Raw genomic sequence first — 65386 nt, 5'->3', positions numbered from 1 at the left:
CTGATTGGCTGCTGAGCTAATTAGCTAACAGCTGATTGGCCAATGTCTTGTGTTGTACAGCGGGCAAGCATGGTGATCACTCATTGGCCACTTTATTAGAAACACCTACCTTATGCTTCCACCTAGTGGCCACTTCATTAAGAACACCTACCTTGTACGGGCACCTATTGGCCACTTTATTAGGAACACCTACTCTATGCTTCCACCTGCTGGCCACTTTTTTAGAAACACCTACCTTGTACGTGCAGCTATTGGCCACATTATTAGGAACACCTACCTTGTGCTTCCACCTAGTGGCCTTTTTATTGAAAACACCTATCGTGCGGATCCACTTATTGTCCACTTCATTAAGAACACCTACTCTATGCTTCCACCTACTGGCCACTTTATTAGGAACACCTACCTTGTGTGTCAATTCACTGGCCACTTTATTAGGAACACCTACCTTGTGCTTCCACCTAGTGGCCACTTTGGGGTGGTTTGGGGTGATAAGGATTGCGTCCCACATCTCACTGCTTTAAAATTCTGGGCTGTTTTTACTGATATTCCAGACCTCAGGTTCAGCATATCTCAGTAACCATCATTGTGAAATCTACTCCCACAATGCTCAGCGTCTTAAAGGAGCTCGCTGTGGAGAAGCTCCTGCTCTCAGTTTTTTCTCAAATCAAGATTTCTGCTCTTAACGGCTCTTTTAAGAAAGACAGAAACTCTTGATTTTTTTGAGGAATTTTACTCCTGAATTACCTCCACCTTCAGAAAGCAGCAGACCTACAGGTGTGGTTTAGTGCGTGTAGTGTGGGCGGAGCTTTACACACAGAGCTGAGTCACAGTGTGCAGAGTTTCTGTAAGCAGTGATTATTGCTCAGAGCAGATGCAGAAGACTACCTGTCCCTATAGAGACAAACAGAGCTGACAGACTGTCCCCTCAATCTTAGCCTGATGCTCTAGACTTCACATTGATGGTAGGTCATCATTAGCATATTCCCGCCTTAGCCAATCAGGAACTGAGTTAAAGTTACCATCAGTGTGAAACCTTGTTTTAAAACAGTCACAGCTCTGAGTCTCATATATGATATATATCTGGGTAGGCCCAATCTGCCTCGTTCTTCACCCAGTGTGGGTGGGTTCAGGGCAAGCCTGATGCTGGTGGGGCCCAGCAGAGGGATTGTGGCCATGGCATACACCTGCTGAGTGGGCCCAGATTTGCCCCACCTCATTCTCTGCCCTGTGTGGGTGGGAGCTGAGGGTACCCCTGATCCTGTGGTGGTCAGAGAGTGCCCCAGGCCTGATGGGGAGTGAGGCTCTCCTGGGGCTAGGGGACACTCTCCTGCCCCCTGGCAGACTACGCAGTAAACCCAAAGCATCAGATCTTCCAGAAGAAGGAATAAAAATCCACCAATTTTAGGAAATGGATTCAAGCAGGTTCTCCGTTGCGATGCTGAGACTTAGTCTGCGGCTCCAGTCTTCTCGATGGTGGTGGAAATTTCTCCCGTTTTACACTTTTTCTCGTCTTCACCGCGATCGAGAACACCGTTCACATTGCGCGCCTTTTAAAGACTCGTCTCAACTGCTGCTTCTGATTGGCTGATTGCTCATTAAATATGCAAATGTATTCAAAAAAAGATGTGTCATGTGCAAGAACATAGACAAAGTAGTGGAAACTTTGCATTATGGGAAGCAATCGCAAAGGCATTGTGGGCTGACAGAAGCTCAGATCACTGAGTCCTCAGGCTGATCTTCTAGACTGGACTTTTCAGCACAGATGAAGATCCAGAAGCCCAGAACCAGGTTCCTGAAACAGAACCACAGCATTAGAACCAGAATCAGTGGAAAAGTACAGGGTGATCAAAGTAGGCTATAGACAGAGTTAGCGCTCCTGATAGCAGTTCAGCTTTACATGCTAACAATCAGACACTTGTGCTTTAGCCTGAGGTAAACTTGTTAGCTAGCCTGAAATAAACAGTTAGCTAGACACTTTGTGTTTGGCCTGAGTTCAATCTGTCAGCCAAAGGTATCCTGTCTCAGTCTGAGGTAAACCTGTTAGCTAGTGTTAGCTTATTTGCATGTGTTGTTACCATGGAGATCCATAAAAATATCACAAAACAACGACATTCAGTCCACAAACTAAATCCGTTAATATTAGTCAGCTGAGCGCTGAAGTGTAAAAAATAATAAAAAGAAAAATAAAAACTGAATCTTAAAAACATACAGAAAAGGTAAAAGGGTTCGATATATGTCCAATAAACTCGTTTATCATCTAGAATCCTGAATTTCCCACTTTTATAAACGACTTTTCTGGCTGTTTAAGTGAAATTTACAAGAGGAAGAAACAGTATTTCCCAGTTTCCCACACCACTCAAACTCAGAATTAGCCTGTCTTACCCTGAGTGAAATTTGTCAGCAAACGTTAGCCTCAGTCTAATGTAAACCTGTTAGCTAAGGATATTCTGTCATAGCCTCAGTTAAAGCTGTTAGCTAGTGCTAGGATGTCTTAGCCTGAGTTAACACACTATGTTAGCTTGAGTTACATTTGTTAGCTAAGGGGAGCCTTATGTCAGCAGCTGCAGTGTTAAAAATAAAGAATTCTGTATCATCCAGTTCTGATTCTGTCTTCTTCCCCGACATCCGACATATTGAAAAGTTGAAGGTCAGGAACTCAGGTATCAAAATTATCTCCAACATTTCCACCAGAAATTACGACTTTAGGGGGCGTTCATGTGCAAGTTCCAGGTCGGAAACTCGTATTTACCGAAATGTCATTAGCACATGAACGCAGGATTACTCTGAGGTAAACCTGTTAGCTGGGGTTAGCTTGCCTTAGATTGAGCTACAACTGCTAGCTAAGGTTAGCCCATGCTAGCCTAAAATGAACATCTTAGCTGATGTTACTACATTAGCCTGAGTGAAGTTTGTCAGCTAAGATTACCCTGTTTCAATCTGAGGTAAACCTGTTAGCTGGGGTTAGCTTGCCTTGGATTCAGCTAAAACTGCTAGCTAAAGTTAGCCTGTGTTAGCCTAAAATGAACAACTTAGCTGATGTTACTACATTAGCCTGAGTGAAGTTTGTCAGCTAAGATTACCCTGTTTCAATCTGAGGTAAACCTGTTAGCTGGGGTTAGCATGTCATAGCCTCAGCTAAAACTGTGAGCTAGGGTTAGCCTGCATTAGCCTGGATGATTTAATTACTTTGATTTAACCAAGTTAGTCCCACTGAGATCACACACCTTCTATAAAAGGGACACCTGACCAAGAACGGCTGCAACACTGAGCAACAACAAAGAATTTCCATTAGAACACACTGAAGCTTCGGCCACCAGGCGGCGCTCTGCTCACTGTTAATGGGCGTGTCCTGTTGGGAAGGTCACAAGCAGCAGGTGAGGTTCATCACTAATTAAACGCCTTTACCTGCAAGAAACGCTGCTGAGCTTCAACTGCTGGACTGAAGCAGAGCTTCCACAGACCTCAGGTGGATCTCAGAGTGTTGATGGTTCTAATCTGGAGAACCGAATTCCTCTCCTCTTTATCTGGAACAGCAACACGAGAACTACAGCGTTTAAAGAGGGACTGGTCTCCAACTCCAGACCCCCAGGAGGCAGAGATGGAGGACTTGGAGGGATCTGAACGGTTCCTCTCCAAACCTGGAGTCTGTTGTTCATCTCACAGAGAGCAAAGAAGCTAATGGTAACAGTGTTAGCATGTATGCTAGCAGCTACAGTGTTGTTTAGCTGGTATTTTCCACAGTAACATTTAAAACAGTAGCAGTTTCACCTCCAGAGGTTTAGAGATGAAGCTGTGAGCGACTCTTGTGCTAAAGTTCTCATCTCTTTATATTTTCTCAGGGTTTGATAATGTAGGAGCAGCCTACCTGAACCTGGAGCCATTCTTCTTCCTCTCCTTCACACCCGCTCTCCTTCCAACACCTCTCCTGATTGGCTGCTGAGCTAATTAGCTAGCAGCTGATTGGCCAATGTCTTGTGTTGTACAGCGGGCAAGCATGGTGTTTACTCATTGGCCACTTTATTAGAAACACCTACCTTGTACTTCCTCCTAGTGGCCACTTTATTGAAAACACCTATAGTGTGGATCCACTTACTGTCCACTTCATTAGGAACACCTACTCCATGCTTCCACCTATTGGCCACTTTAGGAACACCTATCTTGTGTGTCAATTCACTGGCCACTTTATTAGAAACGCCTATGTGCTTCCACCTACTGGTCACATTATTAGAAACACCTACCTTGTACGTGCACCTACTGGTCACTTTATCAGCAATGCCTACCTTCTTTTTTTTCCCCAATAGCTACTTTATTAGAAACACCTATGAGCTTCCACCTAGTGGCCACTTTATTAGAAACACCTACATCATGCATTCACTCACTGGCCACTTTATTAGAAACACCTACCTTATTCTTCCACCTACTGGCCACTTTATTAGAAACACCCATGTGCTTCCCTCCACTGGTCGCTTTATTAGAAACACCAATGCACTTTCACTCACTGGCCACCTCATTAGGAACACCTACCTTGTGCTTCCACCTAGTGGCCACTTTATTAGAAACACCTACCTCATGCATCCACTTACTGGCCACTTTATGAAACCATGAGAAAATATTTCTCAGGTGTTTCTAATGATGTAGGAGCAGCCTACCTGAACCTGGAGCCATTCTTCTTCCTCTCCTTCAGACTCACTCTTCTTCCAACACCTCTTCTGATTGGCTGGGGAGCTAATTAGCGAACATGATTGGCTGTTTTGCCAATTACTTGTGTAGCACATCTGGTAAGGATGGTGTTTAGATGGTGTCAGTGTTGAATTTGTTTGGAATCCAGAGTGGAGAAATACTGCAGGTATAGGAGCTTCAGTTGTCATGGATTAGTAAATAATTGGATGATTGGATCAAAGGTGTGGACATTGATTTTTCTGCTTGCATTATTAGAAACACCTACCTTGTACGTCCACCTACTGGCCACATTATTTACTTATTTACTAATTATTAATAAATTATTGGATGATTGGATTAAAGGTGTGGACGTTGAGGTTTCTGCTTGCAGCCAGAACTGATTAAAGTTTACACTGGAGCCACGCTCAATATACATTTGCACTGAATTTCAGAAAGTTTGTGGACACCCTTTTTCTACAATGATTTATTTCCACACGATGGCGCTATCCAGTCACTGAACAGTACAGATTTGCACGCAAACAGCTTTTCTTCAGCTACATCTGGGTGTCTTGATTGGGGTCGGTATACTAACTGGGTCAAAAGCCTGGACTAAGTATCTTGGTGGGCCTCTGTGGTGTGACTGGGTTGAAAGGGGCGTATTAGGCACAGCTTCTTGCCTAATAATATTACTACTTATAATATTAGTATTATTTAAAGTATTTAAATAATATTTAAGTAATTAAAGTATTACTTAATAATAATGATATTACTGCCAAACATGCATGAAATATTTACTTTGTGGCATAAAAAGCTACCTCCACCATGTTTGGAAGCTGTACTTTAGTCTGGCTAGCTCTCACTGTAAGCTGTTGATGAAACTACCTCCACCATGTTTGGAGGCTGTACTTTAGTCTGGCTAGCTCTCACTGTGAGCTGTTGATGAAACTACTTCCACCATGTTTGGAGGCTGTACTTTAGCCTGGCTAGCTGAAATCCTGAAAGAAGGTCTTGTACATTTGATCAAAATGGTTGCCATCACCACACTTTTAGAGAACACACTGCAATAACAATACATCTACAGTGAGGATGCCATTTATACTTGTATTAGAACTGATTGAGAAAGAAGAACAATTTGAGAGAAACACAGCAGGGATACAGGGACAACAGTAGATTCCGATAACAGAAAGCTAATCGTTTATGAAAGAGCTCATTTCATAATATTCAAGTTTATTAGACTGAGGAAAAGTTTGGGAATTCTGTCTCTTCTTAATTCCCAAATAAAATGTAAAAGTAAAGTGGAAAGTATAATTAGTTCTGTGGTTCCTTTTGGCTTAAGTATCAAATTCCGGAAAATAATTCAGAATGGTTACATTTGCAAGACACTTATTGCTACCTTTTTTTTTCTCTTCTCTTGAACAAACAAAGTATCATTTCGTCATAAATTTTTAGATAATCTCTAGTTATTTACAGTCAGCATTAAATAAATCTAAAATCACAACATGTACAAGAGCATCACTCCACTCTTATTCCATCTCTGGGATCTCAAAACTGCAAACCCCTCCGTCCCTAAAAAAATGAAAGCCACAAGCTCTAAAACAGTAGATCACAGCGTCTGTACAAATATACAGTGTCAACTACCCACACGTACAGCATTGTTCAGTCTTGAAAATCTACCACACCTTCAAACAGACACAAGTACATCCCCATTTGTTCTTTTCTGTACAACGTAATAAATACCCTTTTATAGGAACATCTCCGCAGTCTTTGTGCAACGACCTACGTGAGGCGGATTGCTTGGATTGCGATGACTGGACGAGCTTGTGGAACTACTTTTTGCCGAGGCCAACGAGAGCCGTAGTGATAACCTGCCGTTCTACCAAATGCCTGTTTCCTAAAACCCATATTTTGTGTGAAGGAACCATTGAAGGCCTCCCTTCTAGAGAAAGTCTCAGGTCTCTAGTCTGTGACCTGAAACCTACTTCAGAAAACCCAGCTCACTGGCACCCATTGCTGGTCTGTGCTCAGTCTCTCAAGCGCCACCTTCAGGCTGCGATACGCCCCGTCCAGGTTATCGTTAACGATGGTGAGGTCGAAGTAGTGACCGTAGGCCCGCTGGATCCTCTCGCTCTCGTCCACCGTACGCTTAAGCTCAGAGTCCTGAGGAAGGAAAGAGAGAGAATGCAATGTTCAGATCAAAGAGTCTGGTTTTAGCTCTACACTAGCTTCTCAGGGATTTATGTTTTTGTTTTTGTTTTTCGCAAGTATGGAAGCACTCGAGGCATTTCGTTTTATTGTGAATGACATAGATGCCTCAGGTTCTTCAAGTCTGTGGGAAACTTCAGTCGAATCCAGAAGATGAGCCAAAGGACTCTTCAGAGGAGTCCAATGCTTCCGGCACTAGAAGGGTAACCAGACTTCTCAGAACCACCGCCTCCTTTCAAACTGCAGCCAACGGCGTTCCGAAAAAGCACCGGGTCTCCAGGTCCACCATGCCGGTCAGCAATGCTTTAAGAGTGATTAGGAAAGAGAGCCCCATCTACCCACCTAGGGAGAGCACAACCAATTGTGCTCTCTCTGACTCTGGCTGCTGATGGCAAAGAGGCTCAGGATTCAAACTCGTAACCCCCGGGCCTTAGCGCCACTTGTGGCCTCCAGTTAAGGGAAACTGTGGAAGTCAGGTCTTTGTGGTTGTTACAGAAGCTAGCCTCTTTCTAGTTTCAGTTTCTTGACTGACTGTATCACTTCTTCCATCAAGGTGGAGGTACAAGGTAGGGGTTTCTGATAGTGGACATTCATTCAGGGCCTTTCCATCAGTCTGCACTCAATATGCGTAAGACGGAAAGAAACGCCACCGGACAAACCAAAGTTCACCATTACAATGTATCTAAAACCACACTTACTGTGAGTTGTTTGGTGATGACCCCAGCCTCAATAGCAGATCTGTTCATGTCCTTCAGGACTTCAAAGTCAGGAGCTTCGATGAACACGACATATGGGAGAAACTCGGATGTTCGCAGGACTTTGAGGGCCTGCCACAGCACAACCACAGCAAGTGTTAATGACTCATTCATCTAATTTTTTGCTAATGTAATTCATGAATTTTCTTAAAACCCCAATTTTAGACTGCCAATTACCCAACACACTTTAGTTAGTACCCCAGTGGAGGTGACACTGGGAGGGTGAGGACTGACCCATGCCTCCTCTGACACGTTCAACCAGCTACCACCTGTTTTTTTTTTTAATTCTTCATCCTCAACTCATCCCAAAAGTACTGGATGGAGCTCCACCACCATCATTCCAGAGAACACAGTTCTTCCACTGCTCCACAGCTCCATGCTGGGGGGCTTTTTTACCCCTCTACTAGACCACGCCTGGCTCATGTTTATTTATCTGCTATAGAGAGTCCTATTTTGTTACCTATACTTCTCTACAGTCTCTAGACAAGCTACGTGATTGCATTTGCACTGTCAGCACCTTAAAGTAGCAGAATGTTTTCATTAGAAAGGGTGTCCACAAATATTTGGACATACAGTGTAGCTCCATAGTCAGTTGATGTTCCTCCAAACCTAAACCCTAATCTGGCCAATCAAGCCAAGCACCTGTGGGTTGACGTCCAGAATGCAGATCTTTCCAGAGTCCACCACCTCGTGGATGGAGTTGATCTTGGTGCCGTAGAGATTGCTGTCGTACTCGCCGTGCTCCAGGAAGCGTCCGTTTTTAATGTCCGCCTCCATTTCGCTCCGGGACATGAAGAGGTACATCTGGCCCTCCTTTTCGTCCACTTTCGGTTTACGAGACGTGTCTGTGGACGTGTCCAGAGAATAAAACGTCACGGTCTGCGAAGAAGCGGGATTGGCAAAAGGCTTCGCAAGACGCGCGTTTATGTGTGTGTGTGTGTGTGTGTACTCACAGGGTGTGGTGGTCCCGTAGCGGTGTGGTTCAGACACCAGCAGTTTGTTCTTCAGGCTGCGGCGACCTACTCCCTGAGCTCCAATCAGCACCAGAGTCTTCCTCCGAAACGGAGGAACCTTCGCCACTTCCTCGTAGATGCGCAGCTCATGCCTGTCGAACTCTGAGGACATAAACGCACCTTCTTCTGGATCAGCACCACACTGCCGCCGCTACTGACCGATATATTCAGGTTTTCGTGAAAATCAGCAGGACTGTAGTGAGGTCATTTTAGTGGCAGGCTAGGGACCAAGTCCTGACCCAAAGCAAGCACACCACTATACTGCATTAGGAATCACTGGGCAAGACTTCTAACATCCTACCTGTGTAACATGATTCAAATGTAATTCAGGTAGATGTCCACCGCTACATGATAGATAACAGTGCTGTACACTGAACTGGCGTCTTAGGACTGGCAACCTCACCAAAAATAGTCCCTAATAAACCAATAAGCTGTTCTAGTCTGGTATTTTAGAAGCTATTGGCGAGTAGTTTTGCTCTTAACTGTCATGTTGAAGGTATGTTTTTGCATGATTTTTGCTCAACCTGACCAAGCTAGACCACCAGTATGACCAAGACTGATCATGCCTATTGACCGGCATGACAAAGCTGGGTGATTATCATGACCAAAATCAAATGCCACATACACTATGCTGGTCAAGAACTGGTTAATCAGTATTAGCTTACCAGTAAAGGATATGTTTTTGCCTAGATAACCAGCTTTTTAATAACCATGACCAAGCTGGACGACCAGCATGACCAGCAAGACCAACATCACCAAGCTGGACGACCAGCATAATCAAGCTGGTTGACCAGCATAACCAAGCAGGTTGATAAGCATGACCAGAAAGACCAACATTACCAAGCTGGGTGACTAGCATCACATTGCATCAAATGCAACATACACTACGCTGGTCAAGAGCTGGTTGACCAGCTGGCTTAACAGTATATGTTGTAGGTTTTTTTTTTGTCTGGATGACCAGCTTTCCAACCTCCTTGACCATCAGAGAGTCTAGCTACCAAAAGCTGGTCTCAAGCTACATTTTTTTAGCATGGATGGGACAAAATTTGATGTAGCAATATTCATATTTTCACCACTAAACAAGCTCCTGCAGACCAGAAATTCTTATTATGGGTAACTGGGTTGACCAGTTGTTCCTAACAGGTATCTAATACAAAGTTTCCATAAATAAGTGCTACTTCAGACAGTTTCATGGTAGCCAGCCAAGCCATCGCAAACTGCAAAAATTAGCAAATTTGTCAACATGTAAATAAACTGTGATGGAAACTGACTTGACATAAGACACAGAACAACGACACGGAGGGCTGCATCTCAGTGCTGGTGGCGTCGGCCACATTTCAGACACAGGTGGCACAAACAGGCAGCTCGAAGTGGGACGACACTGGGGGAACACTTGGGAAAACAGGAGGACAAGGAGCGAGGACAGCGAAGCAGCACGTGGGCTTTACCTGCATTTTTGGTGGTCAGGTACATCATTTTCTTCTTCTTCTTCCCCCCCATGCCTGCACACAGAGGTCCTGCAGACATCAGCACAGAGCCAGGTAATATAGACAATAATGATGATAATATTAATATCAATATTCATACTTTTTTAATATATATACCCCCCCAATTTAGCCAACCCACTCGTTAGTACTGCCCCCACATAATACACATAATGCTCCCAGCACTGGGAGGGTGAGGACTCCACAGACACGCCAGCACAACCAGCCACCGCCTCTTTTCAAACTGCTGTCGATGCAACGTCACCAGGCAACCAACACACTCTGAGGAAATCTGCGGGTACTCAGTTTCGACGCCCGGCCAGCTTGGCAGAATCACACTGAAGTGATGTGAGGAGAGAGAGAGTGAGCGAGAGAGAGAGCGCCATCTACCCACTCGGAGAGAGCAAGGCCAGTTGTGTTCTCTCTGGCTCCCTGATGGCAGCCGAACCAGCAATCTTCTGGGTCATAGTGGTCATTGCGCCTTAGTCCGCTGAACCACTCAGACGCTTAGCTCGTAACTCTATGTCTACTTTTTGTCTACTTTGGTGCAGTCTAGCCCTTTGTCAGAAGTCAGTTTCCGAGTACAGGGCAACTTCTGACCGATTCTCAGCTGGGTCAGTGACTCCAACAGGGTCACTGCCATGTCAAAAAGGTTCCACCACCACAATAAAGTCCAGACCTCAACGATCCTGTGGTCAGAAACAGACCAATAACACCCTGCACACCCTGTGCTAGATGCAGCAAAACAGCCCCAGAACATAACAGAGCCTCCTCTATGTTTCACAGTAGGGACAGTGTTCTTTTCTTGATATCTTCTTCATTTCTCCATCTGTGAACATAGAGCTGATGTGCTTTTGCAAAAAGTTCCATTTTTGTCTCATCTGTCCATAGGACATTCTCCCAGAAGCTTTGGGGCTTGTCAACATGTAGTTTGGCAAATTCCAGTCTGGACCTTTTATGATTTGTTTTCAACAATGGTGTCCTCCTTGGTTGTCTCCCATGAAGTCCACTTTGGCTCAAACAACGACTGATGGTTCGATCTGACACTGATGTTCTTTAATCTTGAAGTTCACCTTCAATCTCCTTCTCTTTGATCTGTCATCAATTTTCCTCCTCTGGCCACATCCAGGGAGGTTGGCTACAGTCCCATGGATCTTAATTTTCTGAATAATATGTGCAACTGTAGTCACAGAAACATTAAGCTGCTTGGAGATGGTCTTATAACCTTTATCTTTAACATGCTTGTCTATAATTTTCTTTCTAATCTCCTGAGACAACTCTTTTCTTTGCTTCCTCTGGTCCATGTTGAGTGTGGTACACACCATGTCAACAAACAGCACAGTGACTACCTGTAGCCCTATATATAGGCCCACTGACTGATTACAAGATTGTAGACTCTGTGATGCTAATTAGTGAACACATCTCAATTTAACATGTCTCTTTGGTCACATTATTTTTAGTGGTACCATCATTTTCTGCTCAGGCCTGTTTAATGAGTTTACCTTTTAAAATAATTCTGTTGAAGCATGGTTCAAAATCAATGTCAGATTTTTTTTTCTTTTTCCTAGAATTTTTAGTTATTATTACTTTTATCAGATTCAAGTTATCTCTGTGACCATTGTGGGTTTTTCTTTCATTAACCGAGGGGAACCAACAATTTTGTCCATGTGTGTACATGGATCCAGTGGACCTGCATTGACCTCAACCTGAGCTTGTAGGTATTGGCCAGCAGAGGGCAGTGTTTGCTTGTTATAGATTAAAGTGACATCATGGCAAATGCACAGTCCTTTAAAGAAGCATTTGCTCGGTAAGCGGCTGAGCGGCAGCGGCATCAGTTTCGGGAAGCTCTGAGGGCGAGCGACGATTGATGCGTCTCTTTTTTTATTTTATTTATTTATTATTTTTTACTCTAAAGGATCAAAAAGACGCTGAGTCACGTCAGGATCAATGCTGCCACGAGGCAGGAGTTGCAGCCACGTTGACTGACAGTCAGTTAGAGGATTAATGAGCACGGCAAGGGGGCGCGTTTAGCATTTTACTGTTTTTGACGAGAACCTTATCCTGAATTCAGATGATTTCTCTAAAATATCTTTGATGGCTAACAACCAGGGTATAGAAGGTTACTTTAGGGTTACGTAGGACGTAACTCTGCAAGATGACTCTGCGAAAGTAATGTAATATAATGGTGCCCTTCATTAAAAGTTCTGGTCACTATACCATGATGGAGGCTACCTGCCCCCCTTAATGGCACATTTAATGCCCAGACAGAGCTGTGAATAAAGTCCTTCAAGCCTGTGAGTCCTTCAAGCCTGGGATATCACCTCAATGTGAAGCATTTATCCGCGAACCCGGAGGTCCACGCCTGCACAGTGTCTGATGATAGAGCTAGCAGCCAAACCACACTGGCCAAATCAAGCCACACTGGACCAGGCCTTCAAACGCAGACTAAGCAGGTCTACCAGTGACTGACTTACAAACTCAACTGCACTGGAGTGGACTGGAGGCCAGTTTGGAGGGCCGAGAGCTAGCTGAGACTTTACAGATATAAATAAATGAGAAAGAGAAATGTCATTAATTAATTTGTAAGTGTAAAAGAGTAAAAGCTCAAATATATGAAAAAGGGCCGGTCAGCTTGATTGTTACTATGCCAAAAGCCAAAGACAACAGTGACTGGTGGAGTGAGTTCCCTTCACCTGCGGACGTTCTTAAATAAGACCCGGCTACTTACCCAAGTTTGCAAGCACTAGAAGCTTATGCCCCACCAATTAGCATGGTGCTAACTGTGAGCCTAAATCAACCATCGCACGCTCTCCTCAGACTTCTGCGTGTGGGTGTTCAGTAGTCTCTAACAGACTTGCTTATGTGGTTTCTGACACTGTACATAAGCTGTAGACATGGACTACAGACGTTTATAAGCTGTGTTCTAGCTAATGTTAAAGCCGCAGCCTCAGCGATCATTAGCTCCGCATTACTCCGCTGCGGGTGGAGATGGACGGTGCGTGTGGACAGATGGGGGCAGTGTTGTGCTCGTACCTGCAGTGCTGAGCTCCAGGTCTCTCTTCACGAAGGCCTTCCGCTTCTCCTCCAGCAGCTGGCTGGGGATCAGCCCCGCGCTGCCGCCCTCCAGATGACACGCCTGCGGCAGATAGACAGATCGGACAGACGGGAGAGCACTGGGTGACATGCGAAGTACATCTAAAATATAAAGGCTGGATGGATGGAGCACCAACCATCATTCCAGAGAACACAGTTCTTCCACTGCTCCACAGCTCAATGCTGGGGGGCTTTATACCCCTCCTTCTAGACCACGCCTGGCATTAGGCAGCATGGTCCCAATAAGTTTATAAGGTTTGTCCAGAGAGTCCCATTCTATTGGCAGTGCTTCTCTACAGGGACTAGACAAGGTGTGTGTCTGTGTGCATCTGCATATCTGCACAAACTTAAAGGGGTGTCCACAAACGTAGTGTATGAGAGTGAGTACAGTGTGTATGAATGGTGTTTACTAGCCGCAAACTGACCTGCCACCAGTTGGGGTCCTCCTGGTTGAAGATCTGCAGGATGTCTCCACTGCTGAACCGGAGGCCAGCCTCTTTACAGGGGATCAGGTTATCATGAGCTGGGTCGTAGTCAAAGTGACACTTCACAAAGGCCTGAGGGTGCGCACACACACACACACACACACACACACACACACACACACTAAATTATCCCTCACAAATGTGCATGTCAGTCATGGAATGTAATTGTAACACATACTGAACCAAATTTGCAACATTGTTGCATGCTGCAGCAAACAGTCTACATTGTAACACACTGCAATACACCAGTCTGCACTGCAACAAAGTAGTCCACACTAACACACACTACATTATAACACACTGTTGCAAACCAGTCTACACTAAAACATGCTGCACTGTAACACTGCAATACACCAGTATACATTGTTACACACGCTGTGGCAATCCAGTCTACACTAACACATGCTGCAGCAAATCAGTCAAAATTGTAATACACTGCAGCAAAGTAGTCTTTACTAACACACACTGCAACAAACTGGCCCACAGTGTAACACACTGCAACAAACCCGTCCACAATGTAACACACTGCGATACACCAGTCTACATGACAACAAACCAGTCCACAATGTAACACACTAGTCCACAATGTAACACACTCCAACACACCAGTCTACATGGCAACAAACCAGTCCACAATGTAACACACTGCAACACACCAGTCCACAATGTAAAACACTCAAACACACCAGTGTACACTTCAACAAACCAGTTCACAATGTAACACATGGCAACATACCAGTCCACAATGTAACACACTGCAACAAACCAGTCCACAATGTAACACACTGCAACACACCAGTCTACACTGCAACAAACCAGTCCACAGGTTGGGAAAAAAGGAAAGATGGGTAAGGGAGTGCCTGAGTCTAAATCTTGTCACCATGGCAACCATAGCCCCCCATATTTCACTGAAATGTAGTCGGGAAGCACTGAGGCGAAGCAGTATAGAAACTGAATCCCCCGAGCGTTAATTACATTTTCAGAATACTGTGTTATGTTTTATGTTAAAAAAGGACAAAACTATTGGGACACTTGCTTATTCATTGTTTCTTCTAAAATCAAGGGTATTAAAAATAGTTCATGGACTAACTGTCTCTACTGTCCAGAGAAGAAGGCTTTTTTTTACTAGATTTTGGAGAAGCATCGCTGATTGCACTCAGCATTAGTGAGGTCAGGATGTTGGGTGATGATCACCACCCCACCTCATCATCCCCAACTCATCCCAAAAGCCTCGGATCGAGCACTGTGCATCATTCCAGAGAACACAGTTTGTGCATTTGCACATATGTCAGCAACTTAAAGTAGCTGAATGCATTCATCAGAAAGGATGTCCACAAACATTTAGACATATAGCCTGTATCAAACATAAAGTACATGGTTGAAGTACATTGGACCACAACAGGACACCAGCCTGGCTTTAGTGGAGTGTTCTTTCGAGAGATATTCCCTCAGTCGATATTCTGGTGAAGGTGTTGGAGGACACGGTCTAACACATCTGTCCAAAACCTCCCACAGGTGCTCAGCTAGGTCTGGTGTGTCTGAAGGCCAGAGGGGTGGGCGTACTGTCATCATGGAAGAGACCCATCAGAACAGGAATGCATTATAGGATGAAGGTGATCAGTCTGGATGGCTTGGTCTTCGTCATTTCCTTCTACAGAAAGGGAATACTCGAGGAGTCAAGCCTTCAGGCCTGCCCACTGGTGGAGAACACAGTAAAGGGTGACTTGTCTGACCCGACCACATTTTCCCCTCATCTCTGTAGAACACTGCTGTGGTTTTCACACTGCTGACCTCTCGGGTTCCTCTCTGTAATGAGGTTTTTGCTCTGGACGGACTGTACTTGCTAAGTCTCATCACGTCCTGGCATTCTCAGTTACCTGAGGAACAGCTGTTCTTCCATATTGAACTAATGCACGAACATCATACTCGCTGAGTGTGTGCTTTCCACCTCAACCTGTGGTCTTCCCTGATGTCCTCCCCTCAGATCTGCATGCAGAGGTCACTGTTGTCTCTGGCCAGTTGACCGAAGCCCATGCCATTTATGCCTCAATAATGCCCCCTTTTCGAAAGCCCTTTTCCTCCTGACATCTTGATCCAGAGTTGAGGTCTGCTGAACTTGCCCACCATTTTTAATGCACCATACAGAGCATTGCAGGATGTTAATGGGGTAATTGTATCATGCAGTCCACCTGCCTGGATGCATCTGCTCTCATTATACTCCTCCACTCACTTATCGGGCTTTCCCTGCAATTTGTCACCCATCCACATACAGTGAAACATAGTGCACTCATGCCCCTACAGCTGGAGGGAAGACACTACATATTACTCTTTTCCTCAGCACCACCTGTAGCTGTGCAAACCTACAGACCACATACACTGACAGGTAGAAGAGCCACAGATGTGGCCTAAATTATAAGTCCTGAATCTCTAAGGTATAAGTCCCAGTCAAGTCCTGAATCTCTATGGTGTAGGCCAGAGTCAAGTCCTGAATCTCTAAGGTGAAGGCTAGAGTCAAAACCTGAACCTCTGAGGTGTAGGCTAGAGCAAAGTCCTGAATCTCTGAGGTGTAGGCCAGAGTCAAGTCCTGAATCTCTAAAGTGTAGGCCAGAGTCAAGTCCTGAATCTCTGAGGTGAAGGCCAGAGTCAAGTCCTGAATCTCTAAAGTGTAGGCCAGAGTCAAGTCCTGAATCTCTAAAGTGTAGGCCAGAGTCAAGTCCTGAATCTCTAAAGTGTAGGCCAGAGTCAAGTCCTGAATCTCTAGGGTGTAGGCCAGAGTCAAGTCTTGAATCTCTAAGGTGTGGGTCCTGGACAAGTCCTGAATCTCTAAGGTGAAGGCTAGAGTCAAGTCCCGAATCTCTAAGGTGTAGGCTAGAGTCAAGTCCTGAATCTCTGAGGTGTAGGCTAGAGTCAAGTCCTGAATCTCTGAGGTGTAGGCCAGAGTCAAGTCCTGAATCTCTGAGGTGTAGGCTAGAGTCAAGTCCTGAATCTCTGAGGTGTAGGCCAGAGTCAAGTCCTGAACCTCTGTGGTGTAGGCTAGAGTCAATTCTTGAATCTCTACAGTGTGGGTCCTGGTCAAGTCCTGAATCTCTGAGGTGAGGCCAGAGTCAAGTCTTGAATCTCTGAGGTGAGGCCAGGGTCACTGTATCACTGCACAGATGAGTTAAAGGAGGAGGCCAAATATCATGTAGTGTCCAACACTAATGGTGATTACGGTTGTCTGGTCTTGTCCCCCAACCAATGCCGCCCTGCTTGGTGGTGTGGGGAAAAAACTCCTGTCCCCGTCTCTGCTATAAGACACAATTGAAAAGCTCTATTGTTTTTAGCCATGAACCACATTTTGAATGCGGCTCCGGTGCAAAACGAAAGAAATTATGAATATCAAACACATCTTGGGTGATGAACCACATTTAGGCTGAGGGGAAAACTGGGTACATTTGAGTTCTTGCTGAATCATTCCTCGAAACTGAGGCTTCATTTCTATTCCAGAGGGAGGGACACAGTTCCAAAAAATCTCCTTCAACCAGACCAAGCTGGATGTTCTTACGGGCTTCCCTCCAGGGCAGGCCATGCCAAGACTTGGCCAAATGTCCCAGTATGCTGTGCTGTAGAGAGTCCAAAGCTGGCAGTCTTGCAATCGCTTTGGCACCAAAAATAACAATTTAAACAGCTGAGCTAGCCAACAGCCGAGCTAGCCAGCTCACACCCCAGCGGCAAGGGACCGTTTATGTGCTGAGGCACACCTTGAAGCGGTCGCATCAACAGGTTTTTTTACGACGAATGACAACCAAACACGTTTTACTATGTGACCTTGTTACAACTGAAAAAAGCTTTGGGAGCACCAATCAGAATGAACCACAGTGTGTGTGTATGTGTGGTGATAAGACATAGAGACACAGAGTACTGCTGACCTGCCGGGGTGTGTGCGGCTCCTGGTAGCTGGGGAGGATTTTGAGCACTACGCTGCCGCTGGCCTCCTTCAACATGTCCTGCAGCACTTTGGGGTCATTTCCCACCTCCTTGCCGTTCACCTCCTTGATGACGTCGCCTACGTGCAGGAGGCCCTGCTGGTCGATCATCCCTCCGTGAAGGATCCTCGCGATTACCAGTTCGCCCCCTTCCACGCGGAACGTGACGCCCTGAAAAGTGCAGAGGAGGCAGCGAGAGGAGCTGGGTAAGTGGTCATAGACTGTTATAACACCCTAATGTCACTCCTACTATATACAACACTTAACTGACATGAAGACAAATTACATATGATGGAAAGCATCACGTTCTCAAGGCTGGAACATTGCTATACGCTGCTCACTCACCCTATATAAACAGTCATAAGACATCGTGCCAGCTTATAACGCCAGTATATCACTTGTATGTGGGTTATATTAAAAGAATGACCTTCTACAAAGACTACATAACTTGAAGAACCATCATGCCAGAAAAACAATCTGATGTTGTAAGCAGCTTGTGGTCATAAACAACTTATAATGCCTGTACGTCACTCTTACATAGCCAATAGTACATACTGATCGTAGTACTGAAGGGTAATTTAAAAAGAGTGCAGGTATTACCAAGTGTTCTCCAGAGACTTTGCGGATGCCGACCATCCTGACCGCATCAGGAGGGACGGGCTGGTTGTTAAGGGCAGGGTCCATGAAGGCACAGGGGCTGGGGGGCGGAGTCTCATAGCTTTTGGAGGCCACAGAGTCGTGTGTTTCCAGTAGCGACTGAGAAAAGAGCATGGGCACTTACATTGGGTTGGGTTTAAAACAGGGATGTGTGTATGGGTTTTGACAGTGGGCCCCAAGTGTGTGTGTGTGTGTGTGTGTGTGTGTGTGTGTGTACCTGGAAGTGTGGCTCTCGGAGTATGCAAGCGAGTTCCTGTGCGGTCTGGCTCTGGTGGGTGAGGGGCGTGAGGTCTTTCAGGATGTCCTGCACCAGCTCCACGTTGTTGTCCCTCACCGCCTCCAGCTTTGGCTCCTCAAACCGCTCGTGAGCCTGTTTCACAAACACACAAGAACAAGATGCACCCTTACTTCCTTACGTTCATCATGTCTTTCTTCTACAGGTTTCTTATCCTGATTGGTCTTTTAATTGTCCGTTAATCACACCCCATCCAGATGAGTTGTTTGACCACCAGGACCAGAGGTTTGTTTAGGGGGTCAGGGGTACAACCCCAAGAACATTGTACCAACTGTTAAGCATGGTGGTGGTAGCCGATTTTGCCCAAACAGCTTAACCTTTGTCTCATTTGGTTGGGATGTGACTAACGGACAATTAAGGGACCAATCAGTAGAAGAATCTACGGCCCTGTCCACATGCATCTGGATATTTTTTAAAAAAGGAAATTTTCTCCAGTGGACTACGGCAGTCGCTGCCTCTTTGACCTAAGTATTGCTGGTTCGAATCCCGGGTCATGCTGCTTGCCATCAGCAGCCGGAGTCAGAGTGAGCCCGATTGGCCTCACTCTCTCAGGGGTGGGTTGATAGTTAATGGTACTTTCTCCCTGAACAGGGATTGGGTATTTGGCCTTAAAATTAATTAGTCCTGAAACTGGGCAACAGTACCTCATGTAAAGAGCAAAACACCACAAAGAAGGAAGAAGAAAACACAGGTTTAATCCCAAATTACACATTGCTTCCTGCGTAGGGTACTATGCAAGTCAGGAAATTACGGATTCTAAATTTAAGTAGTACATTTTATATATATATATATAGCAAAAACATCTGCGTGCCTCTGTAAAATATCCGGTTTTGTTGTGGATAGTTATTGAATTATATGAATTAAAAATTAGAACAGGACCAATATAGAGGAACATAATTCAATAAATGCACATCTTGTTCCATCAAATCTATTATACTCTATTACAGCAGTGTGTGCTCTTTTTTTCAGCTAGTCTAATTAATGCAATAGTTAGTTTTCAGTAATTAAATATTTAACAAGTTTAAATGTTTATAGAGCCTCAAATCAGCATTGAATCTTTAGGCTTTTAGGTGGTACTAGTCCAATATACTGGATTTGTTCTGGTCCACACATTCAGGCACGATAATGCACTCTGAAATTTGCCATATTGCACCTACGCTTCCTCAACCACCACACCAAAGCTCCCCAGTACGAGCCCCAGCTCCATGAACAGGTTCAAATCACAACCCACAGCGGCCTAAACAGCGAGCTAGCCCGAGGCAAAACTGGCTAGAGAGAGAAAAAGAACAAGCGAAAGAGAAGCGCTGTGTGTTTCTGGCGCTGAAACATCAATATTACAACCTGCATCCATTTTTCATCCCTGCTTCAAAATTGCTTCAAAAGTGCATCATCAACCCCTGCAATGGTCATGCTGAAATTCAGAGTTGTGTACATTGGCATGTCATCTTCTTACGTCATTACCTGGATGTCTCAGAGATCTACTGAACAGTCAGCCCTCTCCTACGTCTCTAACGACCTGTAATGACTACAACCCTCCTGTTGACCACCTGGCCCCAATTCTGGAAGCTCCTGTACAAATCCCGTAAACTGGAAGAGTGGCTTCCAAATCAGATATGGCTTTTCTTCTGAGACCTGCACCTGTCCGCAATTGCGCCTGATGACCACCTTTTGTGTTCGGAGACTTCCCCTTGACTGTGACTGGCTCTGATGACCACCTGTTGTGTTCTGAGACTTACCCCTGACTGCGATTAAGTCAGAACACTACCTTGCTTGTTCTAAGATCTCCATCTGACTCTTATTGATCCTAAGCATTACTTCACTTGTTCAGAGACCACCCCTTGACTTTGATTGGCCCTAATGACCACCTCTTGTGTTCTGAGACCTCCCCTTTACTGTGACTGTCCCTGATGACAACTACTTTTCCTCTGAGACCTCTGCCAGTCTGCAATTTGCCCTGTTGACCACCCCACTTCGATTTGAGACCTCTACCTGGTTGCATTTGCCCCTGATGACCACCTTCTTTTGTGTTCACGTCTTCACCTGTCTGCAATTGGCCCTGATAACCACCTTTTGTGTTCCAAGACTTACCCCTGGCTGCAACTGATCCTAAGCACCACCTCTTTTGTTCTGAGACCTCCCATTGACTGTGACTGTCCCTGATGACCACTGCTTGTCCTTAGAGACCTCCACTTGTCTGCATGCCCCTGATGAGCACCTTTTGTGTTTTGAGACTTACCCCTGACTGCAATTGAGCCAGAACACTACCTTGCTTGTTCTGAGATCTCCACCTGACTCTTATTGATCCTAAGCATCACCTCCCTTGTTCAGAAACCACCCCTTGACTTTGACTGGCCCTAATGACCACCTCTTGTGTTCTGAGACCTCCCCTTTACTGTGACTGTCCCTGATGACCACTACTTTTCCTCTGAGACCTCCACCTGTCTGCAATTGGCCCTGATGACCACCTCCTTTGTTTTAAGACCTCCACCTGTCTGCAATTGGCCCTCATGACCACCTTCTTTTTCTGACACCTTCATCTGTCTGCAATTTGCCCTGATGACCACCTCATTTGTTTTGAGATTAAGCCAGAGCACCACCTCTCTTGTTTTGAGATCTCCACCTGACTCTTATTGATCCTAAGAATCACTTCACTTGTTCCGAGACCTCCCCTTGACTAAGACTGTTCCAAGACCTACCCCTGACTGCAACTGATCCTAAACACCACCTTGCTTGTTCTGAGACCTCCACCTGACCACTCTGGAAAGCTGCACTTAGATCTGATCTTTTCTATTGTTTTGAGACCTTCCCCTGACTGCGGTTGGTCCTAAGCATGACTTTGCTTCTTCTTTTTTTCCAGCTTAATTAATAGTAACAGCTGGAAAATTGTAAAAGAAGACAACATGTCCTTAAACACTACCAGGCAGGCAGTGTATCTCTAAACAAGACTGTGAAGAAAAGACTGTCGCCTTCCTGTTGTGTCTCCGGGGTTTTGGTGAGTGATATTTCTGTCTCTGCTCTGGCAGGCAGTGTGATGTGTTTTGCTGGTGTCAGCTTCAGAACCACAGGGGGAAAGAGAGGAGGTGACTTTAAGATTAGATGTGAGATCACTTAGATTTGAGACCTCCACCTGGTTGCAATTGCCCCTGATGACCACCTTCTTTTGTGTTCACATCTCCACCTGTCTGCAATTGGCCCTGATGACCACCTCCTTTGTTTTAAGACCTCCACCTGTCTGCAATTGGCCCTCATAACCACCTTCTTTTTTTGACACCTTCATCTGTCTGCAATTTGCCCTGATGGCCACCTCATTTGTTTTGAGATTGAGCCAGAGCACCACCTCTCTTGTTTTGAGATCTCCACCTGACTCTTATTGATCCTAAGAATCATTTCACTTGTTCCGAGACCTCCCCTTGACTATGACTGTTCCTAATGACCACCTTGTGTTCGGAGACCTCCCCTTTACTGTGTCACTGATGACCACTTCTTTTCCTCTGAGACTTCCGCCAGTCTACAATTGGCCCTGTTGACCGCCCCAATTTGTTTTGAGACCTCTGCTGGTTGCAATTGGCCCTGGTGACCACCTCCTTTGTTTTGACACCTTCATCTTTCTGCAATTGGCCCTGATGACCACCTCATTTGTTTTGAGATCCCCACCTGAGTGCAGTTGTCCCTGATGACCACCTTTTGTGTTCCAAGATCTACCCCTGACTGCAACTGATCCTAAACACCACCTTGCTTGTTCTGAGACCTCCACCTGACCACTCTGGAAGGCTGCACTTAGATCTGATCTTTTCTATTGTTTTGAGACCTTCCCCTGACTGCTTCTTCTTTTTTTCCAGCTTAATTAATAGTAACAGCTGGAAAATTGTAAAAGAAGACAACATGTCCTTAAACACTACCAGGCAGGCAGTGTATCTCTAAACAAGACTGTGAAGAAAAGACTGTCGCCTTCCTGTTGTGTCTCCGGGGTTTTGGTGAGTGATATTTCTGTCTCTGCTCTGGCAGGCAGTGTGATGTGTTTTGCTGGTGTCAGCTTCAGAACCACAGGGGGAAAGAGAGGAGGTGACCTTAAGGACTGATCTAAAGTCAGCTGGGCTGTTTCTCACTGCCACGGCTCAAGGGTGGGACCCCCGGGTCTGGATTCGTGTTAAAGTGCATCATTTGCTCAGAGTACCTCGCTGTGTGTAAGAACGAGTGTGAGCTTGCCTGCAGGGAGCAAGGCGTCTCGAGGTGGATGGACGCTCCAGATCGTTCCCTGACCTTTCAGCTGACGGGTTATTTATATCAAAGATATGAACATACTGTGACAGGTGCAGCATGTCAAAAAACAAAAAGAAAAGGTAACCCTTTACTGAAGGCCAGTGTTTCTAAGGGTACAACATTTTTTAACCCTTTGCTGGAGACTGACAAACATTTAGGAAGGACTATTTCAACAGTCATCATAAAACCTTTCTAATTAAACTGTCCATTTGTGAAAACTGACGCTTGTCACCGCTTGTAAGTGGCCTCGGAGGTACTTGTAGGTTTACGTCATGTGCCAAAAATCGATCTAACCGTCTATCTAGATCAGCCATAACATTAACACCACTGACAGGTCAACCGCATACCATTTATTAGGGTTCGATCTATTGGGCAGCAAGTGAACGGTCAGTTCTTGAAGGTGATAAAGCAGGAAAAATGGGCCTAAGCTAAGCCTAGAATCTAAGAATTTTTGACAGACTTTGACAGGGAACCTGTGAGAACTGTGAGGGCTAGACCACCGGGTTATCTCCAAAACATGGAGGTTTTGAGGGTTTTTTCTGGTAGGCAGTGGTCAGTACCTACCAAAAGAGGTCCAAGAAAGGACAAGCTACCAAAGGAAGGAAGCGGATACCATACCAAGACTCCTTCAGAGGTCTTGTGGAGCCAGCCTATACAAGGCTATAGTGTCCGTCGTCATAAAGGCAGCTTTTGGCAGATCTGAGGTTTTACACTTTGTGTTTATGTGTGTGTGTGTGTGTGTGTTTTGTATTCTGTGCATCTGTAAACTGGCTGATGTGCGTATTGATGTACATGCTTAGTCTGTTTAGAGAGAAGATTGCGTACACACACACACACATACACACACACACATACACACACATGCCTAAGCAACACATCACAAAACAAATCAGTCGGTGGAGGTGAAGGAAAAGCAAAGCATACAGAATGAGAGAAAGACACAGAGAAACACAACAGAAATAAAGGACTGTGTGTGTGTGTGTGTGTGTGTGTGTGTGTGTGTGTGTGTGTGTGTGACATGGCCCTAATTAAAATCCAGCGCTCTCTCTGGATTTGCCACAAAATCTTTTTCAGCCTCAATGGAGAAGTTACAGTAATCAACCCTGAATATTTACCCGCTCAATTCCCTGGATTTTGCTTCCTCACGTTCATGTTAATGGCAGCTAATGTTAGCTAGCTTTAGCTACAGGAGCTACAGGAGCTTACGGCCGAGGTAACGAAAAGTGCTGTTTGGGAACAACAAGCATTAATGTTAATGGCAGCCAATGCTGGATAACTTGAGGCAACAAAACCAGTTCTGCATAGCATATAGCAAAAATAGTGCTAAATACCGCTAGCTAACGTTAGCTACAGGAGCTCTAGATTACTAATGAGGCAACAAAAGGTGCTGTTTAGCGACAAAAAGCGAATAGCTTACTACTGAGGCAACAAAACCAAATCCTTTGGCAACATTTAGCAAAAGTGGCAGCTAATGTTAGCTAACTTTAGCTACATGAGCATTTGCTTACTACAGTTTTGTATGGCAACAGTAAGCAAAAGTGGCAACTAATGTTAGCTAAATTTAGAGCTAGCATTCATGTAAACAGTAGCCAGTGTTGGCTAACTTTATCTAATGGGGCTAGCCTTTTACTGAGGCAACAAAACCAAGTTCTGTATGGCAACATTTAGCAAAAGTGGCAGCTAATGTTAGCTAACTTTAGCTACAGGAGCTCTAGCTTACTGCTGAGGCAACAAAAAGTGCTGTTTGACAACAACAAGACCAAATCTTGTATGGCCACAGCTAGCGTTAATTTTAATAGCAGCCAACGTTAGCTAACTTTATCTACAGGAGCTAGCTTATTACCGAGGCAACAAACACAAGTTCTGTATGGCAACATTTCGCAAAAGTGGCAGCTAATGTTAGCTAACTTTAGCTACATGAGCATTTGCTTACTACAGTTTTGTATGGCAACAGTAAGCAAAAGTGGCAACTAATGTTAGCTAAATTTAGCTACAAGAACTAGCTTTGTCCTGAGGAGGCAAAACCAAGTTCTGTAGAGCTAGCATTCATGTAAACAGTAGCCAGTGTTGGCTAACTTTATCTAATGGGGCTAGCCTTTTACTGAGGCAACAAAACCAAGTTCTGTATGGCAACATTTCGCAAAAGTGGCAGCTAATGTTAGCTAACTTTAGCTACAGGAGCTCTAGCTTACTGCTGAGGCAACAAAAAGTGCTGTTTGACAACAACAAGACCAAATCTTGTATGGCAACAGCTAGCGTTAATTTTAATAGCAGCCAACGTTAGCTAACTTTATCTACAGGAGCTAGCTTATTACCGAGGCAACAAAACCAAGTTCTGTATGGCAACATTTCGCAAAAGTGGCAGCTAATGTTAGCTAACTTTAGCAACAAGAACTAGCTTTGTCCTAAGGAGGCAAAACCAAGTTCTGTACAGCAACAGCTAGCGATAATGCTAAAGGTAGCTAAAGCTAGCCAACTGTGCCACTGTTTAACTTCTCCATCTGGCGTTTCCATGATTCGGAACTGCTCCTGCAGCTGTGCCGTAGCGCTCTGTCCTCGTCTTATCTTCCTCTCTATAAAGGAAAGCATTTGCACCGAAGCGGCGCAGAACAGAAAGACATGTCCCAGCCGAGCCGTCACTCATGAAAGAGCACTGTCTCTCTGTCCCTGTCTTCCCTGACATCTCCGTCACAAAGAAGCTCAAACCCCAGCACAGCACACACTGCCTTTATTAGACAGATGTACTGCCTGCTTGTGTACAGTACATGTGTGTGTATTTAGCTCCTTACGAGAGCGCAAACGTGCTACACATGGACATGTAATCTAAGGTTAATTGTATACACTGACCGGCCACTTCATTAACACCACCTCCTTTGCTTCTACACAGACTGTCCATTTCATCAGCTCCACTTCTCATAGAGAAGCGCTGTGTAGTCCACCTGTTGGCCTTCTTTCACCCTATTCTTCAATGGTCAGGACTCCACAGGTAGAATTTGGGTGGTGGGTCACTCTCAGCACTGACTGACAGACTGAGTAAAGTTTAAATTAAACTAAACTAAAGCCATTGCAAGATACAGTAATAGTTTAGCTTAAAATAAAATAAATTACATTCAAATAAATACATTGCGTAAATTAAATTAAGATAAAATAAAATAAAATGGCCTTTGCATAATAAATCAAGGCTTTAACTATAATAAATTCAAATAAAATTGAATTAAATTGATTTTGCGTTTGCAGGGTACAGCAAGGTTTAAAATAAAATACAATAAAAATAGAAAAAAATAAAACAAAATAAAATAAACATTTACTTTCCATAATAAAGCAAGATTGTAATTAAATAAAATAAAAATGGACATGGATTTGTAATATACTTTGCATGGCATAGCAAGGTTCATTATAAAACAAAACAAAAATAAATAATACAAAATAAATGTTAACATTATTATTGTTGTTATATTATTATTATTATTATATAATTAAATAATAATAATAATAATTATATGAATAAATTTTTGTCCTGGGAGGCAATTTATTTGTCACAAAACAACATTAAAATGAAATAAATAAAAATTAAGATTCAGTATGTATACAGTTGTGTGTGTGTGTGTATGAATGCACATGACTCACCACTGGACTCTCCATGATGCCCTTCAGGAAGATGAGGTCCAAGTCGTTGGCCGTGGTGGAGCTGGTGCTGTCACTCAGGGTGTCCAGCACGCTGTGCATCGCTGAGGATGGACACACAAAGAGAGCGTAACGGCCGGTCAGAGAACAGGCAGACTGAAAGCACGGCTTCCATTTACACATCCAAGCGAAAACCCCCACAAACGCCCGTCTTTCCAACACCCTAACCACTTCAGCCACACTGGCACGGGCATGAAAGCGTATCATACTCGCCGTCGCCCAGCATACAAATCAGCCCACGAGGTCCAGAACGCCTCTCCTGATATCATAACTGGAAGTGTCAAACAGATAGCAAGCCTGCAGTGAGGTTTGGGCCGGCCTCGCCTCAGGCATTGCTGCTGGACACGGTCCGAAGCGACCAGACTCTGGCTTAGGTTTAAATCTTTGCCACTCGGGACCCTCGTTCCCCTCCAGAAAAACCGAGGAGAAAATCCAGAAGGCGATTCCAGCTAATCCAGTTAAAACGGAGTGAAACGGGCACTTAGCGCCTTTGCACAAACCTAGTGCTCAATATTAGAAATGCTAATGCAGAAGGAAGGGCCGGGGGAGTAGAGACGGCGCTGAGCCGATACCCGGTATCACAGCAGATGATGTTGGACTGGATGCTGCCGGGGATCAAATTGCCGAAAGCATTAAGAATGGCTCAGATGGACGTGTCTGCCATATACTGATGTTCGGCAGCTGTTTTGCCAGCTGAGTTTGAGGAGATCTGATGCTGGGGTTTTGGGGGAGAATGCACCAGCTAACAGATGCCTGTGATGGCCAGCATCGCTTAAGAGCGCCATCTACCCACCCGGAGAGAGAAAACGGCCAGTTGTGCTCTCTCTGACTCCGGCTGCTGATGGCAAAGTGGCATGGCTTGGGGCCATAAAGGTAGCGCATTCGACCGCTGAGCAACTCGAAACCACACTCTGCTCAAGTCTCTCAAATTTTTGGCCTGCAGGACGGGCCGGAACCGACACACCAGCTGCAGTTTGTCTTGCGTTGGAATACAAGCTACTAATGTCCTTGTATGGCTCGAATAAACGGCGTGCAAGTCGGTTCATGAGATGGGGTGGTGATCCAACATACAACATCCTGACCTCACTACTGCTCTTGTTATCGCTGGACGCAATCAGATCCTCACAGCAATGCTCCTCCAAAATCAAGTAGAAAGCCTTTTTTCCTGGACAGTAGAGACAGTTACTCCAACAAAAGCAGGATCAACTCTTTTTAATAACCCTGGTTTCAGAAGAAACAATGAATGAGCAGGCGTCCCAATACTTTTGTCCATATAGTATAATAAGGCTGAGGCCCCCAGCTCTCCAGCTTCTCACTACTGCTAAATTCAGGCAGGTGATTAACAAGATCACAGGGAACTCAAGAAAAGGCCTTATACACACACGCACACACACACACGCACACACACACACACACACGTCACGTAATCCAGACTTAAAAGGAGGTAGAGAGCAAGAAAGGTATTAACATTCCATTGCACTAATGAACACACACACACACACACACACACACACACACACACTAGAAGGCAGAACTCCAACCAGCCAGAACAAACACACTGGGCCTAATAACTCCCACTCACCGATCAGCCATAACATTAGTACCACCTGCCTCCACAGCAGATCTGACCATTCGAGGTACGGACTCCACCAATTGTGTGGTGGGCGGGGCCTCCATGAGCATCAATGGGTGCCCATGACCCTGTCTGTTGCTAGTTCACTCAAACTGACCATTGCATACCAGGAACACCCCACAGGGCCTGCCTGATGTTTTGGAGAAGTTCTGACCCAGTCGTCTAGAACGTCACAGTTTGGTTCTTGCCAAAGTGTCTTAGATTCCTAAAAGGAGGCTTCTGGGAGCAAAACTCGAGCAGAAGGGTTTTCCAGGAAAACAAACGGGGGGAAAAACAAGTCTCTGTGGACTGTCAGAGCAAGGTTGCTAGCATTAGCATGGTTGCTAAGGCTGGGCTGTTGTTTGGTGAGGGAGGCAGTGCACTGGTCTACAGGGACGTGGCTGAGGGGACCTCTAGAACACAGGAAAACATGGCAGGGTTGAGGTGTTTGTGGGACAGATGGGTTTGTGGGAGATCTGTGTGGGGGACAAAGCTAAGAAAAATAAAAGCCAGTGATATAAAAGGCAATGTGCAATGTGATTGGCTGAGAGACGTTCTAGGAGGGCTAACATTGCGCAGTAATGGCACTCGGACTGAAACGCTGCCAGCGTTAACAAGACAAAAACACCAGCACTGTTATAACTAGGGACGTTTTATTAACCTTTGATCCGATCTGAGTCCCTTAATGCTGACTTTCAGCCGAATCCGATCCGATTCGATCTGATCTGTGCGTTTGTATAAATAATACAGACAACTCTACCCCACAACATAGCTAAAGTCTTCTAATCAGACTAAGTTCTAATTCTAATCTGATTTACTTTGATTGGACTGTTTTCAGCAGTCCAGTCTGACTGACACACCTGACCATTCAGCTCTGCAGTCTGATCACATTAGCGTTAGCCTCCTCCTCGGTTCTGAACACTCCGTAGTTTCGCACCTACGTCCGGACCAGACGAGGTATGTGTGAAAGCATCTATCGCAGCCTGTTGATCAAACCTATGGAACAGGCTACCCAGGCCGCATGGTGCAGAGAACTGTGGGTAACCAAGGGCCTAGAGGAAAGGATGTATCAGTCACGTCCTCCAAATCTGTCCAAACGTGGGCTGCATTTCTGGGCCTGTCCTTCACTTCGCAGCTGGGCTGCAGCCTAGGCCTTGGAACTCAGCTAGTGCCACTGCAGTGCTGATCCGCGAACCACCCCCACCCCCCCAAACTGTTAGAGCAAGGTTGCTAGCCTTAGAATGGCGAGGGAGACGGTGTGTTAGTCTACAGGGACATGGCTGAAGAGACCTCAAGGCAGGGTTCCCTCAAGGTCCACCACATTTGCTCTGTGGTGGTCAGTCAGGATACAGTCTGGACTTATGGAACTACACAGCTCCTATATGGTCAGTGGAGCTGATAGAATGGACAGCGAGTGCAGAAACAACAGGACACGACCGGCCTTTTTACTTCCCCAATTGTGGACACACTGAAGTGCAGACGCGATTATCTGGAAGTGTGTCAGAGGAACTGGCGCTGATGCTGCAGACGGGCCATGAACAACCCACTGGAATCACAGCGTAGATCAGCCGTGCCTAAGCCCGTAATTAATACAGTGAGGAGATTAGCCCACTATTATATCTCCATGGAGACAGCGAGGTCTGGACGTATTGTGGAGGGGGTTTGGAGGGCAACTTCCCGGTGAGACCGAGTGACATTTACCCGAAAGGACAGTGTGCAGAGGAAAGTCACGCGAAACCAAGGGCAGTTACGGCCAAAAGTATGTGGACACCTGACAATTTCAACTATATTAGTGTGTGGCTGTATGCTTTCCACAAGATGCTGTGGAGTGTGTCTGCAGGAATTTGTGAGGCCAGGCTCTGACGCTGGACGAGAAGGCCCATCCCGGGAGGTGGTGTTCACTGGGGATTGAGGTGAGGGCTCTGTGCAGACCTTTGGACCAGGTTCCTCTACGACGGATATGACGTGTGGTGGGGCTTCACTATCTTCAAAAACAACCACAGAGCCAGGCTCTGATGTACGCTGAGCTAACGCTACTCGTCAGCATAATTCAATACGTGATCAACAGACGTGTTATTAGAACGTCCCCCGTAATGCCAGGGGATGTAGAGAGTTGTCACGTTAGACTACTATTTACTCACAATGCACTGAGCAGATGTGCTCATTCAAGAAAGAGTCTAAAAGAAGCCCACCAGACTGTTCTAGCTTGAGGACTATACATTTAAGCCACAGACCACCACAACCCCGTACGTAAACATCAATAGGAATTAGCCTAGAGGTTAAAACAGGCCTCCAAAGATCCCACTGTTCATATTTTAGTCTGTGGCTTCGTTAAAGCTGAAGTTTGTCAAGTCATTATCCTTCATAGCACATCCTGAACAAGCATACCATCAATAAGCTACTAGCCAGAGGGACTACGACAATACCGGCCAATGAGTTACAGCCAGCGCTAGCCGGAGGTCTGTCCCACAAGCTCTTCTGAACTTCACCTGAGGAGTGAACTACCTCACTCTTCAACCCCTTCCATTACTTGATGATTGGCATGGCCAATCATTGCCATCTTGCCTTGTGTGGTTAGGCAAATCAAGTGATATGACAGGGTTCTCCACGACAAGGAAGGGTTCCATCCCTTCAAACACACCTAAAACAGCATTTGGGCCCTGGATGACTTGCTGGATCCCATCTAGTATGCAACCACCCATTACATCGCAAGCTCCTCAAAGGGGTCATTAAGTCGGCACCTTTTTTCCTGAATTGCTAAGCCCACAACACTTTCAGTGAGGTCTGGCACCCAGACTCGCCCCTTCCAAGTGCACTCCACTGAATAACCACACTGGCCTCCCTGGTGTCTTAGGCCTCACCTAGCCCCACTGCCATTGTTGAAGCTTACTCAGTGCCACCAGTTCTATGTGGACTCTACAACGCACTACAACCACCGTACACGTACGTCACACACCCTGCACTGACGTAACCCCACGCTGGCCTCCCTGGTGGCTAAGGCTGCACCTAGCCCCACTGCCACGGTAAATGCAGCTCAGTGCCACCAGGTCCATTTGGACTCCAAGCACTTCAATCACCGTACACACGGCACACCCTGCACTGATGTAACTCCCTACTGGCCTCCCTGGTGGCTAAGGCCGCACCTAGCCCCACTGCCATTGTTGAAGCTTACTCAGTGCCACCAGTTCTATGTGGACTCTACAATGCACTACAACCACCGTACACGTACATCACACACCCTGCACTGACGTAACCCCACGCTGGCCTCCATGGTGGCTAAGGCCGCACCTAGCTCCACTGGCACCGTTAACCATTAACAACACTACACTTTGGGGGCGGTTTCATGTGATTCCATAAGAGACATGATCTGCAGAACCTTGGCAACATTTCAAAGCAATATTTGAAGAGCTGTTGAAAGCAGGGCGCACCAAAAGGTCGTGGGTTCAGATCCCTCCTTGATTAACGGAACAAAGAAGGCTAACCGTCAAAGACACACAAGGTCTAGCGTCTCTTTTCTGTCCCTGCTGTCTGAATAAGTTGCACCTCACGGCTTTTTACACTGAACTGCGACAATGCTAATAACAGCGATTAGTCAGCCGCTCGTGCATACGCTGCGATCCGACGTGTTGACAACGGCAGTCTGTCACTCACACACTCAGGAGCGCACACAGGTGCTCAGAGACTTATGGTGGAGTAAACACTTATCCATTATTCAGCAGCCTCGTTAAATATCCACACGACGTTCGTCCCCCAATGAAGCAGGTGACACGTAGTCGATGCTTCATTATGCATGCTGTGGTTTGGCCGGTGTCGATTCGTTTGCTCACACTGCCCATACTTCATTCAGCAGTGATCCTCCCACAGGGCTGTGATTCCATCAGTGGATCTTTTTGCGGGTTTATAAACTCTAGAGTAAACAAAGGTGTCTAGATAGGTCCAACACTCTCTCACATCTAAAGGCAATCTGTCATTACTCACAGATGATTTGACATAGACTGGGGGTCTTGCAGGGTTACCATTTGCAAGACTGTAACTAGATTCCTTTTAAAATATTTCCATTTATTGTATTTGTACTACATTTTATTATATAATATTTTTTATTGCATTACATTATATATATATATTTTTTGTCAGTTATATTTTGTTGTTTTATTTTTCCTATATTTTATTACTTTTATTTTACTTTTTTTTTTTATTATATTATTAGATATTACTATATTTTTCTATATTTTTATTATATTATTTTTGTATTATATGTTCTTGAAATATAATATATTGTAATATTTCATACTTTTAGATTAATTATTGTTTTTTAATTTTGTTTTGTTACATTGTATTACTTTATTATTTTTATTTTATTGTTATATTTTATCATTTGTATTGCATTCTATCATTTTATTATATTTAAATATTATATTACATTTTATTATTAAATTTAATATAATACAAGCTAGAGATGTTCCTGTAACCGCTTTGCTGCTTCCTGTTTGGTGCTGGAGAGAGCTCACCTATTGGTTATTCACAATGTCCACTTCACAATTTGCATGAGCCAAGACTTAAAAACGTGTGCATTTTTCTAAATAAACCACAAACAATAATGTAAACATTTCAGGTTCTAAGTATTTTGGTGAAAAGCTGTATGTCTGTCGTTAAGGTGCTTAGATCCTTTTGAGGTGTTTCCTCCTTTCATTCCGAATGCTGTGTCAAACTGCTTGATTAGTGATCCCCGATCATCCGACTCCTGACAACATTCCAACGTGTTGTTAAGGTTACCTTCTTTCTGCTTTCTCCTTATTAGGCTGCCCCATGATTATCAGGGTTGTGATATTTTTGGTTCTTTTGGATAACATCAGTACAGTCACGTTTTAGAATTCTGGTATTGCAGTATTGGTTCTCATGAAATCCCTAAAATCAATATATTTTTATGGTAAATAGTATTGAAATACATGCTGAATACATTAAGAAATACATCTGTATATTTTTTGCTTGTTTTTTGTTGTTTTTTTCAGGGTTAGTGGCTGCAAGGTAGTTATCCATGGGGATATAGGGATCAGGCTATGAATACGTGTGTGGTCAGTGACAGAACTCAGACATTGAGAAAAGTTCATTACAGTGCAGTGAGTGTCTCGTTGGATGTGTGGAAAAAGCGTCGAAAAGCAGAGGTTAATGATTGGCTAAACGGAGTGGCTGCATTTGGCATGGCCAAAGACCATAGTGTGAAGGAAGTAGCTGAATCCGCAGGTGTGTGGAAGCTTACGGTCATACTGATCTACCAGCAGTGGCAGAAGAAACCCCAGTCTATGATGATGTTTAAATGATGTTCTGAGAGTTTAGTTAGATTACCACCATGACTGTATGTATATATATATATATATATACACTGTGGCATCCCTGGGGAATGAACCAACAACCTCCTGAACTCAATACCACTGTATACTAACTATAACTGTAATGATCATCAATACAAAGCTCAATTAAGATCAACTGAATCCCAACTGTCGACAAGAAACAGATAGGCCCCGCCTCCACACTCAAATTCACTCTCTCTCTCTCTCTCTCTCTCTCTCTCTCTTTCTCTCTCTTTCTCTCACCTCCTGGACTCTCCAGAGAGTTGAGTGACTCGGCCTCCTCCAGAGACAGCCTGTTAAAGAGACTCCCAGCCATGCTCCGTCTCCGGCTCCGCTCCCCTCCGTCTCCCGCTCTGCCTCTCTTTCTCTCTCTCGCTTGCTCGCTTACTCTCTTCGTCCCGTTCCGTTCCTCCCTTTTTCCACCTCCTTGACGTCAGCGCTAGCTAGCAGACAGCCCCCTCCCCTCCCAGCCTCCCTATTCTCCCTCACTCTCTTAATCTCCAATCTCCTCTAGAAACAACGTATGACGGTAAGCAGCGTATGACAGTAGACGCCGTACTACATGACGGGCCGAGGGTGGACGAGGCTCCTCAGGTTCTTAAAACCCAACTCAACCACACCCTTCTCTCGCTCTCTCTCCCTCCATCTCTCTCTTTATTATGCTTGTCCAGTTCTAGCTTCCCGAGCCATCTCTTCCTCAGTGCCTGTGTCAACATCCCAGAAGGATCCTGGCACAGCTGAGAGCCAGACAGAAAGAGAGAGAGAGACAGAGAAAGAAAGAAAGAGAGAGAGAGAGGAAGACTTGTAGTGTAATGACTCCCCTGAGAGCAAAGAGCAAAGGGAGGGGAGCTGTTCACAGGCCTTGATTCCTTCCAGAGGAGAAAAACAAGAGAGAAGGGGAGCGTGATCTTAATCCAAGGCAACGAAGATGCCCAAGGTCTTGTTATCGTCACAGCCTGGACCGACATACCAAATGGCAATCGCTCGTCCTGCCCTTGTTTGCTGACGTTGTTTCTTTGTTGCCAAAAACTTTGTTCTAACATTTGAAGAACGTTTGAAGGATCCAGGGCTATGTTCACATTAGAAGCATCAGCAATCAATTCCGAATCTCGTCCACATTCAATACAAGTGGTGATCAGGCCTCATTCAGCAGTGCTACTGCAGGGTTAGCATGACCCCACTACAAGGCTCGTCCAACATCAGTACCACAAGGTAGCATGACCCCACTACCGGGCTTGCCCAACATCACTACCACGACGTTAGAACGGCAGCTACTGGGCTCGGCCAGCAATGCTACCGCGGCGTTAGCACAGTCCCACTACAAGGCTCGTCCAACATCACTACCGCAGCATTAGCATGCTTGCTACTAGGCCCATCAAATAAAGGAAGGTCTCTGGACCAATTGCCGAATGGCCGTTCCTTTAATGTTGTTCTTCCGTTCTCCAACATTTAAAGGCTCCAAGGCCACGTTCACATTACAAGCCTTATCAATCAATTTTTTGCTCAGATTGGATTTGGCTGTCTGAAATTGAGCGGTATAGCGCCAACACTGCATACCGAATACCGCTATATTTAAAAATCTGGGCGGTATCTCAAATGTATGTGTCTGATGTGTCAGATTTCTGTTCTGGGTCTATCTACAAACACGACCAAATGAGCAAATTCGTTCCCCCATGCGCATTCAAGAGAGCTACAGGGTGGGGGCGCTGTGGGAGCTCATGGATTGGGGATGTTACACTCTGACAACAGATGGGGAAAAAACTATGTGGTTTGGATCAGATTAGAAAATCGGATTCGACATGTCCACACAGCCCTGAAAAACTCTAGCCTGGTAATGTGAACGTAGCCCAGGTTTTTGAATGAACCTTCGATCCCAAACCCAAACTGAAGATAACACTGCTTACTCCAAGGCGTCTGATCTGCCGGCGTGCAGACGAGACTTCAAAGACAGCCAACAGGAATGAGGAATCTTTTATTTTTTGAAGAAAAAATAAAAATAAAATTCTTTCCATGTAACCCTGCTCGGAGCTGGTTGAGTCATTCGCCCTCTGAGGAAAGAGATCATGCAGGCAAATTTGTGCTTCGGATAGAGGAAAGTTGTAGGATCATCAAGCTGGAAAGGCCAGGTACCTAGAACCTGTTCCGTTTATAGGCTGTTTACGCCTGACATTAACAGCGTTTCTGGTGATCGGATCATGTTCAAATTTTACTTGTCCGCTTCACTTGAGCCTCATCCAACATCGCTACTGTGGGGTTAGCATAGTTACAGTACCAGGGTCGTCCAACATCACTATCATGACGTTAGCACGCCAGCTACTGTGCTTGTCCAAGTATGTTACCATGGTGTCAGCACACCAGCTACTAAGCTCGGATAACATCATACCAGGCCTTTCTAGCATCGCTACAGCAGCATTGCCATATACTGTCAACCGGGCTCGTCCAACATCGCAACCGTAGCGTTAGCACAGCCCCACTACTGGGCTCGTCCAACATTGCTACCACTGCATTAGCACGTTAGCTACTAGGCTCGTCCAACATCGGCACTGCGGCATTACCATGGCCTGGTTACTGGGCTTGTCCAGCATCACTTCCGTGGCATTATCCTATCCAGGCTACCGGGCTAATCCAACATCGCAACCGTAGTGTTAGCACGGCCCCACTACTGGGCTCATCCAGCAACGCTGGACCCAAAGATTTGCGACAAAGTTAGCACGGCCCCACCACTGGACTCGTCCTAGCACCCCAGCTGCTAGGCTTGTCCTTAGTAACCATTTGGCCCTGCAGTGGAAACGAGGCTAAAGTGAGTGAGCGGCGACAGTGGGTGGAGGTACAGAAAGTTAGCGGGTTCCGATGAAGTGCAAGGCCGTGCTCTGATGGACGTTTTTTTGAAGGTGTCAAGAAAGAGGAATGAGGTGGGAGGGAGAGATGTCTCTCCCTACGTCTCCTCGTCTTAGTCTTTCTGTCGTCCTTCAGTTAGACAAGTTTAACACTCATGCCAGGCCAGAACGCCCAGTCTGACAGAGCTGTTACCCAGGGATAAGCCGGTGGTGTCTCCTCTCTACCCACTCGTCCCTCCCTCTTTCCTTCAGATCTAACCGTTCGTGGTTTTCGTCCCTCTTGCGCTCCTTTCGCTCTTTTTTAAGCGCGGTGACGTTTCTCATGTCTTATAGGGCATCTGACCCCACTTGAGCCTGTCAAGATAAAGCAAATTGAGTGGCGCTCGCTCTCGCTGCCTCTCTCGCTGCCTCTCTTGGAGTGAATGTAAATCTGAGTTAAGCGCTCCATCTCTCTGCTCGCGGTACCGCATTAGGGGCAGAGCGGTAGTTACGCTGGCTCATCTAAGCTGTGTTTAACATCACTTGTCCTTTCCTCTCAGGCTGGTCCAATCCTCCGGGAGTCTCGGTGGCAGCGCTGCTCAAGTAAATCAGAGAGCTGAACAGCCACAACATTAACACCAGATTCCAGACTGTAGCCTGTTTCTCTGCGCGCTTTAATAGCCTCCTTTCACCCTGTTCTTCAAAGGTCAGGACCCTCACAGGATTGTTGGATGGTGGACCCACTCTCTGGACCCACCCAGCAGTGACACATACTTGTGTATTAACCTGCGTGAGCATAACTGTGCCAACACTCATACCAGAACCACACACACACACACACACACACTCCCATGCTGCAAATGCTCCACCACCTGAATGAGTGTCCAGCTTGTGAAAGCACAAGGTAGGTGTTTCTAATAAAGTGGCCAGCTTGTAAAAGCACAAGGTAGGGGTTTCTAATAAAGTGGCCAGCTTGTAAAAGCACAAGGTAGGGGTTTCTAATAAAGTGGCAAGCTTGTGAAAGCACAAGAAGGTAGGGCCAGTTTGTGAAAGCACAAGAAGGTAGTGGTTTCTAATAAAGTGGCCAGCTTGTAAAAGCACAAGGTAGGGGTTTCTAATAAAGTGGCCAGTGAGTGGAAGCACAAGGCAGGTGTTTCTATCAAATTGGCCAGCTTGCGAAGGCACAAGGTAAGTGGCCAACGAGTGGAAGAAAAGGGAAGGTGTTTTTAATTAAGTGGCAGAAGCACTCAGTGTGTGTTAATTCCACCCACAGAACTGTGATGTATGAAGCTGGTCAGAAGCCCCTGATGAGGAATCCATGAGAACGCATTTCAGACCTTAGAGGATTGGTGGCAGTATCACGTGCCCTCAGACCCCGCTGGGATTCGTGTTGTGTTGAGAGGCTCACAGCAGGCGTCTCCCTCCTTTCACTAAGCAAGCGCCTAACAAACTGGCCGTCCATATGGTCATGCGGCGCTGTACGTTCTCCTCCAAGCCTCTGACGAGTGTGGCCCGTGGACAGGGAAGATGAAAAGGCTGCATATATGCATGAATGGGGGCATGAACGGGGGTATGCGCTGTGCCTGTGGATGCAATCGGAATTCCGGTTTTCCGGGAAAACATCTGAGCCTCAACTGGACCTTAAAGGGCCGATTCTACCCTGGCTTTGGTGTTTCCTTCACTGAAAACCATTCAGAATATCTGAGTGGATTTTCCAACCTCCTTTATCTTCTGTTGTCACTGGCCCTTTAATACTGATATGTAAATAGTCCTTTTCTGATTGGCTGTCCTGTCTCCAATAAGCTAACCAGGCCCAAATCTACAGAACGAGCTGTTAAAGCTCCTGGGAACCTAAATCTGAGGTTTCTTTCTGATGAAGTGAATCAGGCTCCTCAGGGCCCCCAGTGTAAACGTACAAAGTATGTTTTATGAAGATTTTCCCAAAGTCTAATAAACGTCTGCTGGACCTAAACGTGGATTAGGTTTATGGCAGCATACCCCTGACCAATCACATGGCTAACTTGGCTCCGCCGTCTTTTTGAGTCAGAGCAATCTGGCAAGGTAATGCTAAACCTAAGGCTAAACCTGAGGAGCTAAAGCTAAATGTGATGAGCTAAAGCTAAACCTGGTTAGCTAAAGCTGAAGATACACATGGCAGACTAAAGCTAAACCTGGAGAACTAAAGCAAAAACTAAAGCTAAACCTGGAGAGCTAAAGATAAAGTGAGGGCTAAACCTCGAGATCTGAAGCTAAAGCTAAACCTGGTGAGCTAAAGCTAAAGTGAAGGCTAAACTTGGCGAGCTAAAGCTAGGGCTAAATCTGGAGAACTAAAGCTAAAACTAAAGCTAAACCTGGAAAGCTAAAGCTAAGGCTAAACCTGGCAGACTAAAGCTAAAACTAAATCTGGAGAGCTGAAGCTAAAGCTAAACCTGGCTGAAGCTAAAGCTAAAGCCCCGCGTGCCCCTGGCTGGGTGCCAGGATGTCACGAGGTTTACGATGCAGCACCATAGCCCACCGGTCATCCTCCCGCTAAACACTGCAGTGACGCGGGGGAGGGACGGCAGGTATGGTGGGGGGCTCGCGGGCTGGTAACTCAGTAAACCCTAAAGATCTTGTGACATCACAACCGCTTTGCTGTCTCAGGGCTGTGTGTGTGTGTGTTGCTATGGTAACATAGACAAACGCCAGGCAGACTCTGTGCTGAACAGACGGCCGTACGTGACATCACAACCGCAACAAACTGAAAACCAGCTGGATTTGCAGCTTCATTCGCGTATCTGCGAGGGACGGCCCGAAGAGCCTCCTTCAATGACCCGAGCCTCTTTCCTTCAAGGACACGCTTGGCTCCAGCGAGGGAAGAGACGGAGGGACACAGGGAGAAGGAGAGGAAGAGAAAGGACGGAGGCGGCTGGCTCACCTGAGTCAGAGCTGGCTGATGCAACAGGCATTTTTGGTGTCTTGGGACGTCAGGGCCTTCCTACAGCTCTCTGCCTGAGAGAGAGAGAAAGAGAGAGAGAGAGAGAGAGAGAGACAGACAAAGAACAGTGAGACAGGTGGATGGAGAGAGATGGTAGAGTGAGACAGAAAGAAAACAGATGAAGAGAAAGACTTATAGTTATTATGTAACACATGGATGTCCCCACTGCCGCCTGCAGCAGTGAGGGACATTAAAAACCACCCTGGGTAGACCTCATGAATGTGGTAGTGACGCTGGGCGAGGCTGATAGGCCAATTCTCCGGAAGAGATGCTGTGGTAGTGTTGCTGGGCAAGTGGTGGTCTGAGTAGTCTTTAAAAATGTCGTCTACGTAAACAAGAGACAGTCCTTGCGTCCTTGCTGGGTTCTTTAGTCAGTCCCTCACTCAACCAGTCAGTAAACGGGATTGTCTCTCCTAGGCTGGCCCGCTAGACAGTTAGAGGCCAGAACAAGGCTGAAGTGGGCTCTTACTGTAACTTTCTGTTCCACCTTAAAAGATGCAGCAGTTTCAGCAGCAGCTTCAATAACTGCTGTACTGCTTTAAGGTGGAATGGAGAGTTAGAATATTATAGCCCTGTTTCAGCTGCTAACTTTTTTCAACATGCTATCGCAAATTTCTAGCAAGGAGACCCAACCTCAGCTTACCTAAGATTACAGCTCCTCAGGCACTTGTTAGCTTTGTGGCTAAATGTAGTTAGTCCTCAGACCTTCAGTACCAGAAAATGCGGTCAATGAGCAGCCAGTACAAGGCTGAAACTTTCCATTCCATCAGTTGTCTTCAATGTCCCAAAATTTAGCCATGTCACTCCACTGCTGCGTTCTCTCCACTGGCTTCCTGTAGCTGCCCGCATCAGATTTAAAACCCTGACTCTGGTCTACAAAGCCAAGAACGGACCAGCCCCTCCGTACCTGATGGCAATGGTCAAAAGCCGATCCGCACCAAGAGCCCTTCGAGCTTCAAGTACGGCTCGGCTCGACCCGCCATCCCTCAAAATCCGCGGAAGACAAGCGCCCAGGTTTTTTTCTGTCCTGGCACCAAAGTGGTGGATTGGCCGAGTCGCTCGCTGTCTTCAAACGCAAACTGAAGACCCTCCTCTTCAGAGAGTACTTGGACAAATAGTTCTATGGTCGCCTTATTGTATTGTGTTTAGCAATGTCTAAAGCTTAGAGGTATCTTTTGTATTATTAGTCTATTCTAACTAGCTAAGGCTTTTCTTAGGTAAATAGCAAAGCACTTTGTAAGTTGTTCTGGATAAGAGCGTCTGCTAAATACCATAAATGTAAATGTAAGTTGTGTTCTGCTGGGCATCTACTGTACAACATGGGCCAACATGGAAACCAAGGCCAAACGTCCAGGTTTGCAGTTGGGCTACCCATACAGGGTCCCACATGGACAGGTTAGCTGGGCAGAGAACCTGAAGGACAGGATTGTGATCTCAGGCAAGTGGAAAATACCACAGGACACACTGCTACCGTTTTGTAAAGATAAGAAAGGAAGAGGAGGGGGTGGGAATGGACAGAGGAGGTCTGAAAAAGAAGAAGGAGAAAAAAAAGAAGATGGGAGATGGAAGAAATGACCAGATCAAGAGTGTGTGCGAAATCTACAGACTGTTCACAGCAGGGACTATCACAGTGATGTCAAGGTGTTTTTTTTTTTATTCCTTGGTTGCCATGACAGTGCTGACCTACCCACAGAAAACCAAAAGGAAACTGACCGAGGCAGAAACGGTGAAACGTACACTAACCTGCCATCATTTTGAATCCCCATTTTATCCCTTGTGCATCGTGCAGGAGGTCAATGGGAACACAGCTACCCCAGCTAACGTCCATGAGGGGCCTGTATGTGTGGCCCAACTGGGAACCAGAGGCTTTTTTTGTCCTCGGGTTTCATGTAGGTCCAACATAAGGATGCCCACTAGGATCAGTGATGGGACATGGAAGGGGAGGGGATAAGCAGGGGCCCCATCTGGGTTTTATACCTCCATAGATTAAGGTGGGCTTTAACAATGGGGCCCATTTAGGAAACAATGTACAAACCCGCTCAGAGCCCATGCCCACATATGAGGTGTCAAGTCCATTAAGTAATGTCCACCATAGGACTTTGTTCCAACTGCCTGGACAGCTGGAAAATCCAGGTCTGTTAAGGTCCACCACAGGACTTTGTTCCAATAGCCTGGACAGCTGGAAAATCCAGGTCTGTTAAGGTCCACCACAGGACTTTGTTCCAATAGCCTGGACAGCTGGAAAATCCAGGTCCGTTAAGGTCCACCACAGGACTTTGTTCCAATAGTCTGGACAACTGGAAAATCCAGGTCCAGCAAGTCCAACAACAGAATCCTGGGGCAGATTTTTACATTCTGGAGCTGAATTCTCCATTTCTAAGATAAGGAAAACGCAAACCTCTACACTGTGTCTGCCGTGGCAAAACCTTTTACAATCTCGCTTTCTTAGAGGGTGTGTATGTTTGCTTTAAATGAGCCTAACTTTTAAACACACCATTACTCATGGCAAACACACACTCATCTGAGTGCAGACGCTACATTAGGCAAAGCACCAGAGCTTCTGAAGCTTCTGAGCTACATGACTTTGCAGAACCAGTGTACCAAAGCTTTCTGTCTAAGCTACGTTTGTAAGAAAGACATGCCAGCTGTCATGAAATGGAGACCTTACGTGAGGCAACTACTGGAGAGTATTAATAAATCAAGCCCTGAACCTTCGTAAAGTTGTCTTCTCTCCCTGTGGCCTTCTTCTCCTCTAAAACCTTCAGGTGGCAGTGGTAAGGACGCAAACACAATGAAGCTCGTTCAGTGGGCTACTGGTCAGTGCTGCCATCCTGAATCCTCGTCCTAGAGAACATATCCAGCAAACTTCCCTTTATTAAAAAGACAGGATCTCTCTCCTTGAAAACTGTGAAGGACCCTCTTAAGGTGCTTTAAGGGACCTTTAAGAAAACATTCTCCTCACAGCTGAATATCCAAATACCCAAAGATTATCTAGGAACCTTTGAGGAACCAGACTATATACTGAGATATCCCAACTGTTCCCAACTGTTGGTACCTGTAAGAGCATGGATGATTGTCTGAGGTCTTGGAGGAACATCTAGGTCCTTGGAGTACCCTAGAAGTGTGAGGAATCTCAAAGGTTCTTACAGGCACGTCTAAGAGCATTAAGGGAACATTTGAGGTCTTGGTTGAGATCAGATGTACTAGATTAGGGTTGGAACTAAAGTCTGCAAAGTGGTAGATCTTTAAGACCGGGGGAGTTATCTTTAACGGACAATTCCCAGAGTCACTCTGAGCTTGTGCATCTACAGATACATTCATACCAAGTATTAGATTTTCGTCCTCTCGACCGCCAGAGGCAGTGCATAAGCTCAGTGGATGACTAACGCCAACAAGGTCATGAAGAATGAGACCCAACTACCGTGAAGCTGAGGATAGCCTTAGGGAGCACTACTGAGCTCACTGCATGATGGGGGGGGGGGAACAATATCTCCGTGGGTTGAGACTGCAGGACAATAACAAGAAGCCTCTGTGCAGAAGCATCCAAGGACATGGATGGACTTGCATCCAAGCTTCTAGATGGACTTGTAAGGAACAGTAACAACCTTCAACATGAAGGCCTGTATATTGGCAGAATTGGTCTTTATCCCGGTCACTGCAACAAATGACTAATTAGACTGTCTGACAGGGTAGTCTTATCGGCCCAGACAGGGTCTAAGAGTAATGGCATCTTGCTGGACAGTCAAGAAAGTCAATTCAGTACATTGATGTACATACTGAAAGGATAAAGCCTAAAGACAGCTCTATGCAGGTCTCCCAGATATTTAGCTGAGGTTCTCATCTGTAGAAGTCCACAAGGCAAGACTTCTTGGTGGGCAATGGATGAAGACACTATGTACCCTTTATGAAATTACCATCATGAAGAATGAACATCACTCTTGATGGCACTTGTCAGAAGTTGTTATCCATGGACAAGCATACACGGACTGTGTTGATGGATCTCTGGCAGCTGAAGATCTAACTGAAGGCGATTCATATACCTGGCCTCCTAGCTAAGACAAGATGTCCTTCCTGAGTTGGAGCCGCCATGACGGGGCCCTCAGCCATCATGAGGCAGAAGATTATCCCAGTCCAGGACATTCACTGGGAAAAAACATGTGGATGTGTGTCATTCCAATGCCTTTTTAAGACATGGCATCAATCTGTTGCTCAGGTTCAGTTACCAGAGGTAAAAGTTAAGAAACCCTTCTAGATGCCTTCAAGAAAGGAAATGACAGGATGGGATGTGTCTGTGTCAATACTGTCAATGAGAAAGAGTCTGAAGTTTAAGTTTGTCTGCAATGTGGAAAAGAGATCAATGGGAGCTTTGAAAAAGGTGAGCCCCAGTATACTAGAACATCACAGGTCTTCTACACTGTTTGATCTGTGCTCCTACACTCTGCTCCTGGGCAGTGCAGGTTGTGGAAGCCTCTCATCTGAGTGCCACTCAAGTATCTGCTGGAGGGATACACTCTGAGGGGGCAGTAGCTAGGCCTAAACCGGCAGAGGAGGGAATAAGATGCAATGGAATGGAAGAGTTGAAATGTATTTTATACTGATATCATCCTTACTGATATCATCATCAGTGATCTTTACTAGAAATGTAATACTCAAACTTGTCCTTGGCTGCGAATATCAATACAATCATGTTTTAGTCAAATTTATTCTAAAGTCTTTAAACTGTGGCAAAAAAAGAACTCTGATTGATCAACACTCTAGTCAGCATGAATAAAAGAGAAGCAGTAGCCAAATAAGCAGAAAGAAATTAAGAAGCATCAGAAGCAGAAGAAAAAGAAACAGCAGAACACAACGTTGATTAAGTAGAAGACTCAGCAACAGCAGAATAAGTTAAAAAAATAGAAGCAGCAGAATAAAGAGAAGAAGCAGCAGAAGATATAGCAGCAGCAGAATGACAAGAAGAAAAAGGAGCAGTAGAAGAAGCAACAGAAGACAAAGCAGAAGAAGCAGCTAATGCAGAAAATGAAGAAGCAGAATACAACAAAGAAGCAGATGAAGAGGCAGATGAAGCAGAAGATGAAGAAGCAACAGTAGAAGAAAAGAAGTAGATCAAGAAAAAAGCAGAAGAAAAAGATGAAGCAGTAGAAGACAAAGCAGCAGCAGAAGAAGCAGAAGAGGAGGAAGCAGAAGAAGAAGAAGAAGCAGCAGGAGGAGAAGAAGAAGCAGCAGCAGAAGAGAAAGAAGCAGAAGAAGAAGAGGAGGAAGAAGCAGCAGAGGAAGAAGCAGCAAAAGAGGAAGAAGCAGAAGAAGAAGAGGAAGAAGCAGCAGAGGAAGAGGAGGAAGAAGCAGCAGCAGAAGAAGAGGAGGAAGAAGCAGCAGAAGAAGAAGCAGAAGAAGAAGAGGTGGAAGAAGCAGCAGAAGAAGAAGAGGAGGAAGCATCAGAGGAAGAGGTGAAAGAAGCAGGAGAGGAAGAGGAGAAGGAAGCATCAGAGGAAAAGGTGAAAGAAGAGGAAGAGGAGGAAAAAGCAGCAGAAGAAGAGGAGGAAGAAGCAGCAGAAGAAGAAGAAGAGGAAGAAGCAGCAGGAGAAGAGGAAGAAGCAGCAGAGGAAGAGGAGGAGGAAGCAGCAGAAGAAGAGGAGGAGGAGGAAGCATCAGAGGAAGAGGTGAAAGAAGCAGGAGAGGAAGAGGAGGAAAAAGCAGCAGAGGAAGAGGAGGAAGAAGCAGCAGAGGAAGAGGAGGAGGAAGCATCAGATGAAAAGGTGAAAGAAGCAGCAGAGGAAGAGGAGGAGGAAGCAGCAGAGGAAGAGGAGGAGGAGGAAGCAGCAGAAGAAGTGGAGGAGGAAGCAGCAGAGGAAGAGGTGAAAGAAGCAGCAGAGGAAAAGGAGGAGGAAGCAGCAGAAGAAGAGGAGGAGGAAGCAGCAGAGGAAGCAGCAGAGGAAGAGGTGGAAGAAGCAGAAGCAGATTTTCTGTAATGTTGGCTATGAATCCTGCCTCTCTTGTTATCTGACCTGTAATTTAGTTGTGCCCCACATTGAATTTCGAGTCAAACGGGATCTTTGAGAATCGACACATTGTATATCAGTTTAGTCTGTTGCTTTGGGCAACTGGGAGCGATTGGCCCATGAGAGCCTAAAATATCCCTCAGCAAAGCTGTGGGTTTTAATCATTCCTCTCTTGATAATGTTCCTCAACTAAACGGCGCAAACTGAGTCAGCTGTGTTGGTTCGACAAAAACGGTGACCTGTAGGGTTGGGGTGGAGAACCGAGGGCCAAAATCCAGCACAGTTACCCTGCTCATTCAAATCCAGCAGTTAAAAGGTGGAATCAGGTGTGTTTAAGTAGGAAAAGCACAAACCCTGTACAGAGCTCTGGGAAACATCCAGGGTTACCCTACCCCTGCTGTAGGGTTTACTGAAGATCCTGGGCAGTGCAGTCATAGTGACAGTTCCTTACAACGCTGCCAGTCTTCTGAAACTGACCAGATACTCACCCTTCTTCATGCTGTAGCTCACACATGTCCAGTACAGTAAGTGATCCAGTGTATGCGAGCATTACTAACGCAGCAGGGCTTGGTTACGATGTGTTCAACCTTTTGTCCACATGTTTACACCAACAACTGTAGAAAACATGGATGCCATGGTTCTGTTCCCTTCTGTTCCGTCTAAATCAATCCAAAACTGTCTGCCATCTTATCAAATCTTATTTAGTATACCTGCCACTTTCTCCTAGACCAAGCCTCAGTGTCTCAGACCGTCTTCACTGAGCTTCTAGCGCAGTCTTGCCTACTGGGTGTGTTTTCCCCATCTCACCATCAGTGTGTTATCATTCCCCCAGACAACCTTCCCTTGGGTGTTCTCCTCCTGGTCCCATCACTGACACTGGTGGGCATCCATATGTGGAGCCAACATGGAACCCATGGACAAAATGTTCTGGTTCCCACATGGGCATGTTATATGGGTTATTAGTTTATCCTGCTCCCAACACCCCTGATCCAGCTTCCTGGGTTGAAGGTTATGCAATAGAGCAGGAAACCACTAAAATGTGCAGGGCAGGAGGTCCTCCAGCACCAGGCTTGGGAACCACTGATCCACATCCTCCCATTTCTGGTACCCTTCAGCAAGTGTGTGGAACTGAGACTGTGAGGCTTTGCATAATGCAGTTAGAACATCTCGCTGCATTCAGCCTTGCTGCATCAGTAGCCACAGATGCTCAGATGCAAAGTGAACATCAAGTGCCATGGTAGTGATGACCACCGAGTGGACCACTTCTGTCCCTCCTGTTTCTCTTTCTCCCTCTCAGCCTCTCTTCCTGCCTCTCTCCGCCACAGACTGATCTGTTCTGGCATGGCTGTTGTGACATCAGGCTTCCTGTGGTGAGACACAACCCTGCAATCACCAAGACAGAAAGCACAGCTGTGTGTGTGTGTGTAAGTGTGTAAGTGTGCATGCGATTGTGAAGGGGGCTTGTAGCAATGTATGTGTGGTAGTGTGATGGGTGGGGGTGGGGAGCTATGCTCAGTACCAACAAGAACAGAACTGAATGCAAACTGACAGAGCTACCCCTTGCAGCTATCAGTCAGAGAGGTCAGTGAATGGCTAACCATTGAGTGGGAATCATTCAGTGCACCACACCCATGGGTAAGGAAAGTCCCAGCATCTCCTTTATCATGGCATTCATCTGAACAGATCTAATAGTACCCACCCACACAGATTTTAGAGGTGTGGCCTGTGTCACAAGACTCTTCACGTTCATTAAGCTGGCCGCCATACCACTGGACGGTCAGGACAAGACACCATAGTGACAGTTCTTTACAATGCTGCCAGTCTTCTGAAACGGACCAGATACTCACCCTTCTTCATGCTGTAGCTGTGTACGTCACACATGTCCAGTATGGTAAGTGATTCAGTTGCATGGCTAGCACTACTAACGCAGCAGGGCTTGGTTAAGATGGATCAACCTTCTGTCCACATGTTTACACCAACAACTGTAGAAAACATGGACGCCATGGTTCTGTCCCCTTCTGTTCCGTCGAAATGCCATCTTGTCAAATTTGCATCCATAGTCTAGAGGTGGAGCCAGACTCATCGCCTACTTATTTAATAGACCTGCCACTTTCTCCTAGGCAGAGCCTCAGTGTCTCAGACCGTCTTCCCTGAGCTTCTAGCCCAGAAGCAGAGCAGATTTCCCCTGGATTCGTAGTTTTCCGGTAAGTAGAACAGTGCTCCAACAGTAAAAGTGCAGCTCATGGAAGTTCTTCTACAACTCATCTTCTCCATGTACTGAACAGAAAGGACACCGTCCAGCCTCTTCCAGCCAAGCCTGCCTGTCAGTTACTTCATTCAAGTGTAGCTCCACCTTCTTATGATAGAGCAGAGTAAGGGTTACAAACTGATTTCTGGGGGAAAATAAGAAATGGGCCAATATCAGCACAGGGAGAACTAACTGCTGAAATTTGGAGACATTGAAGATGGAAAGAGAAGAGGTTTGGAGGAGGAGAATGAGATGAAAGGTCTTCGGAACTTCGGATCTTCAGAAGAGGTGTTAGACCTGTGGTTGCTTCATGGTTTGAGAGACGTTGTGATGTCCATGCTTCCTACAGTCATTGGTTTACGCTAACTGGCAACGTCGGAGACTCCAAAGAGGTTGGAGGACAATTCTTGTGTTAAACTCTGGAAGGAGATCAGTATGCATGCGTGGAGAATCTTGACCGGCCGTTCTTGAGGTCAGGATAATTGCAACTATGGGATTCATAGTCTTCTGAATGACGACTGTCAGGGAGCAGCTAGCATTTTAGAAATTAGCTCATGGTCCCACTTGCTCCCACCTTGCGATGACTGCATTACTGCATTTGTGGATGTAACCTTGGGATCGATCTGCAAGACTACGAGACCTGTACCAGGGCCGAGTTGTGGCTGAAGGCATGGCCTCACGTATCAATCTGAGTATATATACTCAGAAGTTGCCGTAAAGGAGGCATTTTTGTGAATGAAGTTTTTTGTGAGTTGTAATTGAGACCATCTCTGTTAAATACACTATCCAAGACTTTGACTCGAGCCCAATTGTAGAGGTCTAAGGTCTAAGGAAAGACCCCAGATTGAATAGTCTTGAACTGCTTTCAGGCTGAACGTCTTGGTCTTTTCAAACTGGTTGGCGTCTACACCCTTGATCATTTTATTAATGATCTTGAGACAGGATGGCAGTGGGGATGTTTTCTTAGCTTTCCAGAAGATGGTCATCAAGGCTCCTCGTGAGTTTCCTGGCGTTCACTTCTCGCTAAAAACAAAATCACTGCGTCTGTTCGCGTTCATTTGAAATCTGGATTCAAGTACTAGAGAACCAAGTACTACGTTTGCCTGCATTACCCATTTACTCCATTCTATAATAACATGGTTCTTCAAGGGTTCCTTACTAAAGGCAATCCCTATGTAGCTCAATGACATCTCAAAGAACCCACTGAATGTTGAGATGGTTCTCTGCCCGAAACCGATAAATGGCTACTATATTACCTGGTTCTATACAGTGCTAAAAAGGGTTTCACCATAGTTTCTGGTCAGAACCCACTCTCAGTCCTTTACAGAACCCTTTTTGTTTACAGTGTACCTAATGGCTATATTCACCGGGCCATCGAACCTCGTAAACACACTGATATTCAAAGTGCCCCTTAGAAGGTACTAGCCTTTTCCCCATGGCAACAAACACCCAAACAGGGTCCTAATCCACTGGCCTCCTCCTCCTCATCCCTAAAGTGCCTGACGTGCTGCCCAACTAAAAATAGCCCTCCAGTCTCCCACAGGTTTGCTTTCTCATTACTTTACAGGGGAAAACGGTCGTATCCAAGACAACCGTGATCGCCCATCTCTCTCTCTCTCTCTCTCTCTCACTCCCCCCCCCTTTTGTGCCGCTTTGCCATGGCAACAGGAGGAATTGCATAAAATAGTTATAAGCCAGCGTGATTATTTAAGAGCGGACGTGGTGGAGATTTTTGGTTGCTGCCGTCGGTGTTGTTCTATTATTAAAGAGAAGATGCAGAAATGATCCGAGAGGTGAAGGCGAAGGCTGGAAATGACTAATTACAGGCAAAGTCCAGCCAAGCAGCTGCCGGTCGACACGGCTGAATGTCAGAAAAGGGCTGAGCGACTGCTGACGAGGCTGTCAGACAATCCAGGGAATTAACTTCAGTGTGAAACCAGACGATAAGGTTTAATAACCTCATTATTAACCATATAATTAACCACGTAAACGTCAGCGTCTTTGTAAGAAGTCCACTGCTACAGTCACCATGCTAAGCACAAAGACCATACATGTTCGCTAGCAGTGGAACAATTCACCAAATTGTAATGTGGACTGTATGAGTAAGATAATTGTAATGTAAATGTAGACTGTAATGTAGACTGTAATGTGTAATGTGGATGGTATGAGTAAGATCATTGTAGAGTAAATGTAGACTGTAACGTAGACTGTATGAGTAATATAATTGCAATGTAAATGTAGACTGTAATGTAGACTGTAATGTGTAATGTGGACTGTATGAATAATATAACTGTAATGTAAATGTAGACTGTAATGTAGACTGTATGAGTAAGATCATTGTAATGGAAATGTAGACTGTAATGTAGACTGTAATGTGTACTGTATGAGCAATATAAATGTAGACTGTAATGTGTAATGTGGACTGTATGAGTAATATAACTGTAATGTAAATGTAGACTGTAATGTAGACTGTAATGTGTAATGTGGACTGTATGAGTAATATAACTGTAATGTAAATGTAGACTGTGATGTAGACTGTAATGTGTAATGTGGACCATGCTAGGCACAAAGACCATACATGTTCGGTAGTGGTGGAACAATTCACCAAATTCATAATCCATCGTTTTTTTAATTAGCTCCGATATGAAAGTGGGTCTTAATTCAACAGACACCAAGCTAGCACGGCTAACTGTGAACTGTGTGCTAACTGAAAACTTAAGCACCAACCACAAATGCTAGCATGGTTAAGCGTCAACTAACTGAAAGCTAAGGCAACAACTACACCCTAACATGCTTACACCTTAACTAACACACTAACTACAAACATGCTAACCACAAGCTAACATGGTAAGCCTTAACTAACACACTAACCACAAACATGCTAACCACAAGCTAACATGGTAAGCCTTAACTAACACACTAAACACAAACATGCTAACCACAAGCTAACATGGTAAGCCTTAACTAACACACTAAATACAAACATGCTAACCACAAGCTAACATGGTAAGCCTTAACTAACACACTAACCACAAACATGCTAACCACAAGCTAACATGGTAAGCCTTAACTACCGCACTAAGTAACAGGAAACGCACCAACCACAAGCTAAGACAGTAAGCATTAACTGATCGCGCTAATTGACCTTAACGCAAAAAATGAGGCGTCCTCTCTTGGGACAGGAGCGAACCGGGACGAATACGGCCGTGTTTGGGTGAACTTCGATCCCGGCGGTCCCACGTTGTGGCAGGCTACATTTCTCACTCATCCTCATGAATATTAATGAGGGAAGGTGTTACTATAGCAAGCTGCTGCTGCTGCTGCTTTGCAGCTGTGAGGAGTACGTACAAGAGGAAAGGCTTGAACAAAGGGCACATACACACACACACACACACACACACACACACACACACACACAAACACACACACACCGCCATCCAAGGTCATCTGCCATCAGCACATCACTGAAGGTGTTGGTTTAACTGCTTGCTGGAGCGCTAGATACCAACATAACCAGGTACAGATGAGCTCAGTTATTAGTAATAATATAAATATATTTTTAAATATTTATCCGATTGTCTCCCCAATTTGGACCGCCAATTACCCAACCCATACCAACAAGACCAGTTACCCAATCCCAAGCAGCACAACCCGGGACTTGAACAAGTGATCCTTGCATCGTAGTGGCAGCTCCTGTGGGCATTTTCACCCTCAAGCCAACCGTTCATTGCTCCCACCTTCCCACCTGAATTTTCCCACAGATCAGACACTAATCCTGGAGGGAAACTGTTTATATACAAATTAGCGCGTCACTGTCTGAGAGGACAACCAAAGTTCAGCCACTGTTCAAGCAGTTCCAGCTTGACCCGAGCACAGCAAGCTGCAAGGTGCAGGAGCTCGGGCTTGAAGATGGCAAATTCCAGCAGAAGTTCTTCTCCATCTAGGTCCGTCACGATAATTACCTTATCGGCTTATTGTCCAGTATATGGACAGGGACAGTGTGGGGACATTTCGTCTGTAAGCCGAATTGGCGAGAAGAGCCCACTAACGTGATCGAGCCGGTGTGTCGGTTTCAAGTCCAGTGTCTGAATACTTTGTAATACTTAAAATTAAATTCACTCTTTAAAAGGGTTACTGTTATTATTATTATTATTATTATGTTATTATATTATTATTATTAATATTATTATATCAGCGGCATTAAATGCTCTTAAAATGACATCGCATCGCATCATTTATCACAGGTATTTCTGGGACAATCTATCGTCCAAAAATAAAAAAAGTCATCATGGCAGGCCTAACCTCCTTTGTAGTAGGACCAAATGTAAGTGGCGGACACAAGCCAGCCACACCCTGCTCGGTTCCCATTGGCCGATTCTCAATCTGCGATCGGTTGCAGCCCCAGTACCGCTCCCTTCAAAAGTTCACACCTAACCGAGCCGAGCGGTCCGAACGCCCGGATGTGTTCTTGATTCGCCCCTGTGTGATCAAAGTGGACTTGGCACAGTCAAATATCCCAGAATGCACTAGGCACCACGCTGCTGTTCCAATTGCAAAATTAACGAACAGCCACCTCCCGTCACGTGTCGAGTCGGTTCTACCAAGTACCGAGTCCGAACTTAGTGGACTTAGCATACTTTGTATTGAGAAGCCCCACCCCCTCCATTGGTTATCGGCCACTTCGTGCTGCCTCCTGTCGCCAGCCCTTACTGACGATGAGTACCAGCAACATCGCTGCTGTTGTGAGCGTGGCTTTAAAAAATTGGCTAACTAGCATCTATGCTAATGGCAAAATTACGTTAATTAATAGCTCACTTAACGTTTATTTGCGAATCATTTCATTGATTGCATTTCGAGCTGAACCACAAACGGTGATGGTAGGTCACGTAACGGTTCACAAACATTCGGTGTCATTTTTAAGTGAATCGTCACAAAAAGAATCAAATAGAGTCGAATTGTGCAATCGTCACCATACTGAATCGTTTTACAGGCATCAAGGACGCTGCCAACACGTAGCGAAGCGGGGGCTGTGCAGAGTTCTGCTCGGCCGCTGTGCCGTGGGTTTCCAGGGAAACGACCCCTGAGGCAGCACACCTGGGCAGAGCGGTGGGGCCGGAGCAGGGAAGGCATGTTATGTGTATGAATGAGGAGGCAGGAGGGGCTGCGACGAGGGGCAGTGCAACGTGTCCACACACACACACACGTATGCGTGCACACACTTGAAAAGCAGAGCCAATTAAAAACAGACAGTGTAAAGATCAAAGATACAATAGGAAGTGACATATTCCCCCTAAATCCTATTACAAACCCGAGAGAGGGAGAGAGAGAGAGAGAGAGAGAGAGAGAGAGAGCTTTAAGGTACATATAATTCATCCAGAAACACTACGCTGACTTTCACTCCATTCAGTTCAGTCATTCCAGTGTTTCTGATCACTCAGAGAGTCGGGTTTGTAGCCAATATTCCTCAACCCCTACAATGTGTCTAAAAGTATCCAGACGTTCTAATAAACGACTTTAGCTACTTTAACGTTCTCTCCTCTTATTGGTCAGATCAGTAGGGGGCGGAGCTGTAGTGCCGTTCATTTTCTGGACGGTCTACCAGGTCAACGTCTGATCACGGGAGCCACGTAGCTCAAGTAGCTCACGTAGCTTAAGGAGTACGCCTGATAGTTGGGTCGGATCGAGGTCAGATCAGATTCTCACCCCAAATGAAGCACCCTAGAGTTAGCTTGGGGCAGGACAGAGACCACCTTCGCTCAAGGGTCTAGGTGTGATTACTGTCTTACCCTTCCCCTGAACATTCCTCCTAATGATGTCACAGCCCTGACTTCCACTGTTCCCCTTAACATTCCTCCTAATGATGTCACAGCCCTGACTTCCACCGTTCCCCTGAATATTCCTAATGACGTCACAGCTTTGACTTCCACCATTCCCCTTAACATTCCTAATGATGTCACAGCCCTGATTTCCGCCGTTCCCCTGAACATTCCTCCTAATGATGTCACAGCCCTGACTTCCACCGTTCCCCTTACCATTCCTCCGAACGTCTCAGCTCTGACTTCCACCATTCCCCTGAACATTCCTCCTAATGATGTCACAGCCCTGACTTCCTCCGTTCTCCTGAACATTCCTAATGATGTCACGGCTCTGACTTCCACCGTTCCCCTGAACATCCCTCCTAATGATGTCACAGCCCTGACTTCCTCCGTTCCCCTTAACATTCCTAATGACATCACAGCCCTGACTTCCACCATTCCCCTGAACATTCCTAATGACTTCATGACTTTGACTTCCACCGTTCCCCTTAACATTCCTAATGACGTCACAGCCCTGACTTCCTCCGTTCTCCTGAACATTCCTAACGACGTCACGGCTCTCACTTCCGCCGTTCCCCTGAACATTCCTAACGACGTCACGGCTCTCACTTCCACCGTTCCCCTGAACATTCCTAATGACATCACGGCTCTGACTTCCACCGTTCCCCTTAACATTCCTCCTAACAATGTCTCAGCTTTGACTTCCACCGTTCCCCTGAACATTCCTAATGACATCACAGCCCTGACTTCCACCGTTCCCATGAACATTCCTAATAACATCACGGCTCTGACTTCCACCCTTCCCCTGAACATTCCTAACGACATCACGGCTCTGACTTCCACTGTTCCCATGAACATTCCTAATGACATCACGGCTCTGACTTCCACCGTTCCCCTGAACATTCCTAATGACATCACAGCCCTGACTTCCACCGTTCCCATGAACATTCCTAATAACATCACGGCTCTGACTTCCACCCTTCCCCTGAACATTCCTAACGACATCACGGCTCTGACTTCCACTGTTCCCATGAACATTCCTAATGACATCACGGCTCTGACTTCCACCGTTCCCCTGAACATTGCTAATGACGTCACAGCCCTGACTTCCACCGTTCCCCTGAACATTCCTAATGACATCATGGCTCTGACTTCCTCCGTTCCCATGAACATTCCTAATGACATCACGGCTCTGACTTCCACCCTTCCCCTGAACATTCCTAATGACATCACGGCTCTGACTTCCACCATTCCCCTGAACATTCCTAATGACATCACGGCTCTGACTTCCACCGTTCCCATGAACATTGCTAATGACGTCACAGCCCTGACTTCCACCGTTCCCCTGAACATTCCTAATGACTTCATGACTTTGACTTCCACCGTTCCCCTTAACATTCCTAATGACGTCACAGCCCTGACTTCCTCCGTTCTCCTGAACATTCCTAATGACGTCACGGCTCTCACTTCCGCCGTTCCCCTGAACATTCCTAATGACATCACGGCTCTGACTTCCACCGTTCCCCTGAACATTCCTAATGACATCACAGCCCTGACTTCCACCGTTCCCATGAACATTCCTAATAACATCACGGCTCTGACTTCCACCCTTCCCCTGAACATTCCTAATGACATCACGGCTCTGACTTCCACTGTTCCCATGAACATTCCTAATGACATCACGGCTCTGACTTCCACCGTTCCCCTGAACATTGCTAATGACGTCACAGCCCTGACTTCCACCGTTCCCCTGAACATTGCTAATGATGTCACAGCCCTGACTTCCACCGTTCCCCTGAACATTCCTAATGACATCATGGCTCTGACTTCCACCGTTCCCATGAACATTCCTAATGACATCACGGCTCTGACTTCCACCCTTCCCCTGAACATTCCTAATGACATCACGGCTCTAACTTCCACCATTCCCCTGAACATTCCTAATGACATCACGGCTCTGACTTCCACCGTTCCCATGAACATTGCTAATGACGTCACAGCCCTGACTTCCACCGTTCCCCTGAACATTGCTAATGACGTCAGCCCTTTGAACATGAAGTTTCCACGTAGCAATTAGATTTTGCAGATTTTTTTTCCTGTTAGGAATGCATTGAAATTTCTCAAACTTCTAAATCGTAGCACTGATACCGTAGTTTTATGCTTTATGTACTGATACGCTGTGCATTCACCACAGCGTATCAGTACATAAAGCAGTACACACCCCACATTTTGGACAAAAGTTTGTGGACACGACTGTATTAGATGCGGATGAGTGTACTGAATGAGCTTTTGACCTAAACATCTTTTAAGCAAAGATTTTGGAGCCCCACATTTTACCCCACCTATACCATAGCAACACCTTAGAAACCACCTAGCAATGGCTTAGCATCCAACAGATAAAACACTGGTAAGCATCACAGCTGCGCAACCTTCAGTAAAATGCACCTGCTACTAATGATCGTTGCTGACCCATGTAACCAGACCTAACGAGTTCATTAAGATCTTAAGAGATTTTACTTAACTTGGTCTCCAAACTTTTGCACAAACCGTGACTGCAGTTTTATCATTCTTTTTTTTTCTATTTTTTTTAAAGTGAATCAAATGTAAAGCAACGTTACCAAGACCAACCTGACCATGGTCCTTAACCAGTATGACCAAGCCAGTCAAACCAGTATGACTATGCTGGTTGCCATGACTGCCCACGCTGTTCCACCAAGTATGTCCAGCTTCTACCAAACTGGTGATGCTGCTAGACCAGCTTGGAGCATCTGAGCCCACCTACCAGCAGGGGTTATAACGCTGTTATAAAAGCAGGACTTGCTGCTGGTCCAGCCATGGCCTTGACCATGGTGGTCCATGTGGACCAGCAAAACCCACCAGGCTGAGGAAGCCCATCCACTCACTCACCTTTGAAAGTCACCTGACCAGCTCGATGTGAGCTGCTCTTACAGCTCAAACCTGCTCACCTGGGTTGGAACGTGGGATGGATGAAGGTGAGAAGAAGCTCCAGCCAGGCAGGTCCTCCTCCTTTTCCTTGATCAGGATCAGCCGCTCGTCCTGTCCAGATCTCATCCAGCGACCGAAACGTGGGAATCCGCGTCCAAACGATGGAGAGCTCGGTACAATCAACAGCCAGACGAGAGAGAGAGAGAGAGAGAGAGAGAGAGAGAGAGAGAGAGAGAGAGAGAGAGAGAGGTAGAGAGAGGGAGAGGGAGAGCTGGAGGACCCTGAAGCACCGCTGCGCTTCTGCTGCCTGTCCGCAGTGTGATTAACGGCTCCGCCCACTGCTCCACTCTTAAAGGGGAAACGCTCCAGCGGGCCCCACCAGAGGCGCTGCCGTAGAGAAGGAACGGGAGGAGGAACCGCTTTAAGAGGGGCTGGAGAGCGGCGTTATCGGCAGTAGATGACAGAGTGGATTTAATGAACCTGAATTAAATCATTTGTTAAACATTATTTTTATATTTATACTTTTATATTTATCATAACTAATCCACACGCGCACGAAAAACGGAGTTAAATTGGATTTTGCTGATTTCTTTTACATTTTATTTATTTATTTATTTTATTTATTTATTTTTTTAATTTATTTATTAATTTACCATTTTCTAAAAGCCAGAGCTTTGTAACAGGCTAATATTTGAGGTGTTTGTGGTAATTCTGACTAAATTATGCTAATTTTGCCAACTGAATGAATACTTTTGGACAATGTATTGAATGAGCACCACCCGATGGTGGAAAAGGGCAACTACACTTTAAACCGGGATAATACGTTTTTCACCCTATTAGCAACATTATATTTGTATTTGTAAAATATTTATATTCATATGTTTTTATATCTATTTTAATTCCAATTCGTTTTTAGTGATGTCTTAATTTAAGGATATTTAGTACTCTATTTGGATTTTTTTTTTTGGGTGAGGGGAGAAGTAGTAGAAACTACCTCAAATGTATATTATTTATTAATTTTCTTTTCTAAATAATTTCAAATGTATCTGAGCAGGACATTTATTTATTTATATTTTTATTAGTTATTTCAGTAATTTAATTCAATGTTCTTTGATGCAGACAAGCTTTCCAGCCTAAACACATCCAAACAAAGTTGATATTTTGATAATGATAATTATGAAGAGGCAAGAGGCGAAGATTAGGAAGCCTGGACGACAAATATGAACACGATAAAATTGAAAATTTATTTTATAAATGTGGGCTTTCCTGAATGTATGTTGGGGAGGATTTGTGCTTCTTACAGTGTTTAAAGAAACTACCTCCACCATGTTTGAAGGCTGTACTTTAGCCTGGCTAGCTCTCACTGTGTGCTGTTGATGATGAAACTACCTCCACCATGTTTGGAGGCTGTACTTTAGCCTGGCTAGCTCTCACTGTGTGCTGTTGATGATGAAACTACCTCCACCATGTTTGGAAGCTGTACTTTAGCCTGGCTAGCTTTCACTGAGTTGTTGATGAAACTACCTCCACCATGTTTGGAAGCTGTACTTTAGCCTGGCTAGCTTTCACTGAGTTGTTGATGAAACTACCTCCACCATGTTTGGAGGCTGTACTTTAGCCTGGCTAGCTCTCACTGTGAGCTGTTGATCTTCTTGAAATAGTGCTCTATTATGCCACCTAGAGGAGATTCAAAAAAGGAGTGAATTGTGGTACGTCACACAAATCTTATCATGTTAAGAATTTCACAAATCCAACTCGTTTCGTACCACCGTTCAACATCAAGTCATTCTTTATTATTCTCAATTGTGTGAGTAACAAATTATTTACAATTGTCGCTTCACAGAAAACCTTTAAAGAGAGAGAGGGAGAGACAGAAACAGAAAGAGAGAGAGAGAGAGAGAGAGAGACAGAAACAGAAAGAGAGAGAGAGAGAGAGAGAGAGAGACATTTGCCCATATTGAGGTGAGAGAGGGGGCCCTCAGGAGGAAGAGGAGGAGGGCCGCTGGTTCATGCTGCTTTGGCTGTTCAGTAAACTCGTTTATTGTCACAGAGACGGACGGAGGGATGCGAGAGAAATGCAGCGAGACCGAGGAGATGATCACCAGCCCAAGCGGTCATCAGCGCTGGAAGAGAAGCAGCACAGTCAGATCTTACAGCTCCACCTATTAGCTCACCTTCTTACAGGAGCACCTCCATCCTGTACCACACATACAGTCACATACGCTCACTGTCCACTTTATTAGAAACGTCAACCTTTACTGCCATTTTCTGGTACGTTTAGGTTCTGGCAGTGTGGGTTTTGGGACACATGTGGACATTAGTGACCCGTTACTGAAGCGCTGAATAGTCAGCAGGTGTCTACAAACTTTTGGACTTGCTACATTAACATTTACGGTATGGTTGACCTTATATATTTATTAGTTATTTCATTAATTTAATTCAATGTTCTTTGACGCAGACAAGCTTTCCAGCCTAAACACATCAAAATATCTGCACCCAAACAAAATTATGATAATTATGAAGAGGCAAGAGGCGAAAATTAGGAAGCCTGGACGACAAATATGAACACAATAAAATTGAAATGTATTTTAGTTTAGAATTTTATGTATGAATGTGTGTTGGGGAGGATATGTGCTTCTTACAGTGTGTGATGAAACTACCTCCACCATGTTTGGAGGCTGTACCTCAGCCTGCCTAGCTCTTACTATGAGCTGTTGATGAAACTACCTCCACCATGTTTGGAGGCTGTACTTCAGCCTGCCTAGCTCTTACTATGAGCTGTTGATGAAACTACCTCCACCATGTTTGGAGGCTGTACTTCAGCCTGCCTAGCTCTCACTGTGAGGTGTTGATGAAACTACCTCCACCATGTTTGGAGGCTGTACTTCAGCCTGGCTAGCTCTCTCCTCCACCATGTTTGAAGTATTACAGTATTTAGCTGATGCTCTTATCCAGAGGGACTTACAAGGTTACTGGTATTACAGAGGTGGGCTAATGTAGTGTTGGGAGTCTTGCCCAAGAACTCTTATTGGTGTAGCGCAGCATAGTCACCCAGCCCAGGACTCGAACCATGTGCTGTGGTAGCTCACTGGCAGGTAGTGGTGCTATCTGTTGTGCACCAACACCTATACCTATATATGCTATACAGTCATCAGGACCAACTCAAGCAAGAGGAGCTTTGATGGGCAATTGTGCAACTGCCAGTAGGGGGGTTCTAAAAGTAGCCAGGGAGTGTAGAGTGGTTCTGCTGGTGCTCACCGTGGTCTTACATCCTGTTCGTCGTCACCAAATAGGAGCTCCGCCACCGCCGCCTCAGGACCGGACCTCTTCCCATATCTGAGAGAGAGAGAGAACATGGCATTTTCCCCTCAGTCGTCTTATAAACCTAGAATGACTAGCTGGACAAAAGTGGTTGCCAGTTGACCTCTTGTCCAGTTTCACCAAGCTGATGGACCAGAATGTCCAACATGCAACAAGTCTTGTCAACCAGTGTACTAGTGACTAGAATGACTTAACTGACCCACCACCTTGACCAACTTTCTTGACCAGAATCTCCAGTATGACCAATTTGACCAAAGTGGATCATCCAGTATGACTAGCTCGACCAATATAGTCCACAAGCAAGACCAGCGTGACCAGCTCTACCAATCTAGTCCACCAGAATGACCAGAATGACTAGCTGGATCCAACAGGCAGACCAGCACAAAACCAGCCATACCGAGTCCACTATATTGACCAGCCTGACCAGTTTCACCAACCGCATAAGAAGAAAGCTTAACCAGTTGGCCAGTTTTGGGAATGTTCAGTTGGACGTCCAGCTTGTCAACCACCTTGACCTTTAGAGACCAGCATAGACCATCTGAAACCAGCAACCAGGACAAGCTGGGCGTAGAGGGATTTTTCAGCAGGGAGGTTAAACAGAACCATGCAGGTCTGTGTGAACTGCTGACCGGTTCCCCTGGTCTTTTTCCAGCAGGGTGTAATAATAAACTAAAAGCCCCCACAGAACATCAGGGACCTTTCTAACAAAGACCCCCACACAGCAGAGACTCTGCAATTAACTCAAGAGTAGAAACGTGAGGGTTTCTTTTTCTCCTGCCACAAAAATTACAGGTTCACAGCCGGAGAACGCTGACAGGTTAAACCCACTTAATAACAAACCCACCAGCTTCACGCCGTTCAGCCGGGAAGAGCTTTAACTGCACAGCTAGAGCTGAGAGGGAGCACCCTGCCTGTGGTTTAACTTACCTTGTACCTCCACTCGCTGGCCACTTTATTGGAAACACCTACCTTGTGCTCTTACTCAATGGCCACTTTATTAGAAACACCTACCTTGTGCTTCCACTCACTGGCCACTTTATTAGAAATACCTACCTTGTGTTTTCACTCAATGGCCACTTTATTAGAAACACCTACCTTGGGCTTCCACTCACTGGCCACTTTATTAGAAACACCTATCTTGTGCTTTAACGGAATGGCCACTTTATTAGAAACACCTACCTTGTGTTTTCACTCAATGGCCACTTTATTAGAAACCCTTATTTCCGGCCCGCCTGGTCAGTGTAGCGTGAACTGAACTGTATAGTTAAGGGACAGTGGTGACCGACTGACCTCTGCCGTGTGATGAGGTTGATGTAGTGCCGCAGGGCCGTGTGGTATTTGGCCATCTCCTCCGGACCTACGTCCCCTGCGGGAGGTTCAGGTTTGGGTGGATAAGCTTCAGCCAGGCTGCTCAGGCACACCAGTACACACAGTACGAGGGCCAGCAGTGCTGTCCAGGATCGCATTGAGCTGGTCATCTGAGAGGGTCAAGCAGGAAAAAACAAACCCGTTAGGGCACTCATTAAAACACAAACCAGGACCCATAGGTTTCTGAATCCATACAACTGAAAGAGGCCCAACACCTCATTCAACATACTGAATAATTCATAGTGGATAATGAATAATTCATAGTAGATAATGAATAATTCATAGTGGATACTGAGTAATTCATAGTAGATACTAAATACTTCATGGTCGATGCTGATTAATTCATACTGGATGCTAAACATCTCAAAGAGGACACTGAATAATTCATACTGGGTGCTGTATAATTCATACTGAATGATTCATAGTTGGATCATAGTTGCATTAGTCATAGATAATCATATGATAGTCATAGTCGTAGTAGGTAGTAATTATGGATACTGAATAAGTAATATGGAGTACTAAATAATTCATAGTTGGTACTGATTTATTCATAATAGATAATGAACAATTCATAGTGGATACCGAATAATAACAGTGGATACTGAGTAATAACAGTAGATACTAAGTAATAACAGTGGATATTGAGTAATGTATACTAGGTAATTCATAGTGGATACCGAATAATGAATAGTGGATATTGAGTAATGCATACTGAGTACTGAGTAATTCATAGTGGATACTGAATAAATAACAGTGCATTTTGAGTAATGCATACTAAGTACAGAGTAATTCATAGTGGATACCAAAAATGAATAGTGGATATTGAATAATTCATAGTGAATAATTAACAGTGTATATTGAGTAATGCATACTAAGTACAGAGTAATTCATAGTGGATACTGAATAATTAACAGTGTATATTGAGTAATGCACACCGGGTTCGGAGTAATTCATAGTGGATACTAAGAAAATAAGTCTCATTATAAGTAACTGATGGGGTGGAAATACTTCAGTGGTTATAATTCATACACATACAGCTGTACTGAGCACAGTTCAGGAGCACTGGGAGAACCTGCTCTACAGTTTTGGCTCAGATATGCACGTTGCAGAATGGACCACAGATGGTCTACGACTACACAAAAATTACTGGTCTAAAACAAACAGTGGTTCCCAACCCTGGTCCCGAAGAACCCCCTGCCTTGCACATTTTAGTCTCAGCTCAGGTCGGGCTTGGATCAGGTGTGTCAGAAGCAGGATTAACTCTAAACTGTGTAAGGCAGGGTTAGGAAGCCCTCGTCTTAGAACCTACACATTTCCAGTACTGAAGATTCATACGGCGCTCTCCGTGGTCCTGAACTTTCAGCTCAGTTAGTGACTAATCTTCCACAGTTCTAACAACACTTCTACAAGCAGATTACCAACAGATTACCATAAGATTCCCCTGAAATCCCCTCCGAGACCGCTTCAGGGGGACAGAACTTGCAGAATCAATTTCTGGAGTCATTAGAGAACCGTAAAGGGAGTCACTTACTGTGTAATAGGCTTGCAGGTGTGGAGGGTGGATGGTGAAGATGTTGCTGCTGGCAGTCGGTCTCATCTCCTCGCCCTCCGTCCTCAACCTTTTATACCACTGCGACCCCCGGGGAGGGGGGCGGGAGTGATGAGGGAGAGGAGTCGCACAACCCCACCCACCCCGCACCCCTGCCGGATTTTTCCCACTTGAACCAACACACCGCTGGAGTCATGACTCACCAGACAACAAATACGTCAATCATCCAAGATTATTAGGCCTTTCGTGGTGAAGTGCAAATGTGAAACCTAAATTTGGGACCAGCTGCATTTCCAATACACTTTAGCTTGCATTAGGACATCTGCGCTGACTTACTTCATGCTGTTTTTAGGGTCAGAATGACTATCTCTGTCCAGTTCATCCATCTGCAGTAATGGATCATTGACATAGAAGCTAAATGGTCCTATTTAAGCAAGAGCAAATGTCCTTTTTCCATTAGAAGAAAAACTTTCTCGAATGTGGAGGCAGAGTTGACTCAACATTTTTACACAAAAGTCTTCATTTAACCCCTCTGTTTCAAAAGCTGCCAAATTATGAGATTTGAATTATGAACCGAGTTTGCGAATTGAACGTTTTACACAACCTTTACACGACGCTGGGGGTCTTGTTAATCCTTGCTAGAGCTTCATGTGATCCTGTGAAAGGAGATTTTGGTTTCCTAAAGTGGTGGTTCTCCAACTGGTTCCCAGGGACCCCCAGATGATCTGAAGATTTTGTTGCTATGTCCCAGTTCACAACTGGTTCTTTGACTTTGGGCAAAAACATCCATAGTTTTCAGAACCCAGTGCTGTATAACAGAGCATACGTTGGGTTTTATGGATAACGCAAGGTCCAAGATGTTGTCCAAATAATTGGTGAATGGAGAAAAGCTGATTATACACTAAGGTATTACTCAGTAACTACTGGGGCTTCTGTACAAACTGGTGGGGCTATTATTTGGTAATAGAAGTTTGCATATATATATATATATATATATATATATATATATATATATATATATATATATTTGCATTACATATGTGTGTGTGTGTGTGTATATATATATAATGTGTGTGTGTATATACTTGAGCTGATCTAGACACTTACAAGAATGGTGTGTGTATATATATATATATATATATATATATATATATATATATACACACACATATATATACATACACACGCACACATATATTGGGTTTGTTGATTGTTTTGAACATTTTAACACCATAATAGCAAAAGCATATATATATATATATATATATATATATATATATATATATATATATATATATATACACACACACCAGTGTCTAGATCAGCTCAAGACTGGGGGTAGTTTCTACTATGCTACGGAGAAATGACTTAAGTGGCTATCCCAGCTTACATAAAACCAAAAAAAAATGAGTACTTCCAAACATATGGTTTTACTATAATTTTACCTACTGCAAGAAACCTAACTTTCCTTTTGTTTCCTAAGATATTCCAGTTGATTACTACGGTATTTCAAGTGGTTGCTATGGTTGCAACATTTGTGAATTTTCAAAACATTTGTTAATGCACTAGGATTGTTATTTTTGATGGTATCTCATGTTGTCTTTAAGGTGCTCCGGGTGATTACTATGGTATTTCAAGTGGTTGCAGGGGTGTTGCCAAGAGATTGCTTTTGTACCCCAATGCGGTTGGCTAGGTGTTTTTGTATTATCGTGACAAAAGGTCATTCTTATGGGGGGAAACATCAAAAAACAATTGTGGTAATGAAGTCTGCTGAAGTTGGAATGGTGGCAATTTCTTGAAAACTAGTGGAACGAGGTTGTCGGCACGAATCCAGAAGAAGAAGAATCGGATAACGCTGTAATTGTGATTGAATGCTGAAGCCCTGTACGCAAATCACTCTACACGATTAGCCGTAGCTTCAGGCTGAACGTTCTTATTCTACAAGTCACTTATAAGATAAGACCTGTCAGTATCCCTTTGCTCGAAGGATGTAGGGCCAGTAAGACACCGGTAAACCCATTTACCTCCCAAGGAACCAGCGATGGGTCCATTATTCCTCTTCTCAACTACGCAACGTTCCTATTCCTTCATCCAGGTGAAAGCTTAGCATCGAAGGCCGGGACTAAAAAAGGTGTCAGGTGAAACTTCTTTGGGACGTGTTGGAGGGGTGTGTTATCTACGCAACTCCTAACACACCTGTAGAACATCCTGTGCCCATCCGTCTTGTGCTTTCATCTCCGTCTTCCCAAACCAATAATTCACTCTTGTCTACACAGACTGTCGTGTTCATCCCTCCAGAAAGACCAGAGCGACGGCGCCAGTGCTGTTGACAGTGGCTCCCTGGCTTCCCTTAATCAGTGAGGATGTTTAAAAGATGCTGGCTGATGCACCGGACCTTCAGATGGCGCCTGAACGGCGGCTTCTGAACCTGCCGCTATGCTGTGGTATATCTGACACCTGTCAATCACAGCATGTACAGTTCTGCTTCGATCGGCCTCCTGTACAGATGATACAGGGACAAAAGTATTGGGACACCTGCTCATTTACTGTTTCTTCTGAGTCAAGGGTATTGGAGAGGGTAGATCCTGCTTTTTTTGGAAGAAGAAGGCTTTCTACTATTTTTTTTAGGAGCATTGCTGGATGGAGCTCCACCACCATCATTCCAGAGACTCAGCTCTCAGCTCTTCCACTGTTCCACAGCTTCTCAATGCTGGGGGGCTTTACACCCCTCTACTAGCCCATGCCTGGCATAAGGCAGCATGGAGCCAATAGGTTCATGTTGATCTGCTCCAGAGAGTCCTATTCTAATGGTAAACCAAATTCTGGGTACTCCT

At 45.2% G+C, this 65386-nt stretch overlaps 2 protein-coding genes across 5 annotated transcripts; both read right to left on the bottom strand.

Moving 5' to 3' along the window:
• Positions 1–5746: 5746 nt before the first annotated feature.
• On the bottom strand, positions 5747–56618 carry mpp2b (MAGUK p55 scaffold protein 2b). 4 transcript variants are annotated; one of them, XM_072667192.1, is made up of 13 exons: positions 56335–56618; positions 39246–39319; positions 26496–26596; positions 18531–18683; positions 18257–18412; positions 17600–17827; positions 13632–13763; positions 13147–13249; positions 10078–10146; positions 8570–8731; positions 8259–8461; positions 7560–7688; positions 5747–6816 (listed from the first exon to the last, which is right to left on the bottom strand). In XM_072667192.1, exons 2-13 carry the CDS (start codon positions 39274–39276, stop codon positions 6640–6642), a joined length of 1644 nt encoding a protein of 547 aa, XP_072523293.1. In that variant the 5' UTR covers positions 39277–39319; positions 56335–56618; the 3' UTR covers positions 5747–6639. The 4 variants fall into 4 exon arrangements, with proteins under 4 accessions (XP_072523293.1, XP_072523294.1, XP_072523291.1 ...); XM_072667193.1 differs by having other exon boundaries at positions 39246–39315; XM_072667190.1 differs by lacking the exons at positions 39246–39319; positions 56335–56618 and adding an exon at positions 33756–33882.
• A 1646-nt stretch (positions 56619–58264) lies between these two features.
• Positions 58265–62573, bottom strand: pyyb (peptide YYb). Its single transcript, XM_072667017.1, has 4 exons — positions 62535–62573; positions 60926–61113; positions 59573–59650; positions 58265–58437 (listed from the first exon to the last, which is right to left on the bottom strand). The coding sequence occupies exons 2-4, from the start codon at positions 61111–61113 to the stop codon at positions 58413–58415; spliced, it is 291 nt and encodes a 96-aa protein (XP_072523118.1). The 5' UTR covers positions 62535–62573; the 3' UTR covers positions 58265–58412.
• Between the last annotated feature and the right edge of the window lie 2813 nt (positions 62574–65386).

This window comes from Salminus brasiliensis, chromosome 22 (assembly GCF_030463535.1).
Source record: "Salminus brasiliensis chromosome 22, fSalBra1.hap2, whole genome shotgun sequence".
NCBI lineage: Eukaryota > Metazoa > Chordata > Actinopteri > Characiformes > Bryconidae > Salminus > Salminus brasiliensis.
The sequence above is the reverse complement of the archived record's forward strand: the minus strand, read 5'-3'. Positions and strand labels throughout refer to the sequence as shown.

Coding starts and splice junctions, on each gene's coding strand:
- mpp2b (XM_072667190.1), bottom strand. CDS start 33,828: ATGGCTGGGAGTCTCTTTAACAGGCTGTCTCTGGAGGAGGCCGAGTCA. Junction 17,828..18,256: donor AAGTCTCTGGAGAACACTTG/GTAATACCTGCA, acceptor TGCACTTTTCAG/GGCGTCACGTTCCGCGTGGA. Junction 10,147..13,146: donor CCTGGAGCTCAGCACTGCAG/GTACGAGCACAA, acceptor TGATGTCTGCAG/GACCTCTGTGTGCAGGCATG.
- pyyb (XM_072667017.1), bottom strand. CDS start 61,113: ATGACCAGCTCAATGCGATCCTGGACAGCACTGCTGGCCCTCGTACTG. Junction 59,651..60,925: donor AACCTCATCACACGGCAGAG/GTCAGTCGGTCA, acceptor TCTCTCTCTCAG/ATATGGGAAGAGGTCCGGTC. Junction 58,438..59,572: donor GAACAGGATGTAAGACCACG/GTGAGCACCAGC, acceptor CTTCTCTTCCAG/CGCTGATGACCGCTTGGGCT.